Source organism: Crocuta crocuta, unplaced genomic scaffold, assembly GCF_008692635.1.
Source record: "Crocuta crocuta isolate KB4526 unplaced genomic scaffold, BGI_CrCroc_1.0 scaffold235, whole genome shotgun sequence".
NCBI classification, from domain to species: domain Eukaryota; kingdom Metazoa; phylum Chordata; class Mammalia; order Carnivora; family Hyaenidae; genus Crocuta; species Crocuta crocuta.
Window position 1 is genome coordinate 2,405,165 of NW_027531285.1, and position 72,089 is coordinate 2,477,253.

The following is a 72,089-nucleotide window of genomic DNA, read 5'->3' on the forward strand; positions in this document are numbered from 1 at the left end:
TTTCATGGCTCGACAGCTTATTTCTTATGAGTTCTAAATAATATTCAGTTGTCTGGAAGTACCATTCACTTATTGAAGGACATCTTGGTTGCTTTCCAACTTGAACGATTATAAATAAAGCTGCTATCCATGTACAGATTTTATGTGGACATAAGTTTTCAGTTCATTAAGATAAATACTGAGTAGCATGATAGCTGGATCATATGGTAAAGAGTGTGTATAGTTTTGAAAGAAACTGCCAACTGTTTTCTAAAGCGGCAGTAGCACTTTTGCATTCCCATCATGAACGCATGAGAGTTCCTACTGCTCCACAGGCAGCTTTGGGTGTGCCAGTGTTCTGGATTTTTGCTATTCTAATAGGTGTGTAATAGTATCTCATTTTGTTTTCATTTGCATTTTCCTGGTGACACCTGATGTGGAGGGTCTTTCATGTGCTTGTTTGCAATCTGTATATCTTCTTTGGTAAGATGTCTGTTAAGGTATTTGGGCCATTTTTTAATCAGGTTGTTTTCTTATTGTCGAGTTTTAAGAATTGTTTGTATATTTTGGATAGCAGTACTTTATTGTATATTTGTATATAAGTATATACATATATGTATTTTGTCTTCTGTAGTGAAAGTGAACATAAATAAAACTTTTATTATTACAAGTTTGGTCACAGGGCACCTAGGTGGCTCAGTCAGTTAAGCATTGGGCTTTGGCTCAGGTCATGATCTCACAGTTCATGGGTTGGAGCCCCATGTCGGGCTCTGTGCTGACAGCTCAGAGCTTCGAGCCTGCTTCGGATTCTGTGCAGGTGTCTCCCTCTCTCTCTGCTTCTCCCCCCACTTGTGCTCTGTCTCTCAAAAATAAATAAATGTTAAAAAATAAATAAATGAAATAAAATAAAGGTTTGGCCACTACTATACTGGCATAAATGAACCTAGTTGTGCCAGGGAATATGGAAGAGAAAACTTGGGCTTTCCTTTAGATGTAAGAGGAACATAAAGTTTATTGTACTTATTGCTGTATAAAAACTTTTTTTTCCTGTTGCATTCTAACCTCATTAAGAATTACAGAAGCAGAAGAAGGTGCAGATTGCACTATGAAGTATTTAGGTCAGGTCTAAAGAATAGTTCAAATTGATCCCTATTTAGTGGTCCCTAAACAATACAGTGGTTACCAAAAGAGGTAGCTCCTGGGACTTGCAGTCACCACATTAGGCAGTGGCTGTGTGGATTGCAAGAGAAAGTGAAAGATGATAGTTAAACAGCCATGCTTCCACCTTTTTGGAAGGCTCATGACCATGAAGAAGCTATTTGCATTGCTTGTCCATAAATAACCCTGCACAGTTCAATTTGAAATTTCAAATTGACCCAATTCAACCCCTTATGCAGCTAGAACAGTAATTATAATCCTGGCAGGTCACAGAGTTGTCTTTAGTTTTCACTCTGAGCCCAGAGCACCCACTACTCCGGGTCAAAATTTCAAGGCTCTGCAGGCAGTTCAGCTTTCAGTCGTAGGGCAGCAAGCCTACCGTGCATCCAGAACAACGATGGAATGAAGACCTTCCTGTCGCTGCTGGGACAAAAGGCCAGCATTATTTCAGGACCAAGAATCAATAATCAGATTGGTTCCGTCACTACTCTACCCACAGCCAGCAGAGGTGAGAGTCAGAAGGGAGATGGGATTAATGGGCTGGTGCAGCTCGGCTGGGTAAGGGAGGGGTCATCGGTCCTTTTTTAGTAAGAACCCTCGGCCCCTTTTAGCTGTGCGACCATGGACGGGTTACTTAGCTTCTCTTAGGACTCTGGGACAATTATAGGATCTAATGGCAAGATGTGGGTAAAGTCTTAGTTCAGACACTGGCCCATGGTAAGACTTTAATGAATAGCAGCTAATTTATTTTTGTAGCTATTGCCATTGTCACTATTTCGTGCGTGGACCACCGCCACCACCACCACCATCAACGACTTCCCCTCACGTCTCCACCAGCAGCCCCACCTCCCAGCCTGGCAGCTTCAGGCCCTGGTGACTCATTTATTCCCAGGAAAGCCCTCTAAGCAATACTTTCCGGGGTGACTACTTCTCAGGAGGCAGAAAGTCTCCTCTGGAAACCCTTCTCTCGTTCTCTCGCTCTTTCCTCCCTTGCTCTCCGCCCCTCTATCAAGCCCACTCTCTTTTTCTGGAGTTCAAGCTGTTAGTACGAGGAAACCTCGCCCCAGGACCTAGCTCAGCTCCGCCGCCCGAGGTCGCCCTGACCGGTGCGGGCGCCGTCCCGCACGCCACTGCCCCCTGGCGGACGAGGCCGAGAGCGCCCTGGCCCGGGGGTGGTAGCGCACCCCATCTGCCGGGCGGCGCCGGGCGGACCCTCCCTAGGTTGGTCGCCGCCTCTGCCAACTCCCGCGCCCGCCCGGCTCCCTCCCTCCTCTGGCCGTCCTGCCACATCTTACTCTGCCTGCCACTCGAGGGACCATGTCGCGGTTCAGCTGGGGATACGGCGAACACAACGGTGAGCGAGGGAGGGCTTCACTCCAGGGGGCGGCGGTGGGGACACCCCGTGCACCGCTGATCCCGCGCTTGCGAGAAACTTTTTCGTTCCTCTTTAAGATGAGCAGCCTTCCCCAGAGCCAAATGCAGGAAGTAAAGAGACGACTTAAGTCTTGCGTAGGCAGGAAAAGTGTCTTTTGGAGGGTGTCAGTGGGGAGGTGGTGTGTATTAGCCCTGTGACGATTCCCCCAAGCCCCGGAATCTTCGTATATGTCCGTTCACTTTCATTAGAAAAGCCCAGGACTTTCCCCAGTAGTAACTACTTGCCAGTTAAAGGCACGGAGATTAGAGCCTGATGACAGACTTTAATGAATGGAGGGCAAGTTTGCTTTCAGTGTTTTGAGTTCATTATTCACAGGAAACAAATCACGGAAAACATTTGAAGCCATACTTAAGAAATTTTAATAACTGAATCACAACCCTGAAGATTGAAGTTGCCTTCTTGGCACCCGAAGTACTGCAGATATCTTAATAGCCGTTACTCTAAAATATTGCCTTCGTAATTTGCAGTTGATTGACTGGTCCTGTTAGCTTCAGGAGGTCTCAGGTTCTTTCTAAAAAAATAAAGTTATGCTTTGGACCGCTTCACTCTTTCCCCCTCTCCCACACTCATCCGTGCAGAGATAGAGGATTAGCAAAGGATTATTCAAATTTTAACACGTTGGCAAAAATGGATTTATTGATGGGAGCGGCAGTAATAATAAGATGTATACTTTTCTTCTATATACTAAATCATCAAAATAACCATTATTTGAAATAACTGCACAGTGACACCAAGAAAGCCTTATAGTGAATTGGTGTCAAAATTAGATCAGTGAATAATAATAATAATAATAATAATACTTTCCGTGGATTAACATGCATATTATTGAACAGTACCATATAGTCAAATTTTAGAGAAAGTTTACGTTCACAAAGAAAGCTTTTCAGCTTCATTTCTAATTGTAGCCTTCTTGAGGTTATGATTAACTTGCCAGTTTAAAATGGCAGCGGTGATATTTAGAACTTTAATAATAAAAGGTATAATTTAGGTGAATTTCTAATTTTTGACTCGGACTGTAATTATAATCTCACACTTTGCTAATTTCCAATTTATGTTTGGAGAAAAAAAACACAAAAAATTCTTTTAATTTCCCTCTCTGCTGGAATAATTTTAATTTCTGTCATTTCATACTTACTGGGTGTCAGCAGTGCCCTCACTATAGTTAGGAAGAAGGGTATTTTCAATCAATGAGTACTGACTACCCTTTAGTACATTTATACATTAGAAAATATTGGGGCGCCTGGGTGGCTTAGTCGGTTAAGCGTCCGACTTTCGCTTAGGTCATGATCTCGCGGTTCGCGGGTTCTTAGGTCATGATCTCGCGGTTCGCGGGTTCGAGCCCCGCGTCGGGCTCTGTGCTGACGGCCAGCTCAGAGCCTGGAGCCTGTTTCAGTCTGTGACTCCCTCTCCCTCTGACCCTGCCCTGCTCACGCTGTCTCTCTCTTTCCTAGAAATAAATAAAAATATTTTTTAAGAAACGAAAATATTGGCCCCAGTGAAACCCATCTTCAGAAATTTAAAAAATCTATCTTTGAAAAGCCATTACTAAATAGTGATTTTGTATTTCTGCTAAGAATTGTAGGGCCATTTCCTGGTTTTCAGTGCTTTCTGAGGACGGTGCCTGTAAGTAGATCAACTGTGGCAAAATGCTATCGGAGATGTGTTGTATCCTGACGGGGCAACTTTAGTTGCTGGCTTTCTGTTTAGACTGGCCAAAGCAATGAATGAGCAGAAAAAGGAAACTTAAACAAGGGGTAGTAGCAATGATAAAATGGAACACTAAGAAGTGAGCCATTGGAAGGGGGTACCACCTTCACCAAATACCTAAAAATTCTTCCACTCACCTGTGGTAGTTTTACTGGTTTCGTTTAGGGAATGTGACAATTACTGAAAATTACATATCTGTAGATATTTAAAAGTTCTTGAATTAGTGGAAGAATCATCATATATTGCTACTTAAGAACTGGGTTTAAGTAGGTTTAAAGTTGAATGTTTTGGAAACGTTTTTTTAAAAGGGGGCCTGTTTAAGAGGCAGGAAAATGAACCCACTATAGTGGTTAATAAATACTGTTGAGTAATTTATGCAGAGTGGCATTGTTATTATTTTATTTCAATTTGCCTCTGCTTTTCAAAATTATTCTTGTTATAAAGGTCTGGAAACAGGAGAGTAAAGGAATTGGGAGGAGAAAGAAACTCTTTCCTAGTTGGAAAAAAGTCAACAACAACATTTCATGATACCTGCATTACATATTTGAAATCTAACCCTCATTAGGTTGACTCATACTTGGTGGCAGTGAAAAGAAAACTTTTTTTCACTTAAAGAAGGGACTAGATTGTACAAAGAAGAAGTGCCAGAAAGGTAAATGAGAGTACTCAATAAACCAGGAAATGTAATGCCTTCTCTGTATTAAGTAGGCAAGGACTTTTGATGTTCAAGTTGCTTTGAAGTCCAAAGTGTTGGCTTCACATGGAGAAGAGCTTTTAAGTTATGTGAATCGTTATATATTCATGCTTTGACTTTTTGTACCTGATGCATATGTGAAGGAAAGAGCTTAAGCTTTCTCCTTTGCAAAACTGAAGAGTAATAAGGAGCATTAGATTTAGAGACTGAAGCTGTTGAAAATTGCAATATATTTGCATTTCTTGAAGTTTCATTCTAAATCTTTAAAAATATTTGTTGTCAGTAACAAATATTTAATTGTCAGGATGTGTCACTAAACATTTCTTTAATGTTTATTTATTTATTTTGAGAGAGAGGAAGAGAGTGTGTGTGCAGAGGGGCGGGCCAGGGAGAAAGAGAGAGAGAGAATCCCCAGCAGACTCCACCCTGTCAGTGCATGAAGCCCCATCTCACAAACTGTGAGATCATGACTGGAGCAGAAATCAAGAGTTGGATGCTCAACCAACTGAGCCACCCAGGCACCCCCAGGCTGTGTCTTTTTCATAAGTACTTGAATCTTGGAGAAATCAAGTTAATGAAGTAGGGAAAAGCCTAGTCGGTAGCCTGTGCGCTACCGACCTGGTGGTAGTTGTATAAATTGCAAGCAGTAGACAATAAGAACCTCTAACCTGTAAAGTGACTACTCACATCTGTAAAATGACTTAGAGGTTATCCTAAAGCTGCAGTCTTGCTGTTGATTTGTGGAGGCAGAGCTTGAACAAAATCTTCCAGAGAAATGAACAGTCTAGACAAAGGAATTGGCTGCTTATTGGTTCATATCAGTTCACCAAACATGTGTCTGACTTGGGAACTTGATGCAGTTTTGACTTTTTTGAATAGAGGATCAGGATGACAATTTTCCCTTGTGTTGGAATTCAAATGTAACATTGGCAAAATAACCAAAGAAGGACCTTCTGAAATGTTCAAAGAAAGAAAGAAATTGTTACCTGACTCCACTGAAGATAATCAACAATATTACATTTGCTGACATGGTGCAGCCATTTTATTTGGATTATACTATGTGAAAAATTTACATATTTCCTTAGTATCCTGTTGCACATTGCGGGTAGCTGAGTTGAGGCCTGGGTGACACCTGAAGACACCAGTGAGTGATAGAAGAAACAAGTAGGGATTGCATTTTTTTAAGTTTATTTATTTAAACTTAATAAATAAGAGAGAGAGAGAGCAGGAGAGGGGCAGAGAGACAGAGAGAGAGAGAATCCCAAGCAGGCTCCACACTGCAGCATGGAGCCTGACGCAGGGCTCAAACCTACAAACCATGGGATCATGACCTGAGCTAAAATCAAGACTCAGACGCTTAATCAACTGAGCCACCCAGGCACCCCAGGGATAGCATTTTGAAGAACTGCACCTTTTTCACTACATAGCTTTCTCAGTTCCATTCATTCTTTCATCCCATGAACTTGGAGACCTCTGGCCTACCACAGATCTTTCTTAGAGCTGAGATTAAATCTCATTGTTTTCCATGATCAATTATGATGTTGTTTTTAGTTTGGTAGAAAGGAACATTTGGAAAGCACTTTTTAAACCTTATATACTTTTTGTCGCAAGGGTTGATTTAATGCTGTAAATGAATTAAGGCAAACCAGGAAGTTTTCATACCTATAAAAGAACACAGACTTATAAAAAAAAAAAAAAAAGTGGATGCAAAGGTTGTGAGGATAAATATCTTATTTTATTAATCTTTTTTATTCCTTCAACTCAAGCATAGTGGATTGCACTCGATAAATGTTGGTGAATAAAGTAACATACTTAGTCCTTTTCTTTCGGTCCTATGTATTTAAGGCCCTATTCACTGGAATAAATTTTTCCCTATTGCTGATGGGGATCAGCAATCTCCAATTGAGATTAAAACCAAAGAAGTGAAATATGACTCTTCCCTGCAACCTCTGAGTATCAAGTATGATGCAAACTCAGCCAAAATCATCAGTAATAGTGGCCATTCCTTCAGCGTTGACTTTGATGACACAGAGGACAAATCAGGTTGGTTCTTCTTTTTTTTTTTTGGTGGGGGGTGAGGGTCTTGGGTGACTGCCCTGTGATTTCTTATCTTTCATATTTAAAATACCTATGCACTGTATGTTCCTTATTAATACTTTGCAAGAACTTGTAATAAAAATTTTGTTTGGCTATTTCGTGGGATAATGTCTTTCACGCTGTGAATAAGTCATGGACCAGCCAAATAAAACTTTAGTTTATTTGTTAATTTGATAACTAAATGCAGTAGAAAAAGAGAATGTCCTTAAAATGGACATTTAATCCTTCTTCAAGCATATCAACTCCCCAAAGAATGGATGATATCCAATTTAAAGTTAAGATGAGAGAGAAGATTAGAGAGAATCGAATTTTGGAATGCTTCTTAAGGCTTTTGACAAATTACTTTTATTTTTTAGTCTAATATTAGGATGTTGTATTTGCTCTATTAATGAAAAATATAGTTATATTATAAAAATCCTAAATTGGAAGAAAGATTTTCACTTATTCACTAATCTCAGATTTAGGTTTATAATAATATCCTGTATTTATGTGATACTATATTGTTAGCAAAAACTACAAGCTCATAAAATTTCTTTCTCATATTTGTCAAATTCATAAAAGATACATTTTCATCAGAGCATTGTAAAAAATACACAGGAAAGATTAACACATGGTATTTTTAACTTTTGGGGGGAGGAGGGACCTCACTTTTTAAAAAATTAATTTATCTAATTTGAGAGAGAGAGAGAGAGAGTGGGGGAGGGGCAGAGAGAGGAGGAGAGAGAATCCCAGTTAGCACAGAGCCTGATATGGGGCTCAAACCCATGAACTCTGAGATCATGACGTGCGCTGAAATAAAGAGTTGGATGCTTAACCGACTGAGCCACCCAGGCACTGGAAGACCTCACTTTTTATATATTGTATCCAATTGTCTTTTGTTTAAGCCCTCAGTTTCATGATTCTGTATTAATAGATATAGTTGATGAAATGGGTACATTATAAATAGTCCATGGCTTCTGAGTATCAGGTTTATACCACCCATAATCATAGTTTGATACTGTTTATGTCTTAAACATAAAAACCTGAGGCTATCTACTCCTGCTGTTAAAATAAGAAATGATTAAATATACGTCACCTAAAACTTTAAGGTTTTATTTATAAATGTAGGCAGCCTTAGTCATAAAAATTTCTTTCTTGAATTTGTTTGATGATGATCTAGGTTTCCTCTCTTCCTCTCCCTTTTTTCTCCCTCTCCCTTCTGTCTTCCTCTCTCTGCCTGTCTCTTTCTCTCTTCCTCTCATTTCCCCTCTACTCTGAGTTAATCCAGGGGAATCAGTTTATGTTTCCAGATTTGACACTTTGTCTGTGACTGGTAGTGTGTGCCGTCTCCCATATGTGAAGGTCTAGTTCCTATCTAGATCACAGTGAAATTACCAGAGTTAATTGGAAATGTCTGTAAAGTACTTTGTGCCCCTCTGAGACAGAAACTCCATAAATATGGGTCATGATTCTCATTCTCTTTTCTCAAGATAAATAAAAAGAGAATGTTTCATGGTGATTCTGGGTATTATATCAGTTAAAAAGTAGAAACCACTATAGTTAAATTGTTGTTGATTTTTATTTTTCTTTGGTAAACTATAAGAAACCCAAACTTTATATAGCAAACCATTTTCATTTGAATAAAACAGTTTCCATTTGGTAAAGAAGCCATTCTTGGCCAAAATTAACTCTGAATCCGACCAGCCAGGGTTCAGGGGCACTTGGATGGCTCGGTTGGTTAAAAATCTGACTCTTGATTTTGGCTCAGGTCATGACCTCATGGTTCATGGGTTTGAGCCCTGTGTTGGGTACTGCACTGACAGTGTGGAGCCTGCTTAGGATTCTCTCTTTTCCTCTCTCTCTGCCCCTCCCCTGCTCAAAATAAATAAATGAAAGAAAAGAGAGAGAGAGAGAGAGAGAGAGAAACTACAGGCATGAGACTTTCCTTATGGTCCTCGTAGGGCTTCTTTGGCTGGGCAGTTGCACTCCCCATGGTCAACCTCTGGTGAGCCACCCTTTAGAATTTAATAGTCCTTTAAAAAGGGGGTAGGAGGTTATGATATTTTGGGGTAAGAATTCCTATTGGCCACAGTAGGGGGTAAATAGTGATCTGGCAAGGAAAGACAAAGGCATTCTCACCTTCGCTACTGGCCTCTCTGTAGTCAGACAGGATCTCACCTCTCTGGGAATCTCACCTGCCTGGCCCCACAACTCCTCCTGTGGCACGTGGCTTGTCCCATCACACAGCTTCCCACACTGCTCTGTAACTGCCAGGTGGTTCTCTCTCCACTCAGATGAAGACCCCCCGGTGGGCAACAGCTCTGTCTTACTCAACGATCTAGCATAGAGCCTTGCATACAATAGGTCCTCGGTAAATGTGTGTTTAAGTTAAAAACATTTTTTTTTTAATGATGTTTCTTGGAGGACATAGAAAATTGATATGACTGGATGCCTAGGTGGCCCCGTGGGTTAAGTGAAATCAGGAGACTTTAGCTCAGGTCATGATCTCATGGTCCTGGTATCAAACCTCATGTCAGGCTCCTCACTGAGTGTGGAACCTGCTTGAGATTCTCTCTCTCTCTCTCTCTCTCTCTCTCTCTCTCTCTCTCTCTCCCCCTCTGTCTGCCCCTCCCCAGTGCTCATACTCTTTCAATAAAAAAAGTAAAATAAAATAAAATAAGAAAATTGATATGGCATTATGGTACAGGATTCATTAGTCTACATAGGTGAAGTCTCAGTAAAATTACAAACCACCAGAAATTAATTAATATTTACCATTTGACACCTGAGTACTTTAAATTATAATTTTTTTAAAGTTTACTTATTTATTTTGAAAGAGACAGAGACAACGTGAGTCTAGGAAGGGCAGAGAGAGAGGGAGAGAGAGAGAATCCCAAGCAGGTACCACGCTGCCAGCAGAGAGCCTGATGTAGGGCTCAAACCCACAAAACTGTTAGATCGTGACCTGAACCGAAACCAAAAGTCTGACCCTTAACTGACTGAGCCACCCTGGTGCCTCTGATATCTAACGAGTTTAAACATTAGTGGATTATTCATTGCTTGAATGTTTTATTATTATTAATATTAATGTTTACTTATTTTTGAGAGAGAGACAGACAGAACGTGAGCAGGGGAGGGGCAGAGAGAGAGGGAGACACAGAATCTGAAGCAGGATCCAGGCTCCAAGCTGTCAGCATAGAGACTGAGTGGGCTCGAACTCATGAACTGTGAGATCATGACCTGAGTTGAAGTCAGAGACTTAACTGACTGAGCCATGCCATTCAGGCGCCCCTGAATGTTTAATCTTTAAAGGCTATTGTACTGATTGTTGTATTTTGATAAATGAGAATTCCTGGAATATAGTAAATACTTAAAAACTATTAATAACAGGCTGATAATAATAAGAAAGAGTAAATAATAGGACTGTGTCCTTTCCATGTATAAGGTATGTTGTGCTGACATCTTTTATTTTATTTTATTTTTTTTTTACAAATAGTTTATTGTCAAATTAGTTTCCACGTAACACTCAGTGCTCATCCCCACAAGTGTCCTCCTCCATGCCCATCCCCCCTCCCCCTGTGCTGACATCTTTTAAAGATGTGAAAAGGAAGGAAGCTAGTTTCTTACTGAGAAAGGCCTTGTAGGAATGAATACAGGTGACATGATGGACTCAGGGCTTATTCTTTAATTTTCACCTCTAGAAATTGTCAATTTCTCTGTTACACTCTAGTTATTTAGTTCTAGTTACCTGGTTCGAGGTAACTGCCTAAATCACCAAATCAACCAAACTCACAAGATCTAAAATTATACATAGGAAAGAAAATAAAACACAAAAAGATATGGGAGAAAGATACCTCAGTTGTATGATTCCTCCAGGAACCAAGATCTCCAGGAAACTGAATTGGTAACTTGTGACAATGTATATATTACAAAACTTTATTGTAATGATGTTTCCTTCCCTAGGCGTAAGTTCCTTGAGGATAGGGACTCATCATCCCATACTTAGTATAGGACACAGTTGCTGGTCCTTTGTAAGGTCTTTGGGCTTCTTGAATGAATAAGCAATCAGAGAATAACCTGATGTGCATATGCTCAGGGCAAGAGAAGCCAGACTTCCTAAAGACTTTCCTGGCTCTGTAAAGAATTCAGGCCCCGCTGACTGGAAACATTTACTGCTTTGGTGTCTCTCTCATGGTATAATCCTGGCAGATTTGTGTTCTTTGGTTCCTCTTTTCCTGGGGTCCAAGCAAAATACAGATGTTCTGTTCATTTAGCTTTACTTCAGAGAACTGTCTACCACACAGTGATTAGGCTATGGCTTTCATTAGATTCATAAGAACATGTTCTGTAGCGATTCCCAGGTCACATACTCAGTAGGCACCTTATAAACTGAAGTTTATGGAGAAATGCTTCTACAGGTGAGGTCTCTTATTTTATGTTTGTAACATTTACAGATGCGACACTAACCTAGGCACTAGAGATACAAGAGAACAAGACAGATGCTCCTTAAAAGAGAACAAGACAGATGTATCCTAGTGGGATAGACAGTAAATGCATTCATAGACCAGTGTGTCAATTTTTAAATTAAATTTTTTTCTGATGTTGTTGCAAACTTTACTTGTCATGTAAGGCCATTGACGACACAGAAAGTGAGCAGGATTAGCAAATTACTAACAATTTTAAAAAGTCCAATTCAATGGAATAACATACACATTTCTGGTTTTACCACATTGTTGGTCCCTGCAACATATAACAAATGACAAGGATTCATTTATGAAGATATTAAAAATTTCCCAAACTTTAATGGTATTTACCTCTGGTTTCTTACTCTCTGTAGACCTCTTATATGAGTGTTTTATTTGGAATAGATTTTTTAAAAGTTCTGAATGAAAGGATAAGTGGACTATATATGTATGCCAAGTATGATTTTGGAGAAACGATTACTGTTTTCAAATATAAGATGGAGACAAAAATTATTTGCTCATCTAGGTTACAGAGGAAGGTGAAGGATTTGATGCTTGAAACCACTAACTCATTCTCCTTAAAAATAATTTTTGTTGCCATTATTCATTTTATACTATAGTTATTTTATTATAGACATCTCAAAGTTAGTGATAAATTAACCTTGATATTTTGACCCACTCTTCCCCATCCTGTGTTTCTTCAGAAGAGCTCTGTTCTAAGAGAATGTTTTCTTCACAAGTAGACATTTGCTGATCATGGTCCCAGTTTGGATATTTTATTTTATTTTAAAGTTTATTCATTATTTATGGAGAGAGAGAGGGAGATAGAGAATCCCAAGCAGGCTCCGTGCGTCAGTGAGGAGCCCAGTGCAGGGCTCACACCCACGAACCATGAGATCATGACCCAAGCTGAAATTAGGAGTTGGACGCTTAACCGACTGAGCCATCCAGGTGCCCCCAGCTTGGATATTTTAATTGAAACACTCACATGTGGAGTCCAAATATGTAGTGTAAGGCAATCTTTGTTGCTTAACTAGCAGAGCTATGCTAATCTGGCGTTAAACCCTGGATACTGAGCAGGCTTTCCAGAGATCAGCCATTTTTCTTGGATGTTTCCCTAACAATGTGTGTTTTTTGGTACGACTTTCTCCTGAGCCAGCTTGTTTGCATCTTCTCCCAAAGTTAATTCCACTTTGATTACTCAAGCTCTGTAATCTGCCTTTTATCTGTGAAGGGACTTTATGTTTCAGCTCAGGTCTTATGCTACTGTTGCAAGAAAAAGAAAGGACAATAGAATTGTTGATTTCTTTTCACTTGGAATGCCATTGCATCCTGCTGTATGGAGTCACTTAGGGAAATTTGCCTTTTAAATTAATTTATCCATGAATAATCTTTAAAACTGTTTGTTTAAAGACAAATCAAATGTTTTATTCATTCATTCATCAAATATTTATCATGCATCTCCTCTGTGATAGGTAACATGCTAGGTGATGGGTGCAGCAGAGATCCAGTCTCTGCCCTCAAGAACACTGTCCAGTGGGAGACTCAAAGCACTAACATTACTCTGCTTATAACAGTGTAACAGAAGAGCAAGCCTTAGATTCTGATGTAAATGCTTCTTTTCTTTTCTTTTTTTTTTTTTTTTTGGACAGGGTTTTGGAAATAGCCATCTTCGCTTATTGTAAAAAAAAAATCTGGATTCAAATAAATCTAAGGAAAGCTCCAACCATTCACCCTTCCAGAAAAAAAAAAAAGTATTGCATATGCTCATTTTTTTCCCCTTGGTAATTTTGATAATTGTAGAAGTCAAGGAACATCCAGGCCAGTCTCCTAATTAAAAATAGACAGACAGATGAACATAAATATAAACAAGAAAGCTAAAGCCCACAGAGGCTTAAGTGAATTTTGAAAGATCACATAATTCAGTTGCTGAGCTGGGACCATTCCCAAATTTGTGGATTCCAACCACACTAACTCTTAATCATTGATGTTCAACTTCTGCTGAGTCAAACTGAGTAAGGGAGAAATGAGTTCAGTTGTACTGGTTAATAGAGGCAGCAATCTGGATCATTTCTCTCCCACAGAAGAGCTCAAAGAAGGGTGTGCCTTAGGCAAATGTATTTTCCCTTTTCTTCGTTACTGCGTGTGATACCTCTTAACACCTTCTGCTTCTTTTTTCAGGACTCCATGCCCAATGTGAAACTTGAACTTGACCCTGAGATCAAGAGTCACATGCTCGAATGAGTGAGCCAGCCAGGCACCCCATAACCTCTTTTCCTTCATGTATAAGATGGATCATTTTTGACAAATTTTGAGATCTCTCTCTCTCCGTATCTCTATATGTCTGCCTATCTGAAATCTCTGAAGAGGAAGGTCATTTAAATCAAACTTTTATTAAGGCTACACCTTATAATCTAACACTTAGTTCTACTGGATGTTGATGGGAGATTAGTAATGTGTATGGTGTATCTGATGCTTTCTTATCCCCCCACATCCTTTAAACATGTCCAATGAAGATTAATTAGGAGGCAACAGGTTAGAGCTATGTTTTATATTAAGCTTCTTAATATACTTAAGATATGATTCTGTTGCCAGGAAAGAGTTAATTTTGCACTGTATTCCAGATTTCCCTGGGAAGATAGAATTTAAGTACAGAAGATGTGCTTAGTTGGCCAATGTTTCTAGTAATCCCAACAATAATAAAATAGTAATAATAGTGAACATGTCCAGTGTTCTCACTGTGTGTCAGGAAGTGATAAGTCCTTTGTATTCAACTTTTCTCTTAGTTTCAAAACAGCATTAGGAGGGAGCATTACTCTCCCGAGGTTACAGACATGAAAGCCAAAGCTTTGAAGTTAGAGTTCATGCAAGATTACACAGTAAGAACCTAAACCTAGGTCTTCACAGTGCAGGAGACTCTTCTTTAACCATAATGCTGGGCTGCTCTACCAAGTTCAAGTGGCCCTCTTTATAGATCACATCCTTATTCAGAGAGGCCGACATTCTCCAATAAACAGACCAATCCCTTATCTTTAAGAACTCCTAAGTTCTTCTACTTTCCAACCACTGTGTCTATTGTGATTTCCCAGATGTTCCATAAAAATCTGTATTGTAGACTCTCACACCTTTTAAAATGTTTGTTTTTGCTCTTCATATACCTAAAAGTTGTGTTCCTGTCCACAAACTGAATGACACATTTGTAAAAACTTCCTTGGAGGACCTGAGCATGTTGAATAATTCAGGGAGATGATGTGGGTCATAGTAGCATGTGTAAAGAGTATTTTTCTTGCTAACAATTGAAAACGCATTGCCATTTAGTCCTGCGTGGGGGTCCCCTCACTGGAAACTACAGGCTGCGGCAGTTTCACCTGCACTGGGGGTCTGCTGATGATCATGGCTCTGAACACGTGGTGGATGGAGTGAGATACGCTGCAGAGGTAAGCCAGCAGACATAGATTCACAGTTCTGTATTTGCCGAGGTGATGGAATTTAAGGAACTCAGAGGGCAGCTCTCTTGACTCCAAATTGATCCTGAGCCAATTAGGTATCTTGGTGTCTGAAATTGCTTTATTCAATCAACATGAGAGTTTTTCGATATGAGAAGCGATCAGTGTGGCCCTTCTGAGTCTTAAACCAACTCTGAAGTTTAGGATTATTGTACTTATTCTAGAAATGAGTAAATTGCAGATTTGGAGAGATTAAGTAATTTATCCAATTAGGAGGTGGGTGAGATGGGTTTAAATTCAGGTCTGTCTGATACCAAATTACAAATCTTTTTATACTATCTATTGTGTTTCCTGAAAGTCCACTATAAAGGCAGAGAAAGAGACCTTTGATTTGGGCCCAACTGTGTACATATTTGGTCCAGACAGAGACATATGCTAATATCATATTTTGTGGAGGTGATAGTAAATGGCAGAGTTTCTTGTAGGGAAGAAAAAAATAAAGACACAAATTCTGCTAAAGTCTACATTATCTCTTTATTTACAGGTATAAAGTGGAATCTGTTATTAAGGTCATTGGTAAAGCATAACAAGATAAAGCATTCATTGACTCTTTAAAAATTCTTTTCATTGTTTATTTAGTTTTTGAGAGACAGAGAGAGACAGAACGTGAGTGGGAGAAGGACACTAAGAGAAGGGAACACAGAATCCAAAGCAGGCTCCAGGCTCTGAGGTGTCAACACAGAGCTCGATGGGGGGCTTGAACTCACAAACTATGAGATCATGACCTGAACTGAAGTTGGCCACTTAACTGATTGAGCCACCCAGACACCCCTCATTGATTTTTTTTTAAATTGGGAAGTCACTTTTTAATAATTATATTAATTAATAATACTCTACTTTTTCTAATCCTATGTTAAGTGACAAAGCATAATATACTTCAAGTTTTCATACTGTTAAATATTGCTAACGCCCAGCTTTTTCATCATATCAAAATGAATTATTGTCTGACTCAACCAAAGCTATTCATGTGAAAATAATTTGGCCTGTGAGTTGTCTAGATATGAGACAGAGCAGTGTTACCAGGCCAGTAAGGTTTGTCTTCATTTCCTCATGGCTACTAAGCTGTGGAGTATAGACACTCCTTTATAACTCTGCTGTTCAGAGAAATCCAGCCAACAGGACCTTTTTCCAGTTTTGCTCTTCCATTCACATGCACATCTGTTCTTTGAGCCTGTCAACCAAAGTGTCCATTTTGTCTACTTAAGACACCTTTGTTTGAGGCCAAGTGCTTAAGGTATGGGACCTGCTCGGGGCGCCTGGGTGGCTTAGTCGGTTAAGCGTCCGACTTTCACTTAGGTCATGATCTCGCGGTTCGTGGGTTCGAGCCCCGTGTCGGGCTCTGTGCTGACTGCCAGCTCAGAGCCTGGAGCCTGTTTCAGTCTGTGACTCCCTCTCAGAGCCTGGAGCCTGTTTCAGTCTGTGACTCCCTCTCTCTCTGACCCTCCCCTGCTCACGCTGTCTCTCTCTCTCTCCTAGAAATAAATAAAACATTAAAAAATAATAATAATAAAGGTATGGGACCTGCTCTATTTTCAGGATGGGCAAATAAAATGTATAGTCAGAGAGGTCCATGCTAGTGGACAAAAGATGCCAAGAATGTGGGAAGTGGGACTCCTGATTCTGTGTCGTGTCTCAGTTTATATCATCCACTGAACAGTTTTCATCTTGCTTTCTCACATTTTGTGTTCTAAATTTAACACATTGTTCTGAATCCTAAAGGCTTTGTGGGGATTGAGCTGACTTTGGATTATTGCTTTGTAATTTTCCTAAACAACTAAGAAAAATTATTCACATTGCTTTATAGTTTTACTTTCTAGTTTCATAAACTTAAATGTACACTCTCAGAGAGGTCTTATTTGAGCTGACAAGTTGTTTCTTGAAAAGGGGACTCACATCTTGAAATTTTCCAGAAGCTCAGAGTCCTGACTTGCAGAGCAAGAAACATCTTTGTAGACTTTTCTTCTTGAAGGAGATAAAGCTTTGACTGGAATTTCATATATTCTATTTTTCTCATATATTCTTTAATATGTTTTTAAGGCTATTTCTTATTTTGTTCATTTGTTCGTGAATTCATTCACTTTTTAAGAATTCATGGTGACCCACTATGTCCCCATGTTTGCCCAGCTGACTCGTGCTCATCCTGAAGGGAATGCTAAAAGGAAGTAAGGACAGAGCAGGGAACACTTCCCTGTGAAGAGTCTTCAACCCCAACCTGAAGGATGAGCAGGAATGCGCCAGGCAAAGGGGAGAGACAGCACTGGCCCTGTGCATAGGATCATTTTGAGGACTTAGGGTGGGAAAGTGCATTCCATAGTTGAAGAACAAAGTGTCTAGTTGGATTAATGCGTGAATAACAGGGAGGCGAGCTGCCACATGTAGGGTTGGCAGGGCCAGAGGGCCTGAACTTAATGAGGTAAGTCATGGTAATGATTGTGAACTTCATCCTCTGTGCAGTGGAACTTCATCCTCTGTGCACTGGGAAGCCACTGACTGGCTTTGAACTGAGAAGTGATCACATTTGCATTTAAAAAATATTCCAGGAATGATTTGAAAATCAATAGGGTTGAAGCAGAGATGGATAAGGGTACTCAGTGAGAAGGGTTTTGGGGAGAGTTACAGGTAAACTGATGACAGTACAGTTAATTTGAGTGCCAGCTGGAATTATAGACTGGAAATATCCCCCTTCAGTGGGATTTGTTGATTAATTTAGCTTGAAGGGGAGTAGAGGAGGGGGTCATTGTTTCTGGTTTGAGACAAGACTCCTGATGAAGAATAAGGAAGTCTGGGTCAGACCTCAGGGTTGGGGGTCTGTTAGAGGTAGGTGATAAACACATTAATAAATGGTACATGGTAAGTACTTTGATAGGAACAATATACGGGAGCTGGTAATGTGACTGAGTAGTTAGGACAAGTTTCTTTGTGATTTATACGAATTGAAACTGAATGGCTAAGGAGTCACTATGAGAACATCTAAAGAGCTTCTCAGCAAGAGGGCACAGCAAAGACAGGCGACCCCAGGCAGGAATGAGGTTGGCATGTCTAAGAAGCAAAAGTCTTTGGCTTCTGGGATTGGAATTAATGAAGGAGAAGTTATAGGCCATGTCGTGGAGAGGCAGGCAAGGACCATGCCTTGTCACAGTTTGTGGGGCATGGTGAGAAATTTGGGATTTATCCTCAATGTATCAAGACAAAGACGATGGAAGGTTTTGAGCAGGGGAATGTCATATTCTACTTTATATTTTATAGAATAGAACTAGCTGCTATGTGGAGAAGAGGTTGGGCTAAGGTTGAAACAGGGAGACAAACATAAAGGTTATGGAAATAGTGCAAATGAAAGACGATGGCTTGGGGTGTGGGTGTGGTGGAGATGAAGAGAGCTAGATGCATCCATGATGTGTTTGAGAAGCGAAGTCAGTGGGACTTGGCAATGAAAAGGATGGATGACAAGACTGAAGGGAGAAAAGAGAGAGGTCTAGAAACACTCCTAAGATTCTGGCTTGAACAAACAGGATCGTTCTGCCATTTACTAAAATGGGGAGGTCCAGGGAGAAGCAGGTTGTAGAGAGAAGTTAACTTTCTGTTTTGCACATGTTAAGTTTGAGGGGTCCATTAGATAGATGTCCTAGGCTCATGTTCAAGAGGGCTGATGGGTGCAAACGTAGAGTTTAGGACAGAGGTCCAGGCTGGAGCTGGGAATTACTTAAATTTGGGAATCACTTAATTTTGCTTTCAGATTCAAAAGAGTCCCTTTGTGCTGAGCCGTAGATAGGATTCTAAAGTGTTAGTTTTTCCAGCCACTTTTGTACCTAATTTTGTGATTATCATTGAGTTGTACCCTCTTAAAAAATAAAAAGCAGAAGAAAAGAAATGAAAAGAAAACCATTTAAAGTGTACCATATGAAAACTTAACTTGAGGTCTACACTGATGATTTGTGACCATTATAGAGAGATTAAAGTGATCTAAATCAGGAAAACCCATATCCCAAGAGTTAGGCATCTATACAAAGTAGACTAATAACCCACTCCATATTTAGAACTTCATCTGATTCCAACTTGTGCAGATTATATAGTAAGCATATTAAATATGTAGCTGATAGTAAAACTATGATTTTAACATTAATGGCAATCTTGGGCATACTAAGCATAATTGACATATCAGTAGTATGCAGATAAAAATCCTAAAGTTGAATAATACTATTATTTAGAAATTATTTTCCAACAGAAAAGAATCTGCTCATTTCCATTTTTGTAGTGCCTAAGACTTCTCTCAAATCACCAAAGCTGTTGTTAGTCAGGAAATGTGAGTTTCCTATTTGTTTGAGTTTTAATTCAAATACAAATGCTAATACAAGTGATAACAGTTCCTATGAAGATGTTTCTACCAGTTAGGCAAGGTGTGTGGGAGAAAGACTTGTTTAAAACGAGTTTTGCTCCTCTAGTTTCCCAGGATATTCTAAATATTTGCTCTCTTTTAACCAGCAGAAGGAATATATAGATTCATTTCTCTTTACTTACATATTCATTTTCTAGTCAATTGTGGTTGTGAACCTAAAGAAGTCATTTCACATCTTTCTATCTCTTTGGTGTCATCTCTTACTAAGTGAGCTGATGGATTGGCACAGAGCCATTTAAAACAACCTTAATGTTCTTTTCAGCCCCACCCTTCCAGTGGAATGTGAGCCAAATGAATTTTGTTTCATCATCTAGTGTTTTCAGGTTTTGTTCCTCCTCCAACTATCTCACACCAGCCTAGAACATAGCACCACTGGAATAACTTTTTTTTTTAATGTTTATTTATTTTGAGAGAGAGAGAAAGAGCAAGGGAGGGGCAGGCAGAGGATTAGAAGTGGGCTCTGCGCTGAAAGCAGAGAGCCCAGTATGGGGCTCAAACTCATGAACTGCAAGATCATGACCTGAACTGAAGTCAGATGCTTACCCAACTGAGCCACCCAAGCCTCCCTCCCCCCCTTTTTAAAATTTAAATTGTGTTTAGTTAACATACAGTGCAACATTGGTTTCAGGAATAATATTTAGTAATTCATCACTTATGTACAATACCCAGTGCTCATCACAAGTGTTCTCCTTAATACTTATCACCCATCTAGCCCTTCCCCCTTTATCAACCCTCAGTTTGTTCTCTTTTTAAAACTCTCTTGTGGTTTGTTTCTCTCTCTTCTTTCCTCCCCCCCCACCCTTTCCATGTGTTCATCTGTTTTGTTTCTTAGATTCCACATATGAGTGAAATCATGTGGTATTTGTCTTTCTCTGTTTGACTTATCTTTCTTCTCAATATATTCTAGTTCCATCCATGTCCTTGCAAATGGCAAGATCTCATCCTTTCTTTTTTTTAAAATAGTTTATTGTCAAGTTGGTTTCCATGTAGTACCCAATGCTCATCCCCACAAGTGTCCCCCTCATGCCCATCACCCCCATTCCCCTCTNGATCAGTTCTAGTAGGCTTCTGGTGGAGTCTGGTTGGGTTTTCTATGTAGAGTATCATGTCGTCCGGGAAAAGTGAAAGCTTGACTTCTTCTTTGCCAATTCTGATGCCTTTTATTTCCTTTTGTTGTCTGATGGCTGATGCTAGGACTTCCAGCACTATGTTAAGCAACAGTGGTGAGAGTGGACATACCTATCATGTTCCTGATTGCAGAGGGAAATCTCTCAGTTTTTCCCCATTGAGGATGATGTTAGCTGAAGATCTCATCCTTTCTGATGGCTTAGTAATATTCCATTGTGTATGTATACCACATCTTCTTTGTCCATTCATTAGTTGATGGACATTTGGGCTCTCTCCATAGTTTGGCTATTGTTGATAATGGTTCTCTAAACATTGGGGTGCATCTACCCCCTTTGAATGTGTATTTTTTTATCCTTTATGCAATTGCTGGGTCCCAGGGTGGGGTCCACTTTTGTATTTTCTGTCTGGATATCCCATAATCATCCTTGATTATTTGTGGATAATGAACTGTGTTATAGTTTTGTGGCTCACTATTTGTGATAATTCTTGTTTATTCAGAAATCCCCCATATTAGTTGCCTGTAAGATGTGAAGTTATAATTAAAGCATGGGATTAAAAACATGTCTTTGAACACACTAAATCCTCTCTGTAACTAGAAAGGTGTTTTGTGCATGAAACCCTTTAACTGTGTTTCCTCCCTGAGTTGCTAAAAGGATTTATTTAAAGGAGATTTTATCTGAAGTCAGTCCCTCATATAGGGGTTCTTGGTCCACATGGCCTCCTTGTGACCTTGGCTCAATCATGTGAGTGTGGCACATTCCCCTTTGGCATCTATCTTAGTTTGGTTTGTTCTTCCCTTTAATCAGGAATGAAGATCTTCCCAGAGTGATTTTCTGCCTTATTGTTATTCTACAGTCTTTCACGGTTGTTTGTGTGCTTGGGATACTGTATTATTTACAATGGCAGAACACTTAGGACACTGTTGGGTTTTGCAGAAGGCCACCTGCATGAGGGCAGCATTGTGAAGTAGGTGCAACCTATTTTCTAGAGTTCCAAGTCTTCCAGCTCCTTCCCTCTCCCCTTCTTTCCTTCACCCCACCTCAGTAGCACCGCCTCCTTATTTTCATCCTCAGGCACCTCTGGTTCCTAGTTCCTGTTCCTAGACAAAGCCTCTTTGTCCCCATTAAAACTTGCTGTCAGCAAAGGATATGAATATATTTATAGAAGGTAATAAATGTATGAATATTGCTTAAAATAGTTCTGTTAAGGACAATTTGCACTTTCAACCCATAAAAAGGCTTAAAGTGCAGTGATGAATAGCTGACTGGGCAGTTCCAGGAACACCTGGCACTGTCCTTAGCAGCAGGACTCAGTCACTCCAAACCTTCAGTGGACTCCTCCACCCTCCTGTGAGCCGAAGCTCATTTCGTGCACTCAGCCACCAGCTGCAATCTGACCTAGGGCTGCTCTGTTGCAACTCCATGCATGGAAGGCTGGGGGCGGGGGGGCATAAATCTCTCAGGAGCAATGGCTGGAGATGGTTTGGGCTACAGGGGCTTGGCAGGAGATTCCAGAGCATTCTAAATAGTGATGTAGAAGTTCTGATAGTAGACCACAGACTAAGTGGCCATGGTTTTTGTCTTTGGGTTTTGGATGAAAACAAGAAGATTCTGTCCAAGATTCTTGCGAAGAATACATTATATGCATGAGTGCACAGCGCCAGGAAAAACTATATAAATCTTTTATTTTCATTTATGTTTTAAAGGATGTTTTACAATAAAACATTTGAATTATGTTGCATACCTCCCTTTCAGCTCCATGTTGTTCACTGGAATTCAGACAAATATCCCAGCTTTGTTGAGGCAGCTCATGAGCCAGATGGACTTGCTGTTTTGGGCGTATTTTTACAGGTGAGAATACACTGATTTCATTTTAAATTATTAGTCAGTCATGTTGGATAAAGAGTTTCAGTCACGGAGAAGATAGTCTGCCACTTTTATTTTTTATTTATTTATTTTTTAAAAAATTTTTAATGTTTTATTTATTTCTAGGACAGAGACAGAGAGAGAGACAGCGCGAGCAGGGGAGGGTCAGAGAGAGAGGGAGTCACAGACTGAAACAGGCTCCAGGCTCTGAGCTGGCAGTCAGCACAGAGCCCGACGCGGGGCTCGAACCCATGAACCGCGAGATCATGACCTAAGCGAAAGTCGGACGCCTAACCGACTAAGCCACCCAGGCGCCCCGATAGTCTGGCACTTTTTATAGTAAACTCATTCTAAGTTTAATGTTTTCCTTTTGAAATTAATATTAAAAATTTATGTACTAGCCCATGATTCATCTAATAGCACAGATCTACCATAGGTGATTTGTGTTCTGTGTCCTCTTACCGTCCATTGATCATTTTTATGTGGCCAGAGACAGCAGCAGCAGCAGCAACAGCAGCAACAATAACAATGGCAGGAATAATAACTGACATTCTGAGAAGATCTTTATTGTAGGCTCTTCCTGGTTATACAGTCTTTAGAGATACAAGACAGAATAAAGTTCCTGATTCTCGAAGTACTAGTTTTAGATTTTTTTTCAATTTTTAAAATTTATTTCTGAGAGAGAGAGAGAGGCAGAGTGAGCAGGGGAGGGTCAGAGAGAGAGGGAGGCACAGAATCTGAAGCAGGCTCCAGCTCTGAGCTGGCTGTCAGCACAGAGCCCGACACGGGGCTCGAACCCACAAACCGCGAGATCATGACCTGAGCCGAAGTCGGATGCTTAACCAACTGAGCCATCCAGGTGCCCCTCGAAGCACTAGTTTTAGCACAATGGTTTGCTGTCTCAAACACACTGACCGATTTTTTAAAAATTTTGTTGTAACCCCCTTTGTCTAACAGTTACATGTGATTCCGCAAGTATCATTGTTCTAATACCCGTGGGTGGGTCGAGCTCCCACTGTTTCGCATTCTTGCAGGATGTGCACTTCTGCTCTACCATCAACTCTGTGTGTGATGTAACTCGTTGGGGGCTGGGACTCGGGGAAGCACAGGGCAGAGGGAGGGAGGCATGAATGGCAGCGGCCCCTCCCTTTGGCCACGACGTCTGCTGGTGGCAGTGAAATCCAAGTGAGGCCAAAGATAATGCTTCAATCCCGAAGGACTTAAAACCTTCAGGTAGATGCAGGACGTCCCTAACAATGAGAAGAGGTACATCCATTTTTCTGATGATTTCTACTCATGATAATATATTGCTTTGGCTCAGGACCTCAAATCATTTTAGGTTGAAAATGGGAGATGTTTTCTTTTAATGCTTTCATGTCACAAGAGTCCGTTCGGATCTAGAGTCTGAAGGTCACATCTGGTGGAATCGTGCAAGTGTTACGTTAGAGTTTCCTAAGCAAATTTTCTCTTAAGTTAACCTGTACCTTAAACTTTCATAAAGCTAAAAACTATGTAGCTGTTACTACTAGTTTTAGAATCAAACTTATAATTCAGCCAAGGAGCACTGTAACATTATCTTGTTGTTCACTTTCTCTGGCGTGATAAAGGCAGCAGGTAAAAGACAGATTCATTATAGAACAATCACTGTTTGTTCTGGGTTGGCAAAGGTTTTTCAAAGAAAGAATTAAAAAAAAAAAAACCGGCATGGAGTGAATCAGACCTGTTCAGTTAACAGTAACCATTTCTTTTGAAATTTCATGCTTTCAGATTGGTGAACACAATTCTCAACTGCAAAAGATTACTGACATTTTGGATTCCATTAAAGAAAAGGTAAAATGAAATATTATTTGCTAATGACTTGTTCCATCCCGAATTCTCTTACGTATTAACTTAGACTTTAGACATAGGATATGCTATCTGCTTTGAAGCAGGTTCGGAACATACTTGACCAATAGAGCAGAATTAATCTGTTGCCACATATCTTTTGAAAATTATGAAGGGGTCTTAAATGATCTAAAGTTATTACTAATAAATCTATGCATAATTAGTTTCTGATATGGAGTTGTGCACAATAAGCATTTAGCTGCAGCACATTTTAAACAAATCTTGTGCTTCTGAAATAAATTTAGGTAATGTGCTACTTCATCTAAATAAGGCAGATACTTTTTTAAAGTTACAAAGGCAGATACTAAATAATTCCATGAGTTAAAGATTTCCAGTAAAATAGTATTTCATCGGATGTGTGTTTGTTTGAGGTCTGCATAAAGCTATCCTATTGTAATTTGTGGGAATTCTCTTTTCTCCACCAGGGTAAACAAACTCGATTCACAAATTTTGACCCATTATGTCTGCTTCCTCCATCCTGGGACTACTGGACATATCCTGGTTCTCTTACGGTCCCGCCTCTTCTTGAGAGTGTCACGTGGATCGTTTTAAAACAACCTATAAGTATCAGCTCTCAACAGGTATGTCACTGCTTCCGGGCTGATCTCGATTTACTAGAAGAAACTGGACTGAAACTTAAAAACAATTTTTTTTGGTGTTTAGTTTTTGAGAGAAAGAGACAGAGCGTGAGTGGGGGAGGGGCAGAGAGAGAGGGAGACACAGAATCTGAAACAGGCTCCAGGCTCTGAGCCGTCACCACAGAGCCTGATGTGGGGCTCGAACCCATGAGCGGTGAGATCATGGCCTGAGCTGAAGTCAGATGCTTCACCAACTGAGCCACCCAGGTGCCCTGAAACTTCTTTTAAATAAAAAAAATCCTTAATTTCTGCTGCATTATGAAGACTGTGTTTTCCCTTCATTGATCAGATAGGTGGTTGGAAAAACTCATGCCCCTTTCCTATTTGACCTTCTGTGATTGGATGATTTCTCTCCCAGTTCTTAGAAATGTCATGTGCATACAGACACTGAGGAAAGTGAAGTGACTTTAAAGGCTATAATTGTTTTCTTTTTTGGTCTGAGATATAAACAGGCTGGGATATAAACAAGCAAATCAGGAGAGAGGTTATCTTTAAAGGGGACTATCTCCTTTGGACTTCAGTCCCTAGACCTGCTCCTCCTACAGATTTTCAGAAAAATGAGCAGTGAGAACAGCATTCAGAAAGTGAGCCGTGAGAACAGCAATGGATCTTTAGGCTTTTGTTGACAGAACTTTTGTGGGGCTGCTTGAGGGACTTTAAGCATTTACTAAGGTGCAGTTGGGTGCCCACCCATGCTGTTTCAGGGAAGACATTTCCTCACTTGTTTTTCTGATGAACATATTGAGCCCCCATGATAAATAAGCCAAGCAGTCTGCAGGCTCAAGATGTCTTTGATGCCTAGAAACTCTGCTCAGATCTACAAACTGTGACCGACCAGTCTGATAGGTGGAGGCTATGTCTTCTGGGATGCTGTGCTTAGTGGGTTTTATTTTCTTTTTGTTTTTCTATTTGAATTATTTGCTGCAAAATCTTAATAAGAGCATCGTCTAATACTTTTCCCAGCTCATTAAGCCCTTCTGTTTTGGGCTATCCCGCCTTCCGAGCTATTTATTTTTTTACCCCAGTCAAAGACTAGAGCTGGTTCACCTTTACTAAGGTCATGTCAGGTAACATTTCTCCTTGGCATATTGAACACATCCAACTTCTGTTGGCCTTGTCTTTAGGATTAAAGCCAAACAATACTCTAGAACATACTAATTAAACATTTTTTAAAAGTTGAGATTGAAGTCCAGAGCTTGACTGACATGGAAATTCCTGCAACTTTTCCCAATCATGAATAAGGTGCATTGTGTCCTAAGAAAAATGACCTGTCACTGATTCAGTGGCCTTTGTAATGGAGTACATTTTTCTTTCCTTCATGTAAACTGTTTACTTTTACATTCCTTTGTTAAATTTGAAGAAGTTAACAGTAGGAATTAATAAGTTATAACAGCAAGGTAGTAATAATAGGAGATCATGTTCTTCCTCATGTTTTAAGGATGTTTTTATTTCCTAAAGCCACTTGGAAAATAAGTTTTTAAAATCTATCTGCCGTTCAGAAAAGACTGTGTCAAAATATATAATTTAGTTGCTTACAATGCATAAGACTAACCTAATCAAATGACCAGCTGTAAGGGCACTTGGGTGGCTTAGTCAGTTGAGCATCTGACTCTTGATTTCAGCACAGGTCATGATCTCACGTGAGATCAAGTCCCACCCCGGGCTCCACTGTGAATGTGGAGCCTACTGAAGATTCTCTTTCTAACCTTTGTATACTAAGAACAAACTAAGGGCTGAGAGGGGAGAGGGGAAGGGAGGTGATGGGCATGGAGGGGGGCGCTTGTTAGGATGAGCACTGGGTGTTATATGGAATCCAACTTGATAATAACTATGAAAGAAAAAAAAACTTCAAAAAAGATTCTCTCTCCACCTCGCTCTCTCTGTTCCACCCTTGCTCACGTGTGTGTGCTCTTTCTCTCTCAAAATAAATAAATAAACATAAAAAAATGGCTCACTGTAAGTTTAGGAGTTATGACTACCTAGCTATGGATTCACTGCTGTATCTTATTTAGGTATCAATTAATTAATATTAAGTATTAATGGGGTTTTTATATGGCAGAATACATAAAATAATGCTGTATTCTAGAACTTTAGTGTGATTGATAATTCACTGTGATCTATTTAGATTTACTTAAATCTAGTATAGTAGGAGTACTTTCAGACATTTTCATTTATAACCAGGCTGCACATGATTATCTGGGTAATAATCTAAGTTATTATAATGTGACATTATGGTGATTTTAAGAGTTAAAAAATGAGGCAAAAGTTATTTTAAAAGTCCAATCCCAGTCTCACCGTGAGAAAACATCAGACAAGTCCACCTGAGGAACATTCTATAAAACAGCAGATCAGTACTCCTCAAAATTGTCAAGGTTATCAAAAGCAAGGTGAATCTGAGAAATTATCATCAAGAAATGCTCAAGGAAATATGATTACCAAGTGTAATGCTGCTTCCTGGTGAGATCCTGGAACGGAAAAATATATTAGATAAAAACAGAAGAAATCTTAATAAAGGGTGGACTGCAGTTAATGGTAACATATTAATATCGGTTCACCAATTGTGAAAAATGTACCATACCAATGTAAAATATTCATAATGGGGGAAATTGAGTGTGAGGTATATGAGAATTATTTGTACAATCTTTGCATTGATTTTGTAAATCCAGAACTGCTCTAAAATAAAAAGATTATTTAAAAAATCCAAAGCATGAGGGAGTTGAGATGATTATTTAGTTGCTTGTCTATTTCCTATAAAGGAAAATGAATATGTCTTTTGTGTATACCACTTACTTGAGAGTTACTTTCCAAAAGATAATTTTTAATCTCAATTTTGGCAGCTCTATTCTTTTGAAGTGCCTGAGGCACATTGTTTTATTTATTTTCCAATTCTACCATATAATGTCAGTAGCTATGAAGATTAAATTCTTTTTTTAAGTAAGTTAGTGCCAATTTTTTTCTAGGTTTTTCTATTGCTATTTCTTGCCAAGTCACTGTTTGAGCAAAAAGCCAAATCAGATGGTTTTCATTTTCTTTTATTTGATTCAAGCCCATTTTTGTCCCCAGAGTCACTTATTGAAATGCTTGATTTAACTGCCAGACCAGTAAACAGATATGCTGATTTCTGATAGTTTTTATAACAAATCCATCATTCTCTTTGGAAAGCTAAGCTAACTTTTTTGACAGGTGTCTTTGGGTTATCCTAAATTATCTAAATTGGCTTACTCATCTACAGAATTCAGTGTGCAGAATACTTGGTTTTAATTCTTTGCTCTTTTTTGAAAAAAGATTCTCTTGGTGCTCCTGGGTGGCTTAGTCAGTTAAGCATCCAACTATGGCTCAGGTCATGATCTCATGGTTCGTGGGTTCGAGTCCCGCATCAGGTTCTATGCTGACAGCTCAGCGCCTGGAGCCTGTTTCAGATTCTGTGTCTCCCTCTCTCTCTGCCCCTCCCCCACTCATGCTCTGTCTCTCTCTCTGTCTCAAAAATGAATAAACTACAAAAAACTTTTTTTAAAAAGAAAAAAAGAACAAAATTATCTTTGTTATTTGTTATGATCTTTGCATACAATAAAATTCATGAATTTTAGTGTGCAGTTGATGATTTTGTTATTGTATATGACTGTGCAGCAACCACTAGATCGAGATATAAAACAGATCTTGGCTCCAAAATTTCCTTGCACTCTACCTCCTTACTAAATCATGGCTCTAGGCAGTTGCTGTGATGCTGTAACTAGGATTCTGCCTTTTCTAGAATTTATTTAAATTGAATCATACAGTATGTAGATTTTTGTGTTTGACTTCTTTTTCTTAGCATAATGTTTTCAAGATTCACTGACTGTTACTGAGTAAAATTCTATGATATGGATATGCCACATTAGTTTAAAATCTATTTACCAATTGATGGACATTTGGATTGCTTCCAGTTTGGGGCTATTATGAGTAATAGCTATCCATATTTGGGTGTTGGGAATAATTGGCATATACATTTTTTTTGTAGACATATGTTTTCATGTTTTGTGGCAATACCTAACACTAGATTTACTAGATCACGTGGTAAATTCATGTTTAATTGCATAAGGTACTGCCATATTGTTAAAAAATTTTTTAATGTTTTTATTTTATTTTTGAGAGAGAAACGGAGAGAGACAGAGAGTGGGGAAGGGGCAGAGAGAGAGGGAGACACAGAATCCCAAGCAGGCTCCAGGCTCTGAGTTGTCAGCACAGAGCCTGACCTGAGTCTCAAACCCACAAACTGTGAGATCATGAGCTGAGCTGAAATTGATGCTTAACTGACTGCGCCACTTGGGTGCCCCTGCCATATTGTTTTTAATGTGGCTGTTCTATCTTCCATCCTCATTGCTTTATATGAGATTTCTGTTTCCTTCACATCCTTGTCAGCCGTTGGTGTTGTCAGTCTTTATAACTTTAGCCATTCTAGTGGGTATATGTGATTTCTAATATGCATTTATCTGATGACTAGTAATGTTGAGCATTTTTCATGTTTATTGACTACATATGTCTTTGGTGAAATATGTGTTCAAATCATCTTATTTTTTATTTTTTTAATTTTAAAGTTTATTTATTTATTTAAAAATTTTTTGTAACATTTATTCATTTTTGAGAGAGAAATAGACTGTGAGTGGGGGAGGGGCAGAGAGAGAGGGAGACACAGAATCTGAAGCAGGCTCCAGGCTCTGAGCTGTCAGCACAGAGCCTGATGTGGGGCTTGAACCCACGAGTGGTGAGTTCATGACCTGAGCTGAAGTCGGACGCTTAACCGACTGAGCCACCCAGGCACCCCTCATCTTCTTTTTAAACTAGGTGTTTGTCTTTTTATTATTGAATTGCAAAAGCTCTTTATTCAATCAGAATAAAGCCCTTTTTAAAATACATGTTCTGCAGAAGTTTTCTCTTAGTCTGTTGGTTGCCTCCCCAGCTTCTTAAAACTATGTCTTTTGAAGAGCAAAGGTTCTTAATCTTGATGTAATTCATTTTTATCAATGTATTCCTTATAGTTTGTGCTTTTGGTAACCCATTTTAAGATTTCTTAAATCAAACTATATGCCTCCAAATATTTTTTCATACTTTAATAACTCTTACATTTAAGTTTTTGATGACTTATGAGTTGAACTTTTATGTATGTTGCACCCCATTTTCTCTTTCCTTTCCTTCTGATATTTCAGTAATGCATACTTTTAACCTTTTAATATCATCTAACAGATCCCCAAGGCTCTATTTTTTAAATAATTTTTTAATTTCTGTTCTTCACTATGGATAATTTCTACTAATCTATATTTAAGTTCATTGGCTCTTTCCTTTGTCATGTCAGTTTGACTATTAAGTTTGTCCAGTTAATTTTTTGTTTTAGCAATTCTATATTTTAGTTCTAAAATTTTATTTGGTTCCCTTTTGTTTATTTTATGTTGAGACTGACCACTACTCTGCTGAGACTTCTCATGCATTAAAATGATGCTTTGTTTAACATACAACCCTCAGGTAGTTAAAATACTCATTTAAAAATCCTTGTAAGTTCAGGGGCACTTGGGTGACTCAAGTCCGTTACAGGTCCAATTTCTGCTCAGGTCATGATCTTGTGGTTTGTGAGTTCGAGTCCCACTATGGGCTCTGTGCTGACAGCTCAGAGCCTGGAGCCTGTTTCAAATTCCGTGTCTTCCTCTCTCTGCCCCTCCCCCTCTCATACTCTGTCTTTCTCAAAAATAAACAAACATTTAAAAAAAAACTTCAAAAATTAAAAAAAAAAAATCCCTGTAAGTTCCTACTTTGGTTCATCTTGGGTGCAACTCTCTTGATGTTTCTTTTTGGAGAAGGTGTTCCATTTTCTTGCCTCTTTGTCTGTTAAGTACTTTTTTATTGTATTCTAGATGTTCTGAACATTAAGTTGGGGAGATTCTGTATTCAGTTATTTTTCTCTGATGAGTAGTTTTTTCCTCCGTGTTNTCCTCTCTCTGCCCCTCCCCCTCTCATACTCTGTCTTTCTCAAAAATAAACAAACATTTAAAAAAAAACTTCAAAAATTAAAAAAAAAATCCCTGTAAGTTCCTACTTTGGTTCATCTTGGGTGCAACTCTCTTGATGTTTCTTTTTTGGAGAAGGTGTTCCATTTTCTTGCCTCTTTGTCTGTTAAGTACTTTTTTATTGTATTCTAGATGTTCTGAACATTAAGTTGGGGAGATTCTGTATTCAGTTATTTTTCTCTGATGAGTAGTTTTTTCCTCCGTGTTAGGTAATTTTTTTTGTAGGGCTTGAACTGCAAATTTTCTTTCTGGTGCAGCCGCGCTCTGGTCTCCGTACAGCCATGTGTGGTTCTTGGGCGTAGGGTTCGAGGACCCTCTCTGCCTCTGTCCTTGTAACACCCATGTGCTCCATTGCAGCTTGTGCACCTTGCAGACTCTTCTCAGCTCCAGGTGAAAAACTGGAGGCAGGAGCTCACCTGTGGAGCTCCCATCGCTTCTTCAAGTGAGCATACACTCCCCACCGGGGTCCCTCTGCTTCTGTTTACGCTCTAGTACCGGTGACGAGTTATTTTTGTATCATGTCTGGGTTTTAGAGTTGTTTTCCACAGGGAGGTTGTCTGCAGGGTCTTAGTCCAACATACCTAGAAGCCAAGTTCTAACATCCTTTTTAAATAGCAAAATGTTACATTTTGTAATGCATGATAATGATCTAGGAATACTTCTCTTAACTTCTGCGTCTTTAGGCTAAATGTGAAATGGGGAAAGAATCCATTCACTTGAAATTAATTGTGACTTATATATAAAACCCTGTATAATTAGCTTTAAAATTATAGTTCTAAATTATGGGAGACAGTACAAGTCAATTCTAGAATCATTTAATAATCCTAACTCTTACAGGGCATAATGCACAAAATTATAAAGAAGTGTTAAAAATGTCCCTTATTCTCAAATAGTTTGTAATCTGATAAACAAGATAAAAAATTGCATAGGAAACTATAACACAGTGGCTGTGCTTGGTATGGACAAGATATAAGGTGATATAAGGTGTAAGGAAGTTTAAGAAAGGAGAGACTATGGGGTGCCTGGGTGGCTCAGTTGGTTAAGCACCCGACTTCAGCTCAGGTCATGACCTCACGGTTTGTGGGTTCGAGCCCCGCGTTGGGCTCTGTGCTGACCGGTGGCTCAGAGCCTGGAGTCTGCTTCAGATTCTGTATCTCTCTCTCTCTCTCTGACCCTCCCCTGCTCACACTGTCTCTCTCTCTCTCTCTCAGAAATAAAAACATTTAAAAAAATTAAAAAATAATAAAAAAGGAGAGACTATTTTATTGGAAAAATCAGAAAAAGACTTCATGAAAGAGCTGACATCTTGGCTAGGTAAAATGTGGTGACTGGTTCGAAGAAGTGAAGGAAAGAGAGCAATTCCAAGATGAAACACCATAAATAAGACAATAAGAGGAAGCACAGAAAATACGTGGACAACTTCGTATCTAAAGCTCTCAAACTTTAGAGTATACAGCAGTTATCTGGGGAGGCTTATCAAAATGTAGACCCTTGGGCCTTATCAGAAATTCTGATCCAGAAGGTCTGGAGTAGAGCTCGGCAACCTAAGGTTTTACAAATCACCTGAAAATCTTTTCACTCAGATGCTCTGAGACACCCTTCGCTCACAGGCTAAGAGCAGAACCCATGTGTGGTCGTAATCGGAGATAATCTAGTTAGTTAGAACCTGGTGATTCAGAAGCCAGGCTAACAAGTGTTTTGGGGGCCTTATTAGAGGTAGAAATGTTACATATTTTAGAGATAGATTTTGAAATATTTACACCTGAAATGATGTGATATTGAGAATTTGCTTCAAAATAATCCAGTTTGGGAGGGATGGGAGGTGGAAAGAGAATGAATGGGAATATATAGGTGAAATAAATTGGCTGTTTTAATGGTGGTTGAAGCTGGGTGTTTGGTTGTGGTAGTTTATAATGCTGCTCTTTCTACTTTTGCATATGTTTGAAAGTTTCCATAATAAAAAACATAATGAAGGGGCGCCTGGGTGGCTTAGTCGGTTAAGCGTCTTCGCTTAGGTCATGATCTCGCGGTTCGTGGGTTCGAGCCCCGCGTCGGGCTCTGTGCTGACAGCCAGCTCAGAGCCTGGAGCCTGTTTCAGTCTGGGTCTCCTTCTCTCTCTGACCCTCCCCTGCTCACGCTGTCTCTCTCTCTCTCTCTCCTAGAAATAAATAAAAACATTTTAAAAAAATAAAAAAAAAACATAATGAAAAGAGTTAGGGGAAAAAAGTTAGAGATACAGTACAGCACTGTGGTTAGTATATGACTTATCTGCCAGATGGCATATTTATTGAAACTTCCTAGCTGTCCCTCAAGTTCCTCATCTTTAGAGTGGGGATAATAGTATATCCTTGATTCAGTGAGATATGTATGTAAAGCATGTAGCACATTACCCAGCCTACCGTGGTCTGTAAGAGAGATTTTACTTTCATTATTACCCAGCTTTGGCAGGTGGTAGAGTGCTAGTCAACATATGAGCACTAGAATGATATTAGCAAAGTTATTTACAAAACATTAGAGAAGAATACTTCTGCTTGCTGGGATTTCTATATAAAGATATTAAAATTTCAGTATTAGAGCCAAGAAAAACAGCAAAACAGGTCACAGCTACGCCTCAGCCTTCAGGCTGATCTGGGGACATTCCTGCCGGGACCCCTGCAGACACTATGAGCCTTAGTGACAGAGTGGCAGACCCTATGACTGCAAGAAGGCCAGGGTCCGGAAAGCCATGAGACTGGTAGGGGCCAGCCACGCGTGTGCATTTGGAAGCCAGTGCAGCTGTGGACATCAGAGCCAAGAAAGGCAACTCTGAGCAGACACTGGCAGCTGTAGCTCTGCCTAGGTGGGCTAAGTGGTTGAGAGGGAGATCAGAGCCAAAAAGGGAAGGGGTTTGGTGAGACTGTCAAGAGAGGTTCATAGAAAGATCTAGAGGAAGTTCCAGTTTCAGACCCTGAGATCAAGGTGTTGCAGAAGTAGGGAGCCATGATCAACTTGCAGAGGAGTTAAAAGGAGGACGGGAGAGAGAAAGAAGGCCAAGGTCCTCAGAGGAATCAGCAATTTCACTGGGAGGCAAGTCTGTGCTTGCCGAGGCCAGTGAGTGGGTGCCCTGATTCCGGACTCCAGAGTCCTGCACAGCTTCCTGGAGAGGCCATTCCAGACAAACCTTGATCCCTATGATCTGCAGATAAGGCTGGGTGACTTCCCTATGGCTCCAGAGATTAGATTTTATTTATCTCTGCTGCTTGACTTTACCAGACAATTCGAGGCTCATCTGGCTTTAGCTATTATTTGGTCTAATGAAATATGAGAAATAGTTAAGTGGTAAATATTTGTCTTACCTTGCCCATATCTGTACCTTTTAAAATACACCTTGGGTGCCTGGCTGGCTTAGTGGAGCATGCGACTCTTGATCTCAGGGTTGTGGGTTCAAGCTCCACGTTGGTTGTAGAGATTACTTAAAAAATAAAATCTTAAAAAAAGTAAAAAATAGGGGCCCCTGGGTGGCTCAGTCGGTTAAGCACCCAACTTCGGCTCAGGTCATGATCTCACGGTTCGTGGGTTCGAGCCCCGCGTCGGGCTCTGTGCTGACAGCTGGCTCAGAGCCTGGAGCCTGTTTCGGATTCTGTGTCTCCCTCTCTCTCTGACCCTCCCCTGCTCACGCTGTCTCTCTCTCTCTCTCAAAAATAAAATAAAACACTAAAAAAAATAAATAAATAAAAGACACCTCAAAGTATCACTTGTGGAAAGACCGGGCTGCTTGTATATGATGCATGAATTCATCTCCACGGAGTGTGGTTCCAAACTGTTGCCTGCTTACTGGGGAGCACCTCCGTCACTTCTCTCTCCCATCCAGGCTAGTGCTGCGCAAGAAGTATCTTAGGCTTCAGTTGAATGATGATGACAGAAACTTAATAGATGTGTCCTTGTCTGAATTTGCTTGACTCTGCAGTTAAGTGACGAGCACAGCTTAGACAATGGAAGCTTTCATTCTCAATAATTTAATAATTAGTCTTCGCTGAAGCAAAATAGCCAAACAAACACCCAAAGCTTACTTGTGTTAATTGGCAACATATTTTTGGTGAACATTTTTATTTTTATTTATTTATTTATTTATTTAAATGTTTTATTTATTTCTAGGAGAGAGAGAGACAGCGTGAACAAGGGAGGGTCAGAGAGAGAGGGAGACACAGATTGAAACAGGCTCCAGGCTCTGAGCTGGCAGTCAGCACAGAGCCCGACGCGGGGCTCGAACCCACGAACCGTGAGATCATGACCTAAGCGAAAGTCGGACGCTTAACCGACTAAGCCACCCAGGCGCCCCTTTGGTGAACATTTTTGAGACAGTTCACTTTACCACTGTAGACTGGTGCTAAATATTGATAAACAATTTTAAATCACCAAGGAATTGGTAAATAATTCATAAAACATGCTTATAATAGAAAACTTTTCAGCAATTAAAAATAGTGACATGGGGCGTCTGAGTGGCTCAGTTGGTTCAGTGTCTGACTCTTGGTTTTGGCTCAGGTCATGATCTCACCATCTCATCAGTTCAAGCCCCATGTCAGGCTCTGTGCTGACAGTGCAGAGCCTGCTTGGGATTCTCTCTCTCTCCTCCCCCGCCCCTCCCCCACTTGTGCTGTCTCTGTGTGTCTCAAAATAAATAAACTTAAAAAAATAGTGACATAGATTTATGTTTATTGACAGGCAAAGATATCTAAGATACATATTAATTTAAAGAATAAGGTTTCAAAAGAGCATGATAGTTGAGGCTGTTTTTGTAATAAAACATATTGTGTGTATGTGCACATGTGCTCATGTGTTTATATAAAGAAAAACATCTGGAAGGTTATACTCCATAATGTTAACTGTGACTATATCTTGTGATTCCTAGTAATTTCTATCTCCTTCTTGATGCTTGTATATTATATGAAGTTTGTAAGATAAGTAAGCATTTTTTTGTGATAAGAAAAATTAAGCTCTTTTGATGAGAAATATGCCTATCCCAGCTAAATTGTTTTTAAACATTATCAGAGGTTGAAGCGTCCTAGATTTTTACCATGGTTGTTGTTTGCAAGGCTCAAGTGTGGTGAGGGCAAAATTATTGTTTCAGGAAAACAGTACTTAAAAGATCAGAATTCCATAGGATGAGGACCACAAGGTTCCCATGTAAATTGAGGCCATGTTGCACCGGAGTAAGTGTTCAGTGTAATTCCAAGAGTTGGAAGACGCTTATTGAGGTAATATAATCCAATGCATCACTTTATAGATGAAATGACTGAAGACTAGAGCCCAAGATCACACGACTGGTCATTAGCAGGCCCGGAACTGGGACCTAGCTCTGAAAGCCAGTGCTGTGACCTCTCCACTGTGCTAGTCTGACTTTGTAGGTGACATTCTCTGACTCCTAGATATGACTCTTTCAACCACATTCTAAATGTTGTTTCCTTGATGAATGTTGACCTCCAGATAAAGAATGCTTATGTACTTAAGGTTTTTTTTTTTAATTTTTAATGTTTCATTTATTTCTGAGAGAGAGAGATAGCGTGAGCAGGGGAGGGTCAGAGAGAGAGGCAGACACAGAATCCGAAACAGGCTCCAGGCTCTGAGCTGGCTGTCAGCACAGAGCCCGGCATGGGGCTTGAACCCATGAACCATGAGATCATGACCTGAGCCGAAGACAGATGCCTAACCCACTGAGCCACCCAGGCGCCCCTGTACTTAAGTTTTTGAACCCATATGTATTTGTATAGTGGTGAGAACTTAGCAGAAGTATTGTTTTATTATATATATGACTCATAATTTAGAACACTTTTACTGAAGTATTTTAGTTCCTGGTAAAAGGAAAGGTAATATGCATCTTTTTTAAATGTTTATTTATTATTAATTAACTAATTAATTGAGAGAGAGAGAGAGAGAGAGAGAGAATGAGCAGAGGAGAGGCAGAGAGAAGTGGGGAGAGAGAATTCCAAGCTGTCTTCACACTCAGTGTACAGCCTGACACAGGGCTCTATCTTGCAGCTGTGAGATCATTACCTGAGCTGAAATCCAGAGTCAGACACTTACCTGACCAAGCCACCTAGGTGCCCCCATCAGTGTGACTTTCTATGGTAAGTCTAACTCTTCTCTTTTTTTCAACAGCTGGCCACATTCCGCACTCTCCTCTGTACAACGGAGGGCGAAGCAGCAGCTTTTCTGTTGAGCAATCACCGTCCACCACAGCCTCTGAAGGGCCGAAAAGTGAGAGCATCTTTCCGTTAAAAGTTGTCATCAGTTGACCACCCCAAACAAGTCTGTGGACAAAAAATAAAACACAAAAGTCCCTAGTAACAGTTCTTTCCTAGGACTCTGATTTACAGGTACCATATTGCTATCAGCTTCAGTACCACAAAGATCAGATCTCTTTAATCAAACTAACTTAACTCATCTGTCTCAGATTTGCCATTATGGGTCTTCAAACAGTACACATTGTTTGATGTGTGTTAAAACCCGTGAAGTGCATCTACTTCAGCCTGTGTGAAAACATGGCAGGCATCACAAGTCTCAGAATGTGTGAAAAATTTTCCCTGGCCCCAGAGATCGAATCAGTCATGTCTCTCAGTGAGGTCTGGTGAAAAATTTAAATTCTTTGCTAGAATGATAACATTGTGACATCTTTTTCTACACAAATGAGTCTGCTTGCTGCCTTGTTATCATTCCAATCCATAACAAGTCGATAATATTTCCTTTCAAAGTGAATTTTGGTTTTGATTATGTTGTTGATTCTCATTGCATGGCACCTTTAATAAAGTGAACAATATGAGTGCTATGGGGGGGTGGGATATAACTCCTTACTGTGTCCAATCCCCAGCTCAAAATTCACCAATACAGTTTTGGCGAGGAATTCCTCTGGATATAAATGACTTTAAACTTTAATGAGTTTTGCCCTATATCACAATCATGCAGTAATGTTAATGATAAGCTGGTTAATAATTGATTAGCTGCAGTGCTTGCCAATGTATTGACATGGTTTGAAAGTAACAGATTGCAGGGTACCACGCAGGTGGAATGCCCCAAGGGTATGATGAATGGCTTGCCCACTTTTTCCCTGCCTTTTGGCCGCAGAGCGGTGAACAACCCTGTGGAAGTCCGTGTTCTGCCAACTGGTGAAAAAGATTTACCCGGGCCTCATATAAATGTACAGTCAGTCTACAAACCCTGCAACCCATTTCCTTGGCAAAGCCCATCTCCCCTTGTATACATACATGTCCCTCAGTCTCACAAGGGATTTTGCTAAGTTGGCTTTTGATATTCATCTTAACTTATTGTCTCTCACATGTTTTTGTTTGTTTTTGGTAAAGGAAGATGGTGGAGGTCCCTTTACTGCCTCTGGTACAAGTGGAGCGACACTAAGCATTAATCACATTAAGACTTGAACACATGGTACACTTCTGTCATCTGAGAGAAGTTTAGCTGAGTTTTCTTGCTTTTACTAATTTGTATCACACACCACTCCTCCTCCAGATGTAGATTTTAATAATTCAAGTTATTTTGCGGTAGTCTCCTTGATAGGATTACTGAGAATCAGTAAGTTGTGTAATAATGCTATACTCAGTTGCAGAAGATAATCTCCTGAAGACTAATGCTGATACCTTGGTCATTTTTGTTTTCCCTCATAGCAGTTAGCTTACGCCTTGCAGGAGATTGCCATCTAGTAAATATTTAACGAACTGAATGTTTTAAAATGTTTTATTTCATACCTTTGGTACTTATCTTGCTGCTTGTGATTAAATGCATTTTAAGTTAATGTAACAAGTAAAATATAAGTTATCTCTTAAAAATGGTTTCTTTTTAAAGGCATAATTATTAAATCTACTTGTGTAACCAGATGTTTTAATGGCTGTAAAAATACCAGTGTTGAATGGTAAAGTGTTTCCTTAGTTTGGAAGGACATGTTGTATAGTATCCTAGTCAGAGGAAGAAGTCTGCTTCCTCAGAGAAAGTTTGTTGTCTGTTTGGAAGGGTGTATCACGGGGGAGTCTAACTACTTTGCATGAGAGTTATTACTTTGTAATTTATGGTTTCTGCTACAGTACTGCATCGCTTCTATGCTACAAATTGGACTTTAGTAGACTAAAAAAGTCTACACAGCACTGATTATCTTGAAGATTGTCTGTGAATTTATTTGTCTCTTAGGGGGAAAAGGCCTAAGTGTGTGTTGAAGTTGTCATTTCTTAAAAAGATTAGAGTTGTGAATACTAGCATATTTTGTTTCCCATACTTTGTTTCCCATACATGTGTTGGATTTATGTTTATTAAACATTTTTCATTTTAACTTAATTTGAATCCAACTGCAATAAAGAAAATGAGACAAACTTTGAAATGTATCAAGGACTCGTATATGAAAAGACATGGAATGAAATTATATTTTTATACTTCTTATTTAGAAGACAATCTCAAACTCGCAGAAAAAATGCAAACAAGGTACATTGTTTTCTGAATTATTTGAGAGTAAGTTGCAACCTGCCTCTCCATCTTCCCACAAACTTTAATTTATGTTTTCTACAAGTGAGGACATTGTCCTACGTAGTTACAACATGGCTCAAACAACCATAGAGTTAGCATCGCTTTATTATTACCATCTAACCTATTTGAGAAAAACTTGTTCATTTAGTTGTCTTCTTTCCTTCAGGTGGGAACTATTTCTTGGTTTTTATGACCTTGACACTTTTGAAGATTATAAGCCAGTTATTTTATAGACTGTCCCCCAAATTTGGGTTTGTTCAAGGTTTCCTTATGATTAGATTCAGGTTATCCATCATTGGCAGGAATATCAGAAAAGCAGTGTTGGATGCTGGGCTCTTCTCATTCCAAGCTATCAGGCAACCAATTCTGATTTGTTCTCTTATGGAGAATATTCACTTTCATCACTTGATTAAGACAGTGTCTGCTAGGCTTCTCCATTGCGAAGTTGTTTATCCTTTGTAATTAATGTATTTGCGTGAAGATGTGCTCTGAGACCATGTAAATATTAATTAATTTACTTTATTAAGGACTTAGCAATTCTTAATTTATTTAGTGGGCTATAATCTGTTAGCATTATTAGTATTATATTATCATTATTACTATTATATTATCACTAATATGTATCTATTCTCATTCACAAATCTTTCTTTAAAATATTTTTTTAATGTGTATTTATTTTTGAGAGAGAGGGAGACAGAGTGTAATCTGAGGAGGGACAAAGAGAGAGGAAGACACAGAATCCAATGCAGTTCCAGGTTCTGAGCTGTCAGCACAGAGCCTGACGCTGGGCTCCAGCTCATGGACCATGAGGTCATGACCTGAGCTGAAGTTGGACACCCAACTGACTGAGCCACCCAGGCGCCCCCCAAATTTTCTTGATTTGGCCAGTGGGAGCACCTTCCAGATGACTTCTGTGTCCTTTTGACATGTCTCTGTTTCCTTACTTTCTGATAGCAGTTGGACATACCTGGCTCATCTCATTCTTTCCCTTTCCCAGTCGTGCGATCTACCATTTCTCCAAGGGGACCCTGCTAGTATTGAGAAAACCGGTCTGGGGTGCCTGGGTGGCCTAGTCGGTTAAGCGTCTGACTTTTCGCTTAGGTCATGATCTCACGGTTCGTGGGTTCGGGCCCCGCGTCGGGCTCTGTGCTGACTGCAAGCTCAGAGCCTGGAACCTATTTCAGAGTCTGTATCTCCCTCTCTCTCTAACCCTCCCCTGCTCACGCTGTCTCTCTCTCTCTCTCTCCTAGAAATAAATAAAAATATATAAAAAAAAAAAAAGAGAGAGAGGGAAAACCAGTCTGGGTACTAGATGATCTCACTGCTATTGGAATGTCACTACTTCTAGGTCCTCTCCATGGACAGAAGTTAGGAATGTGTACATACACATGTGCGCGTGTGCGCGCACACACACACACAATCACGTGTATATATAGCTTCAACACCTATATTTCTGTATTTATCTGTGTCAGGAATTGTGATTTCACACTCACATGTCCAGTTTCAGTTTAACGCTGCAAGCTTCATTCCAGCTCTCCATTTCCACATTTGTAATTCCCTTTTTCTAAAAGTAAGAAACAGGCTTCCATTATCATCAACACATTTACTTATCTGACCAATTCTTCTGTATGTAACCAGTATTCCATCACCACCTCCAGCCTCTCACCCCACAGTGCATGCATGCCCTTCTCACTCAGCTTGGGCTGTGATGTCCTGTGCTGGGCTGCCTGGCCCCCTGAAGGGAAGGGAGAAGAAGGGAAGGAAAGGGAAGAAGAAGAGTAAGATCGCATTTTGAAATACTCACTGGGATGTTCATAGGGAAGTCCTTTATTTCTAACACAAGGTTATTGAAAATGTAGCTTTACCTATACACATTTCATCATTAATGACAATGGAATAGAATATTTTGTAAAAGCTTTTTAGTATCTTTGGAGTGGGACTGGAGAAAATGGAGGCCAGGAAATAGTGGTCTCATTACAGAGGGTGGGAAGGTGTCCTGGCCCATGAATAACAACCCCAACTTCCTCTTGTTTCCAATTCTACTGAAGAAGATTAAGTTTTTTATATTAAGATTTCAATACCCATTGGAATGCAAACTCCTCTATCTGAGGATAATTGTTTAAGTTGCCACCAGTCATTTATACTTCAAGGTAACTGATCTTTGTATGATAGGTTTGGGTGGGAATAAGGTCTGTCACGGAAGGAATGTGAACATGGTACAGGAGAGCCAATGATCTGAGTGTTCACACAATCAAGGTGAGTTTGAACTACATCACAATATTGCCTACATGTCTCATTCTTACTTGTACTCGGACACCTCACACCCAGGACTGATGTATAGCAATGAATAGAATGCATTAGTTTGTGCATTATTACATTAGTCCACGTGGATGAGCATCTCTACGAATTAGATGGACAGAAACAATTTCCAATCAACCATGGGGGAACTAGTGATGAAACTTTGTTAGAGGATGCCTCAGAAGTTTACAAGAAGTTTATGCAACCCTGATGAGTTAAGATTTAATGTGTTTGCTCTTTTTGCAGCATGGTTTGATAATAGTGGAAATATCAAATACTGAATTTTTATAACAGAAGTTAAATTTATGCTGCCATACACTAACTCAAAAATTTTGGTATTTTATTAACTTGACTGAGTAATTAAGTGAGTTAAACTCTGACTTAAAAAGAAGTTTATTGAATTGAATTACTTGGAGATTTTTCTGTTGTGGCTAGAAAGTCACCTGTACCTTTCTAGAGAAGAATGAATAACAAGCAGAGATTCCCTTACCTCCTGTCATGGGCCGAGGAAAGTCTTCCTTCCTGAAGGTCTTCTACATTTCCACCAGTATAAGTCATAAGGACTTTAACTTTCTTAATTAAAGGTGCCTTGATTGTTCAGTGGGTTGAGCATCTGACTCTTGATTTTGGCTCAGGTCAATGATCTCAGGGTTCATAAGATAGAGCCCCCTGTAGGGCTCTGTGCTGGGTGTGGAGCCTTCTTGGAGTTCTCTTTCTCCCTCTCTTTCTGTCTTTTCCCTGCTCATATGCTCTTTCTCATTCTCTGTCTCTTAATATAAATAAATAAACATTAAATTTAAAAATTTTCTTAATGAACCTATTTTTAAAAAAATTTTTATTAATGTTTTTTATTTATTTCTAGGAGAGAGAGAGAGACAGCGTGAACAAGGGAGGGTCAGAGAGAGAGGGAGTCACAGACGGAAACAGGCTCCAGGCTCTGAGCTGGCTGTCAGCACAGAGCCCGACGCGGGGCTCGAACTCATGAACCGCGAGATCATGACCTAAGCGAAAGTCGGACGCTTAACCGACTAAGCCACCCGGGCGCCCTTTAATGAACCTATTTTCAATACAAGCTCCTCTGAGTGGAGAGACTGGTCAGTTGATCTTAGCTGTCCTCGAGTGAGAGTTGCAGAAACTCTGGGTTTGTGTCTCAATGAGATCAGATGAACCAGTGCTTGGAATTGATTATTCAAGTGAGGAAAAATGTTGAAAAACCAGACAGAACAGTGAGGTAACCTAGAGATCACCTTCCTTAAAAGAGGCAATATTCCTGGAGTTCAGGCACCATGGCCACCCAGATGAAGTTGAAACTAAAGTAGACTTGAGTAGGAGGGTATTGTTAGTTTTTGGAGTCAGCCACTATGTGAGACCTGGTTTGAGATAGAGGGAGGAGGAGAAATACTCTGGGTTCTCCTTTTATTTTGTCTTAACCTCGCCAGATGCCAGGTAGTGTGAAAAGATGAGAAATCATCTTTTCTGTCATACACAGCAGATCAGTAGAAAGGTCCAGGATTGGATCTGAGGAGAAACAAGCTTAAAACCAGCCAAGGGACCAGGGGATGGGATCTCCATTATGCACATCAAATGACTGTGGCTGGAAGTTTCCAAGATGGGGGAACTTTGCTAAACACTCCCATTCTGGAAACTTAATTTGACCACAATTTGTCAGACATCCTATATGTGTATGTTAGGTAATAGAGATATAAAGATGATTAAGATATGGTTGCTTTTCTTAGCTCCAAATCTAAGGCAAGTATAAAAATAAATTGCAATATATGAAACGTTGTTAATTATTTTAACTTCAGCCATCTATAGAGTGCTAAGGAAACATGGAGAAGATGGGAAAATAAATTCTGGATAAATTAACACTTTGCAAGTGTGATATTTTGAAAATTGAATTTTCTGGTTCTCTGTGTAGACTTGCATTGGGTGCTAGGGGCTAGGGAAATATATCAGTGAGGACTCTTTTGTGTGAGAACAGTAGGAACTCCAACACAACCTGGCTGAAGCAATAATGTGACGCTGCGGGCTACAATCAGCCCTCGGTGTTCCTCCTTCTTGGCTGCCTCCACCTCTGTGGGCTTTGTTAGCAGTCAGACTCTCCCTTCAGAATGGAAGGATAGAAGCCTGCACCTCTACACCTAAACCACCTCCTGGAAGTCACACCAGTGTAAAGGAGAGCTTCTTTCTTCAAAAACCTCAAAAAATTTCTTTCACCCATTTGCCTCAGTTGAGTCACATGTTCATCCTTATCATCATGGCCAGCGGATAGAGCATGGGTTTGGGGAAGCGGGTGGAACCAGCCCTTCCCAAGCTGCACCATCTAAGAACAGAGGAGGGCTGGCTGCCGCAAAAGGAAACTGGGGGCTAGTAGGTGAGGAAGGGAGAAAGGCTCCTGGGTGGCAGAAACAATACATGTCTAATCTGTAACTGAAAGAGTGGCCGAAGAGAGGTCTGAAGAGAATAACACTTGTGAGCTAATTAAGACCTTCCAGGAACTAACCATCATCCACCTAAGAGAGAATGAAGTTTCTCAAACCAAAACCAAGATCAGCATTTCAGTAAGGGCACAAGATTTTAAAAAGGTTTTTTGTTTTTGTTTTTGTTTTTCCCCTGCTAGTGCTTTGATACAGTGATGAATCGATACTTTTCCACAGGGATGAGGAAGGATGGGTCCCCAAACTGGAATTGGCAGACCTGGTAATGTCAGGAGGAAAGAACTGTTTGTTGATGCAATCCGGTTGGTGTTCCAAGTAGGGCTCACATGTAGATGTTGGATTCTGGTCATTGTGGTCTGTCTCTTGCTGGCTTCTCTCTTGTTCCAAGGAGGCAGAGAGGTCTCTGTTAGCTTTCATCCTCATCTCTCTTAGCCTTCTATGGATCGGTCTGGCGATTGATCGTGTCAACTATTCACAGTGCCTTTGTCTTTACAGGTGGCTTTAGGAAGTATTTTTGGAAAGCATTAATAAATGAACACATGAATGAGTAATAAATGCTCTGATGATGTGTAAAGTTAGCACGTCTTGAAATCCACTCTTCTTCAGTGAAATAACAAGCGTCCACAGGTTACTGACCTAAAATCTCAAGAAGTTTGTTCCCTTAGGGAAATGTTAGTTTATCGATTGTGAAACTAATTCAAGATAAATGAGGGTGGACGTTTAGATTGTAGTTGTTTCTTTGTGATTAAGTGCACACACCCTTTCCCTAGGATGGTCTCCAACCACCGAAGCCTGCCCTTGTTAGGGCCAAGGTCCTCATAAGGCCTCTGACTAACACCTTCTGCTGCCATCATCTGGACAGCTATGAAATTTTCTTCCACAATCTATGCCATGGGCCCTCTTTGCTCAAAGTGGTTTGCAGCTCTCTGGGGCCCCAGAGACACTTCCAGGGGGTCAGTGAAGTCAAAACTATTTTGTAATAGTACTAAGGTATTATTTACCTTTTTCAGCTGTTTTGGCATTTGCACTGATGGTGTAAAGTGATGATGGATAAAATTCCTGGTTTCTTAGCCTGAATCAAGGCTGTGGTAGTAAGTGGTGCTAATAGTCATTTTTTTCTTTACCACCATGCATCATTTTCAAATGCCAATTTCTCTTAAAAATAAAATGCCAACTTCTCTTAAGAATGTCCTTGTTGTTAAGTAAAAGTTATTAATTGGATTGATGTTATTGAAAATTAGTTTGAGATGAACTATTTCTCAACTCCTGAGTACACATTCGTTTAACTTGGTGTGACATAATGGAAAATTTGCAAGAATTTCTGCTCATAGAGAAGTATAGAAGTTTTCTTTAGGGAAAGCGCTATGCAAGGATTTGAGTTGCAAACTGAACTAGACACTTTTTTTTAAAGTGAACTCTATACCCCATGTGGGGCTTGAACTCACAACCTGAGATCAAGAGTCACACAGTCTACCAACAGAGCCAGCCAAATGTTCTGGCACTTTTTCCATTGAGCATCGTTTTTAACGTAAAAGAGCAACTAACAAACTAGATATTCAGACTTGGGTAATTGGCAAATATTTTCCTGGAAATGAGCAAAGTGAGCTTTTCATTTCAAGAAAAACAACTAACGGCATTTGTTGGCAATGATAAAATTAGAACTTGAAAGAGAAAATTAGGATTTTGGAAAACTTACATCTGCCTCGTTGAGCATGCCAAGTTCTCAATGCTTAAAGACATTTTTGATGTGACCAGTGGTAATTTTTAAAAATGTGATGTTTGTGATATCATCTACTGAATTGTGCCAACATTTTGAAGATATGCATAACTTAGTGAACCACTATTTTCTAAATAAGCAGTGCATAATATTACAAATTCATGCGCAGATAAAATATCTATTCATAATGCAAGAGAGACCAATACGTTTTAGTGGGACAACGTATGAAAAGTTTATTCATAGAAAGTTTATTTATATGTAACTTGTAAGACAATGCCAATTGTTAAGTTTTGGTGTGTTGCTAAAGAAGAATATCCACAGGGCAGCTGGGTGGCTCAGTTGGTTAAGCGTCCGACTTCGGCTCAGGTCATGATCTCACCGTTTGTGGGTTCGAGCCCCGCGTCGGGCTCTGTGCCGACAGCCAGCTCAGAGCCTGGAGCCTGCTTCAGATTTTGTGTCTCCCTCTCTCTCTGACCCTCCCCTGCTCACGCTGTCTCTCTCTCTCTCAGAAATAAATAAAACATTAAAAAAAAGAATATCCACAATTATCCAAAAAGTTTACTAATACACTCCTCTATTTTCTAGCTATGTATCTGTGTGAAGCTGAATTTCCGACAAGCAGTTCAAACAAAAGAGCCTAACATGACAGATTAAATGTAGAAACAGATATAAGAATCCAGTTATCTTCTAGTTAGCCACATAGTAAAGAGATTTACAATAATGTAAGTGCCACCTATTACATTTTGTTTGGTAAGATATTATTTTCATAAAATTTGTTATGTTCACTTATTATTATGTAAGTCCATTATCTTTAAATGAATTAATACATAAATACGTCATATTTTCTCAGTTGTAATTTCTAATACAGTGAATAACAGTAGATATAACCCACATTAACAAAAGCTCTTTGGGGTCTTCAGTAACTTTCAAGAGTAAAGGTCCTGAAACCAAAAGAACTGAGAGCATGTCCACGGGCCCTGCCATGATACAGTGTCCCACCCTTCAATCTTCTCAGCACAGTTCTGCTCTCAAAGAGTTGTGATAGAAAAGAATCCTTTTATTTATTTTTATTATTATTATTTTTTATTTTATTACAAAAATTTTTTTAAATGTTTTTATTTATTTCTAGGAGAGAGAGAGACAGCGTGAGCAGGGGAGGGTCAGAGAGAGAGGGAGTCACAGACTGAAACAGGCTCCAGGCTCTGAGCTGGCAGTCAGCACAGACCCCGACGCGGGGCTCGAACCCACGAACCGCGAGATCATGACCTAAGCGAAAGCCGGACCCTTAACCGACTAAGCCACCCAGGTGCCCCAAGAATCCTTTTAAATGAATACATGAATGAATGAATGAAGGAGTTGTGATCAGCTATAGTGAACAGTAATTAAGTTCTCTCAATACTGTAATAGAACTAGATACGGACATGCACCCATTTTATCCAGAAGCCAGGTGTAGTTAAGAAGGTAAATTCTAGTCATATAGTCTCACATTATTTGACATAGGATTAACCACTCTAGTTTAGTACTTCTAGATTTACTCTTTACTTCCCAACATCAGATCTAAGGCCAAGCAATTTGCACTAATTCCTAAATAGGAGCCAAAGAAACAATATAATTTCCTCTAAGTTTGGGGTAACTCCTTGAATTCAAGTTCAAACTACTTGTCGTAGACACTCTGAAATCCTGGCCTGTAGCTCCCCGATCACTGCCAACAGAAATTTCCCACCCACTTTTGCTCTTAGCAGATGGCTACTCCTCCTGCTCATAGCACTCAGTTTTGAAAAATTTCTTCCCAGTCCTTTGTCTTCTTATTGTGTATTACAGAATGGTTCTGACGATGAACTCCAGGTTTCTTTTCCATATCCTTTCCCAGTCTCATCTTTTACTTATCTTGGCCTTCCCTTTCCTTTGATCCCTTCTCTCCTGCCCGTAGAGAGTTACCTGCCTTCCAGTTCTTGCTTCTTCTCTTGGAAAAGAGCAATAGTCTCTCTTGGCAGATCAGTTATAACTCGACTTTCTTGCTAGGCCAATGCATTAAGGAGAGTCTTTAAATGTCTGCTCGTATCCAATAATGTACAGATTATAAAGCCCAGCTCTTAGAGCTATTTAGCTAATGCACAGAATTTTAAACTGACTTTTCTTATTCTCAAGTTTTTATTGCAAAAGTCTCTGTAAAGCTCCCCAAGGACTGAAAATGCAATTATTTAAATTACTTGCTGAATGGCTAAAAAAGAATACAAAGAAAATGAGACAGTGTGCCTAAAATAATACCTTCTCTGCAGAGTGTAAGCTCTTCACACCAGCTGGCTTGGAGATCCCACTTTCGTAGAGGAAACCTTGAAGAGGAAAGGAAGGATGGGTACAGTCAAGAGCATTGAGTTCACTTCCACAAACACCTGTGCAGAGAGGTGAAAGGCTCAGCCAGCTCTACAGTACATGACCCAGACAAGAGGCCACGGGCCCATGGAAAATGGAATGCTGTGGATTCATGCGATACTGTAAAGACTAAATAATGTGTGCACACTGACAGCAGGAGATAAAATGTATGCATATGAGCATAGGGATATGCAGAAGGATGTCAATAATAAGTGAGATGTTTGCTGTGTTCCTTTTACTTGTAGCATTGTTAAAGTATAGAATTAAAAATAAAAAGGGGTCACCTTGCGTAATCTTAAAAAAATAATGATAACATAGCCCGTTTCTTTGCTTCATCTTGTTTATTTTCATGGGAATTTTCTTTTAGGGAAGCTTATCTTTTGATAAAGGAGATGCAGTGTTTTCTCGGCCAGCTAGGATGAAAAGCAAAGGAATGAAGTCAGGCATACCCATGGCAGGCATCGACTGTGATAAATACAAGTCAGACTAATCGCAGATCCATGACCAGGTAGAGGTCTTGCAGTTATAAAAACTTCTGAAGACAATTTTCAGGGTTGTTATATAATAGAAGTCTTTGAGATCCATGAAACTCCTGGAGTCTTGATCCCAAGGGGACTCCCAAATATCATTTACCTAACAGTGCCCTTTTCTCTGGGCATAGGGACTATTCCATATTGGGTTTCTCCATCTGTCAGTCGGACATCCTGAGATCAAGCAGTGAAGCAACAATTTCTGAACCCAAATCTATTTGTTCCTATTATTTGCTATGTACTTGATATACTTTCTGTGTTTTTCCCTTTAGAAATCGGAGCCTGGAGAAACACAAGCTTGAAGTGCTCCTTCCTTGAACAATGGAAGGCTCTGTCGTGCTCTGCAGCTACACAGGCACACTTGAAGCTGAGTTTGCTCACTCATCACAGGAGTTTGAAATCTGAGCCCCAATTATTCCTTTACTTAAAGGGTTCTAATAAGAAAACACAAAGCGAAAGCTGTCTTTCTAACCGATATTAAGGAAGAAAGGAAGCAGAGAGCTCTATTTTTTTTCTTTATTACGAGGATACTCTTCGTTCCTATCCAAGCAAAAACTACTTTTCATATAAAATGAAAATGTCTCTTCGTTAAAAAACAGTAAAACTGAGAAGGTTATGAGGACATATTCCATTTAAATATTTTTAGAAAGGAACTATCTCAAATATATGGCTGATATTCAACAACAGATTGATTCTCTAATTAGTCCCTATAATTGATTAATGTTTATTATAAATGTGTCTACTTACAACCAGGTCAGATAATATCTTTCAAATGACTTGGTAAAATTTAGCCACATATAATTGTTCTCTAATAACTTCATTTAGGTAAGCTTACATGTGAGTATCAACTAAGTCATTGATCAAAGCCAAAAATTATCTTCTCTGTCACCTTTCTTTATTCTTCTTTAATCTTGGAATGGAATCAGAAAGAAATACTAAGTACTCACTTATGAATTTAGTTATTTACTAGACATAAACATACTAGATATACCCACCTACACATACATACATACACATACAGATATATACACACACTCACACCTATAACACACACTCACAACTATATATGTATGTATGTGTATGTATGTTTCTATCTCTTCACTTTCCTTTTTTTCCTTTTCTTTCTTTTTTTTAACTCTGCAGGTTTTTAAACGTTTTTATTCATTTTTTAAGAGACAGAGACAGACCGTGAGTGGGGGTGGGGCAGAGAGAGAGGGAGACACAGAATCCAAAGCAGGCTCCAGGCGCTGAGCTGTCAGCACAGAGCCTGACATGGGGCTCCAACCCACGAACCATGAGATCATGGCATGAGCTGAATTTGGCCACTTAACTGACTGAGCCACCCAGGCGCCCCCTCTTCACTTTTCTTCTGAGACAAATCTGGTTTCTTTCCTCCTCTCCAGGTGTTTTTTTTCCTACCTGTTCTCTCTATTTCACTCTTTCTCTGGGTGATTTTTTTTTTCTAGTTCCATGATTTTAACCAACATTTAGGTATACTGATGTTACCTGTATTTATCTCCAGCCACAACCTTTCCCCCGAAATTCTAACTCCTGTATCCAACTGGCTAGAACACAGCTCCGTGGGACTTCTGACAGACCTCTCACAACTAACACGTCCAAACAGGTCCTCGGTTCCACTCGCCATCTTGGTTTCTTCCCTGCACCCCCTCCTCTCCCCGCAATCTCGTCTCAATAAATCGCACCACCAGCTACTCAAAACTCATTCATCTCTCAAACCACGTCAGCCTGTCAGCAGGTCCTACGGACTCTGCTCTGAAACTGTGGCTCCCAACTGGTCTCCCGGCTCCAGTCGTGCTTCGTACAGTCTTCCCCACGCAGAGGCTGAGCGCATCTTTGAAAACGTAGGCCAAAGTGCTTCATTCCCTTGAGCTCCACGCTTCAGCGACTTCTGCTCACTCAGGGTCAAAGTCCAAGTCCTTGCAATGGCTTACAGGACTTTCTGTAATATTTGTCTTCTTCTCTCTTGCTGTCCCACCCGCTGGCCTCCGGGGCAGACACACTCACTTCCCCAACAGCCTTTTCAAGCCTTTGCATCTGCGATTCTCTTCACCTGGAATCCCCTTCCCTGGGTCATCCCCACAGACCATCCTTCTTTCCTTCAATGTCCCCTCCTGCAAGGCACTTGTGGACCACACTCTCTTTCTCTTTACTTTGCTTGACCTGTTTTTTTTTTTTCTAGTGCTTAACCTAACATAATATTTATTTCTAATGTCATCTGTCTGTCTTTCCTACTAGAATGTCACTTTCTTAAGAACAGGGTTTTTGTTTTGTTAGCAAGTGTTTCTAGCATCTAAATAGTGTTTGGCACATGCTAGACTTCAATAATATTTATTCAGGGAACAAATGAATATATTTCCATGCATATGTAAAATTACAGAGCTGATACAAACTTGCAACTAGAAGATGAATAAATTCTGAAAATCGAATACAGTTTAGTGATTGTAGTTAACAATACTGTATTATATACTTCAAAGTATTTTTAAAAATTAGACCTCAACTGTTCTTACCACACACACACACAAAGAAATGGTAATTATGTAATGTGAAGAAAGTGCTGGCAAACCTGAGGTGGAAATCATATTGCAATATATAAATGTATCAAATCAAGGCTTGCATACCTTAAACTTACACAATGTTACATCAATTATATGTCACTAAGAAAAATAAATAAGATAACATAGCGAGTCACAATATAATCTTTGATTTTCTGGATTAGTTTTGTGCTTCTGCGGAAGACTGGGTCTAGTATTCTATGTCAGCTTTGGTATTAGATACAGCGTGCATTGTTTCTTAAGAAAACTTCTTTCAATAGTGCTTTAGTACTTTGAAAATCTTCTAAAAGTTTTTATGCAGTGTTCAAAGGATTAAATTTGCTGATGAATATTTGATTGACTCAAAGACCCTCACTCACAATTTAATAGATGTCATGTTTCCCATCCCAGGTGTCACTTTGCCCTGGACACCATAACTTCCAGAAGACTGCGGAGTGAGACACACGCTAAGAGAAAAGCAGCACAGGAGAGGATGGTGAGAACGATATTCTCACAGTGAACGGTGTTTGAAAGGGAGAACATGCAGAAAAAGAAAGAGTGTTTTATTTTATTTTTTTTTTACAAATAGTTTATTGTCAAGTTGGTTTCCGTATAACACCCNGAAAGAGTATTTTAATAGGAATTTTAAGAGGAAAAACTTATGTGAGCACAATCTCCCTGGAGGGTGAAAAAGGAAGGGGTTAAACAGCAGGGGGCTGTTCCTTCTGTTAACCACCAGGTGGTGCTGTTGGAAAAGAAAAGCTGATTTGCCCTGCAGGGAGCGGACTGGCCAGGGTCAGACCAGATGCCACCGCCTATAACGCATTATCAGCATAATCTGCTGGTGCCAGATTATGGTCCCTTTCACAGGCTCCCACTTCTCCTTTACGTCTAAGTTTTTCCAGGGAGTGTCTCATTGGTGCTCATGAAGTCAGGTCAGCTCACAGTGTCCCTTCTATTTTGTTCTCCTCTCATTTCTCTCTTCTCCCCAGGTGCATTTCGTAGCCATCATTTCCTCTAGGAGCATCTCCGCCGCCTGCTCCGTGTATTGCTTAATCCTCTGGGCACCATACAGATTCCACTGGGCCCTGTCTGTGCCCTGGCCAGGGGAGAGAAGGCTCAGGAAGTATTCATTAATAGTAAACACTTTTGTGCCTACTTTGTGTTGTCTACTTTTTTAAAAAAAAGTTTATTTATTTATTTTTGAGAGAGAGAGAGACACAGAGGGTGAGCAGGGGAGACGCAGAGAGAGAGAGAGGAAGAGAGAGAGAATGTCAAGCAGGCTCTGCACTGTCAGCACGGAGCCGGATGTGGGGCTTGAACTCGCAAACCATGAGATCATGACCTGAGCTGAAACCAAGAGTCGGACGCTTAAGTGACTGAGTCACCAAGGCGCCCCTGTCTACCTCTATGAGCACAAAATCAGGAGAAGTGGCCCAAGGTGGAAGCAAGTTTGCATGTAAATTTCCTGAAGTCAAGGCTGCTTTGATACCAAGTCGCTCTTCACTTCTATAAATATGTCATCCTTTCCTATGTTTTCAAATGCCATTGAGTCTCATCTGTGACTATTCTCTTTCTTTGCAAAAGGGATAGACTAGATAGACGTCTTAATCAATGCTTAGGATCTATCAGATCCTAAGATATGGATATCTTGGAGGAATTATTTATTAAAAGCTTTCTTATCAGAGACTTACAAACATCTCTGGGTCATTTTTACCATTGTGTCCTTCTCTTTGGCAACCTCATTCCTGTTGAGACTTGGCGGTGGGGTTAGGAGACCAGCTGGCATGCTTTCCTCAAGCCTCATTCAACTTTGGGTTTTCTGTTGGGTGAAGACTACACTGCTGACTTTGGGCAATCTACTCTCAGTCTGGTTTTCTTCCCTCAGATCCCCTATGCGGCCNAGGCCATTCCTACAATGAAGGGAATTCAAAAACATATTTTATTCAAAAAAAAGTTATGAGAGCATGAATGGGATTTTTCTAGCTTTAGGATTCTAGAAATCAGGTTACTGCTTTCTCATATAAGAGAAAAGTACTTTTTAATCTTTCCTCAAAGGTATGTCTTTCTATTTTTGAGAAGCCTTTGAGGTTTCTGGACCTACCCTTTCACAACTGAATCACCAAGGCCAAATCTGAGCCCTCTTTTCTGGCATACTTTTAGATCTGAGGTTAAGGGCAGTGTCCCTGAGGGAAGTACTGATTCTTTGAAAAAAAAATTTTTTTTAACATTTATTTTTGAGAGAGAGAGCGGGGGGAGAGGCAGAAAGAGGGGAAGACACAGAATCTGAAGCAGGCTCCAGCTCCAAGCTGTCAGCAACAGAGCCTGATGCAGGGTTTGAACCCATGACCATGAGATCATGACCTGAGCTGAAGTCAGATGCTTAACCGACTGAGCTACACAGGTGCCCCAGGAAGTACTGATTCTAATCAGAAAAAAAGAGGTTGAAGTGCAATGCCTTGTGATTATGAGCAAGTATCTTCACTTCTTACTTTTCTAATTCACACAGATACACACGCATGCACACGCATACACAGATTATATCGACATAAAATTTTTTGTGCATCTTAGATGAGATGAGGCACTTAAAGGAATTATGACAGGTCCTGGCATACTCAATAAATATTATTTGAATGAACACAATCTGTCAATGGTGATACAAGTGAGGACAGTCCTAATTTCAAACTCCTTTTAGACTCCAGACACTAGATGTCGCTGCTGACGAATGGTACTTTCCAAATGGAAATTTAAAAAAGTTCTAAAGTAAAAAAAAAAAAGAGTTGGAGGACCGGGAGACTGTTTTCTTGAAAACATCAGCCTGGGGCGCCTGGGTGGCTCAGTCAGTTGAGCGTCCAATTTCGGCTCAGGTCATGATCTCGCGGTTAGTAGGTTCGAGCCCCGCATAGGGCTCTGTGCTGACAGCTCGGAGCCTGGAGACTGCTTCAGATTCTGTGTCTCCCTCTCTCTCCATCCCTCCCCTGCTCACGCTCTGTCTCTGTCTGTCTCTCAAAAATAAATAAATCTTAAAAAAAAAAAAGAAAAAGAAAACATCAGCCTGAAAGCATTTCTTTAAATATCATGTTAAAAATGAGTCAGCTTTAGAGAAATTGTAAGGCTTTAATCAGCGTATTTAGACAGCAAGTAACCCAGTAGTGTTTGCTGATGAACTGATTGAAGTTAATACAAAACTAAATGCTATTTCTGTATTTAAGAAGCTGCTACTCTGATGGAAGTCTGAAACACCAGAGTCAGCCTCAGAAATTAGAGGCTTGGCTGAGGAGGTGGGGATGGGATGTTAGCAAACAGCATCCTATGGGCCCTGTATTTAGATGACAGGTAACATCCACGTAGACATGGAGCTTTCCTTCCTCCTTAAGATTGGTCAATGTACTTAAGTATTCAAGCCTTTTTAAAAGTACCTTCTCTGACTTGTGCGTGTATAGAGAGCATAAGTTAAAATGAAAATGTGTAATATAAAGTAAAAATTTCTGAATTCCGTATATATGCAAGAAACATGGCACTTCTGGTGTGATGATTTTTTAAGTCACATTACAGGTCTGAAGAGGAAAGTGCTGTTTTCATCACGTATTTTGGAAGTATGGGGACCCACATGACCTCTTAGCCACTGTTTTCTAAGATTTTTCTACAGCTGCAGAGAGTCTTCGCTCAGGGGCAGCCTTCCATAGCCAGTGTGGGCGAGTATTTACCACGCTGAGCACAAGATCAAGAAGGTGGGCAGGTGGCTAAATCTGAATTTTCTCTTTTTATGTCAAAAACTTTTACAACTGGGTGTGCTGGAATGATAATACTAATGACAGCTAAAATTTGTTAAGACACTGTTCTGAGCATCGTACACAACTCACCTGAGGCTTACAGTATCCCCACAGCACAAAACCCATAATTATTCCCATTTTACAGATGGGAATGCTGAGGAAGGCCGGGTTAATTGCCTAAAGCATTAGTGCTAAATGCTTTGATAAAACACATTTCCATTAAGTAGAGATGTAAGTTTCTAAAACAACCTGGAAAGATGAGGCCAATTATTTTCATATATCCACCATCTTTCAATCTTAATTACACACACTGATACAACTGTGTGTATGTATGTGTGGATAGTACGCCTGCGTTCCGCTCTTCCCATTTAACCTCACTTTGTATACGTTGTCTCAAGCATTTTGTTTATATGACTGCATTCTGACTTTCAGTGACAACAGAAATGATGCCCCGGTAGCTTTCACGTTGTCTCATGGTGCCCTGTGAGTTTCTGAGAGGTGGTTAGGGCCACTTCGCAGCGTACAGGGGGTGAGGGTGCAAACAAGCAGGCTTCAGCCCTACCTCTCGCTCTACCCCTCTTTCCCGCCTCTCCTAAAGTGGTTGCTCTCAAAAATATTTTAAACCCATTGACACATTTACAGCTTATTATAATGTTTCAATGAAGACAGGGTCTCACTGTCTTGTCTAAACAAAGTTTAAATATCATAAACTACATCATAGTTATTAATTCTTTTGTTGAATGCTTAGATTAGTTCCGTTACTTGTTAGTGTCATGTGGATATGAATATCTTTGTACTTTTTCTCCTTTTGTTTTCTATTTCCTGGAGTTGGTGTAGGCCTAAAGGGTGTGGACGTTTATAAGCATTTAATGCAGGGTTGCCAAGCTGCCCTGGGCAAGGCAACTTTCAGCACCAAGGGCACGTGTTGTTGTTGTTTGGAAAAACAAAACAACAACAACAAAAGCCAAACCCGAAACAAACTGCAAGTTAAATATGGCTGAGCTGGATTGGCAGCAGTGAAGTCAGCTCCCTGAGGAAACTGTGTTTCTCTGAATTCCTCTTCTGCTGAAAGAGAAGAACGTGTCACTTACAAAGGTTATGCAGGGACCTCTAGTGCATCTGGGTCTCATAACGTTTTGATAATTTGTTGTGCTTTTTATAAATTGAATAAGGTGGCAGAAAATGGAAGGAATCAGATACACTGGGTGTAACTCTGGCTTGTAAATCACAGATTTGCAGTAATTTACAATGTACTTTGTAATATGGAGGGTGAAGTTTGCCTTCCATCCTAAGCATGCATTTATTTTCCTGGGTCAAACACATAAACCCTCCAAGTGGCATTTCTGCTCCAAGCCCAGCAGAGATGACGAGGAGGAAGGTACCACGTCCTACCTCCACATGACATCACTCATTTCAGAGTGGTGGCAAACGGTTGAGGAATGTCACACGCTGCCCTATGATGCTAATCTCTCTTCTCACAAAGCAGAGATATTCAGTTTACAGTGCCACACAGATGCCAACATTCAGATTGGAGCAAACAAGGACAAAATCTTTCTTTATTAAATATATGTCCAAGGAGATGCCAGGACTTTGACTAGTAAATGTCATGCGTTTGCCTTTTTGCATAGAAAAGTTCATTTTAAATTTGACAGGAGGGATTGGATTAATGAGGCCACAGAACACCCGACCTCACACACTCACACTCAAATCCATGACCCTGGAAATTGTATGTGCAGCATGACAGTGTCCGGAAGCAGAACAGTCCTCATACCCATTCCTAGTTCAAGCCGTAACTCCCCAGCTCTCTCACCTTCAGCCCAACTGCCTCGCTGCCGTACGAGTCGCCTCTCCGAGTTAGAGCTGGTGGTGTGCTTTTCTGGTCATATACCTTGATGGGGGTTACACTGTCAACAGAGTAGAGCCCAGGCATTCAAGAGTTCCTACATTCAAGAACTTGTGCTCTTGACCTTGACCCCCTTTCCAGCCCCACTTCCTGCCGCTTGCTGGCTGCCCCCACCACGTTCTGGTCTCTGGAGACATTCTTGCTATTCTCTAAGCAAGCTCTGTTCTTGTCTACGTTAAGTCTTGTTCACCCTTTCTTCTTTCCATTAAATCCCTTGCTCTATTTCTTTGTCCTTTAATAGCCAGCACAAAGGTGGCCGATTCCTGAATCCTTCCTTGACCCTCCCTCTTCGCTAGGCTCGGATGTAGAGCTCAGCTCTGATGTATTGTGTTCACAGCACTGTCCACCTTACACAGTTCCTTGTATTTGTCTCTTTCACAACTAGCAGGCTGCAGCTGTATTTTATGTTTTTTTTTAAATTTTGAAGTAATTTTATTAAAATATATTTGTTCTGCAATATTGTGTAAATTTAGGATATAAAACATGCTAGTTTGATACCTTTAAATATTGTGATACAATTGCCAGTGTGGTGATAATATGCATGTCTATCAGTTTACATAATTGTCATTTATTTTGTGGTAGCCATAGTTAAGATCTAATCTCTTTGTAAGTTTTATAATTATGAAGCAATATTGTTTGTTATACTCACTATACTGTGCATTGGCTCTCTAGGGCTTACTTTTTTTTTTTAAATGTATCTCATGTGGTTTTTTTTAAAGTTTATTTATTTCTTTGAGAGAGAGAGACAGAGTACACAACCTGGGGAGAGGCAGAGAGAGAGGGAGAGAGAGAGAGAATCCCAACCAGGCTCCATACTGCCAGGGCAGAGCCTAATGTGGGGCTCAAACTCACAGACTGTGAGATTATGACCTGAACTGCATGACGTGAGGTGAAGTCAAGAGCCGGAGGCTTAACCAACTGAGTCACCCAGGCACCCCTCTATTTCATGTTTTTAATCTCCAGAACTCAGAGAGTGTCAGAAACATAACAGATGCTTATTTAATATTTCTGAACAAATTTATCTATTTATAAATAGGTTATAGTCACTGGTAAATCAATAAAAAAGTAAGTAATGATTGTTTACCAATATATATTATTTATTTATTCCACCATCTTATACTGAGTCCCTACTCAATGTGAGGCATTGTGGTGGGCAATGGTATCCACTGAAGAAGACATGGTTTCTGATCCAAAGGGGCCCACAGTTTTCCGAGGGAGACAGGCAAGTAAGTGAGAATTATATTCATTTATTTACTTTGTAAAATAAAAAAATGTTCTTAAATATGGGTGTGTTTTCCTCTATGATATTACAGTGGATAGTGGCATTTTAAGAGTGTGAGTAGCGAAACTATATGAATTATATCTAATTTCTGGTCTGTAGTACTCAGAAAAGATACGTTTAAGAGTAATTCCGATCTTCGCCAGCAAAGGTACAATCCCGGGTGTTTCTGCTGGCTGCGCTGGGTGTTTGGATGGTCCCTTTCTACCACCGGCAGCTCTTCCCTCCCCCACCCCCACGGTGGACGGGACTGCTGGGAAGAAGAGCTGCGGCATTAGCAACACAGGGAGAGGCTACTTCCTTCAGTGCCAGAATCCTGCTGGGACTCTGCCCTTCCCGGAATCCATAGTCGTAGCAGCAGAGCAAAGGCGTCTACACAAATACCTCAGCCTTCTGGAAAGCGAGAGGATAAAGAGTTTAACAAGAGAGTCTTGCATCAGTCTTTACTTTCAGTATAAGCCTTGTCACACAGGCTTGGAGTCAGGATTTGCTATAGTTTTCCTCTTGTCTGGCCAAGCGAGACAAGGCATCCCGGTTATCAATGAACCATGACATATAAAGGGACAACCCGAGATAGTGAACCAGCAGTTAGTAAAGGTCAGGGGTTACTATAAAGGGACTTGTGCAGACACCATGATTGTTCGTCCACCAGGCAAGGAGGAAAATCCAGATGCATAGGATCAAACGACTAGCAGGGACAGCAAGAGGTAAAGTAGTTCGGCCCTTGTCTCCAAACAGGAGGACATCCAGTCATTCAAAACCCCAAGAGGAAATAGGGCGGGTCCTCGGTGGCTCAGTCAGTTAAGTGTCTGGCTCCTGATTTCAACTCAGGTCATGATCTCATGGATCCTGGGATGGAAGTCTGGGTGAGGCACCGCACTGACCAGGGGAGCCTGCTTGGGATTCTTTCTCCCTCTCTCTCTGCCCCTCCCCTGTTCACACTCTCTCTTGCTCTTTTTCAAAATAAATAAATAAACTTCTTAAAAAGGTGAAAATAGAATGGTCCCTATCAGCCAGATCCTATTTTGGAAGCCAAACGTCTCTCTAGCAAATGGCTCACTTAATACCTGGATGGCATATGAGCTGATGTTCTAGAAGAGTAAGGGATCCTAAAGACATTTTACAATTTTCCTACCTGTTTTATTAGTTTTATTTACTTATCTCTTAGAAATAAGTCTTATTGTAAGATTATGGAAGATAATACAGTGTTGGATTTGCCATATCATGATGTAAGGTGTGTGCTCCTTGAAGATACCGTGGAAACACTGTCAGTTTTACTGTGGGAGGTAGGGATGCTTCTCATGGGGCTTGGGAGGGAGCATGGGCTCCAGTTGTGGAAATGTAAAACTTCTAGATATAGGATGTTTATTAAGAAGAGTTTCTTAAGAAGAGTTTCTTAAGAAGATTTTTAGCAAAGAAAAGACAGAATTTATTAAGAGGATTTTATTGGGGTGCCTGGGTGGCTCAGTCAGTTGAGCTTCTGAATCTTAATTTTGGCTCAGGTCATGATCTCACGGTCCTGAGATGGAGCCACATGTCGGGCTCCGCACTGAGCATGGCGCCTGCTTAAGATTCTCTCTCCCTCTGCTCCTCTCCCCCACTCATGCTCTCTCTCCCTATCTCCAAAAATATAATTCTAAAAAAGAAGACTTCATTTAGCAAAGCAAAGCTTTTTGTAGTGTAAACAATAATATTTATCAATTACCAATCCTTTTGTGGTATTATTTTCAACTATTTTAATATGTTGTCTTTTTTTCTCTCCCTGACCAGCTTTCCCAAAGTTTAACACAACTACTTAAAAAATCTGATGTCTTATTCTGCCATTTTTCCAAGAAAAAGTAACAGCCACATTGAAAATTAATATGTCACTATGTGAAGTAGGTGTCTGTAAAAAGTGACCTGGGTAATGGCAGTAAAGGTAAGTTTTGGCTTGATAATTACCGACCATGACTTTACACCAAGGCTTGTGTGGACCAGGTTTTGGGTCTAAGGTTGGAGGTTTATGGAGCGAGTATAGGGAGATGCGTGCCCAGAGTGGGCCTGCATTGAGAGGTCTAACTTCATTTTTATGAAAGATCTTTGAACTGTTTGAAATTGCAGAAGGCAGAAGAATGGCCCTTAAAGGTGCCCACAGCTTATCCTCAGAAGCTATGAATATGTTACCTCTCTTGGCAACAGGGACTTTACAAATGTGAATAAAGGATGATATTTGAGATGAGAAATGACCCCAGATGATCCAGGTGAGTCCAATCTAATCACATAAATCCTTAAAAGCAGATAACCATTTCTGGCTGTGGTTAGAGAATGAAATGTGACAGAGGAAGCAGGGCCAGAGAGATGCATTGCACACTTTTTTCTTATTAAATTTTTTCTATTTTGTCTTAGTTTTATTGAAGTATGCTTGACAAATAAAAATTATATATATTTAAGTTGTATAATATGCATTTTGTTTTATTTTTAAAATCTTTTTAAATGTTTTATTTCTGAGAGAGAAAGAGAGAGAGAGAGAGACAGCATGAGCAGGGGAGTGTCAGAGAGAGAGGGAGGGAAATACAGAATATGAAACAGACTCCAGGCTCTGAGCTAGCTGTCAGCACAGAGCCCAACATGGGGCTCGAACCCACAAACCATGAGATCATGACCTGAGCTGAAGTCGGACGCTTAACCTACTGAACCACCCAGGCGCCCCACGATATGAGTTTTAAAGGTATACAATGTGATTCAAGATACGTCTATACATTGTGAAATGATTACCACAGTCAAGTTAACACATCCATTACTTCAATTATCACTTTTTTTTTTGTAGTGAGAACACTATGCTTTTAGGAAATTTCAAGTATGTACATGATCTCACAGCTTGTGAGTTCAAGCCCTGTGTCGGGCTCTGTGCTGACAGCTCAGAGCCTGGAGCCTGTTTCTGATTCTGTGTCTCCCTCTCTTTCTTTTCTTCTTCTTCTTCTTCTTTAATGTTTTCTTTATTTCTGAGAGAGAGGAAGACAGCGTGAGCAGGGGAGGGTCAGAGAGAGAGGGAGACACAGAATCCGAAACAGGCTCCAGGCTCTGAGCTGTCAGCACAGAGCCCGACACGGGGCTCGAACCCACGAACCGTGAAATCATGACCTGAGCCGAAGTCAGACACTTAACCGACCTAGCTACCCAGGCGCCCCTCTCCCTCTCTTTCTGCCCCTTCCCCATTCTCTCTCTCTCTCTCTCACACACACACACACACACACACATAAATAAAACATTAAGAAATTTAAAAAATTTCAAGTACGTAATATGGTATTTTTAACCACATAAATATTATTTACCATACTGTACATTAAATCATCAGCATTTGTCATCTTATAGCTGAAAGTTTTTGCTTTGACCAATATGTCTCCTTTTACCCACTCCCTTAGCGTTTGGAAAGTACCATTTGACTCTCTGCTCCCATGAGTTCAGCTTTTTTAGATTCCACATACATGTGAGATGATACAGTATTGTCTTTCTGTGTCTGGACTCTTTTACTCAGCATAATATCTCCCAGTTCATCCACTTGCTCACAAATCCAGGGTTCCCTTTTTATGGTTGAATAATATTTGATTATATAATTTTATACCACATTTTTGTTCTCCATTCAGCCGTCAGTGAACATTTAGGATGTTTCCACTATTCTGACTATTATGATTAATGCTGCAATGAACATGAGAGTGCAGGTGTCTCTGACATACTGATTTAACTTGCTTTGGATGTATATACCCTGGAGTGGGATTGTCGAGTCATATGGTAGCTCTATTTTTAATTTTTTTGGGGAAAGTTCTGTTGGCTGCACCAATATACATTCCCACCAACAGTGCACAAAAAAAGTCCTTCTCTCTGTACCCTCACCAACAGTTGCTTACCTCTTGTCTTTTTTTATAATGGTCATCCTAACATGTGTGAGGCATTATCTCATTGTAGTTTTGACTTGCATTTCCCTGAAGATTAGCACCTTTTCATGTATCTGTTGGCCACTGTTATGTCTGTGAGCTGTAAAGATGGAGGAAAGGGGCCATGGTCCAAGGAATGCAGGTGGCCTCTAGAAGCTGCAAAAGTTAAAGAAACAGATTCACTCCTAGAGCTGCCAAGAAAGGAACTCTCCCCGCTAATAATTTGATTTTAGGTCAGGAGAACCATGTAGAGCTTCTGACCTAGAGAACTGTAAGATAATAAATTTGTGTTGTGCTAAGCCATTAAATTTGTGGTAATTTGTTATGGAAGCAATAGGAAACTCATACAGGAATGCACTGTGACAGTAATTACGACCGTCTGAACAGAAGAGTCGAGTCTGACTCATAGAAGAAGATGCTGTGAACAGCCTGTTGCAGCTCTTGATGGCGGCCATCTTCTGGCACGTAGTTCCCATTCAGTAGTGTGGCTCAGTTCAAGGGAATGAACGGTGTTGTCGGAATAAAGAGGAAGTAAAATCTTAAGCTCCTGGCTAGGAAATCTGGAAAAGATCGTGCAAATTCTCATGAGCTGAATCTCACTTGATGGTCTTAGTTCGCTGCTGAGAACTAACATTTATGGATCACTTTACAAAATATTTCATTTTATCTTCACAACTAGCCTGATTTCTTTATTCTTATTGTACCTAAGAAAAACTGTGGCTAGGACATTAAGAGAAACTGGAAGTCAGACGTTAAATGATCCATCCAATAAATGGAGGAAGGACCATGCTGCTTCTCACTCCTCAGAACAGAGGTTTTATACTGTAACACGGAGTCATGCTCTTTCATGGTCTTATGCCATATATCCTTGAGTATTGGAATCCATTAAAGCTTTTCTCCAAAAGTTGGGGTTTGTGTTCTGCCTATGGAGCAACACTGGGTATGTATTATTTTCCTCTGTTTCTAAATATATTTTAAAAAGGAAAGGTCCCATGATATCTTGGCCGCTTAGTTGGCTGATTTCCACTTGGCTTCATTGATAGTGACTTTCACCCTTTTCACAGCAGAAAGCCCAGTTCTGATGGGGACCATTAGTATCAGATTTTGTTTTGTTCGAATCATGTAAGTTTAGCAGCTACATACAGGAATGTGCACTCTTGTAAATAAATACAGTCAACATATAGCACAGTGCAGGTAAGGCATTTTTCCATACCACCAAGAACTGTACCTCGGACAAAGGAAAAGAAACCCCTGAAACACAATTCCAAAATATATCAAATATGTTGCAAATTTACTTGTACCTTCTTCTTAAACCATAGTAATACAGATGCAGAGAGAGAGAATTTTTATAAAAGAAGTTTTAAAAATGGTTTTATTGAGATATAATCCACACACCATACAATTCACCCATTGAAAGTGTACAATTCAATGGCTTTGGGCATATTACATTATTGCTTTTTTAAAAATTATGATAAAACGCATATTACAAAAATAATGATAAAATTTCAAACTATCTTTAAGTGTACGATTCAGTGGCATTAGTTACATTTACAACATTATGCAACCGTTACCACTATCGATTTCCAAAATATTTTCATCACCCCAAATAGAAACTCTGTAACCATTAAGCAATAACACTCCATTCCTCCCTCCTCTCAGTGGTTGGTGACCTCTAATCTACTCTCTGCTGTTAAGAATTTGTCTATTGTAGAAATTTCCTATAGTGGAGTCATACGGTATGTGCCCTTTTGTGTCTGATTTGTACACTTAGCATAATGTTCTCAAGGTTTATCCACGTTGCAGCATGCATCAGAACTTCATTCCCTGTTGAGGCTGAACAATTATTTCACTACTTATCTGTTGATGGCTACTTGGGATATCCCCCTTTTGAGCGTTGTGACTAATGTTGCAATAAACATTGGCATGCAATTATCGGTTGGGTGTCTGCTTTCAGTTCTTTGCGTATGTTACCCAGCTGTGGAATTGTTGGACTATACGGTAATTTTATATTTAACTTTTTGAGGGATACCAAACTGTTTTCCATAGTGACTGCAACATTTTGCATTTCCACCAGCAACATTCAATAGTTCAGATTTCTCCACATCCTCACCAATACCATCATGGCAGATGTGATGTGATATCTCTCTGTGGTTTTGTATAAATAAGCTTTTAGACGTGGGGCACCTGGGTGGCTCCGTTGGTTAAGTATCTGACTCTTGATCTCAGCTCAGGCCTTGTCTTGATCTCAGGGTTGTGAGTGTGGAGCCTACTTAAAAAAACAATAACAAGAAAAACACAAAAATAAAAAAAAACAAAAATAAACTTTTAGACTTAAAAGGATTAAAGGTTGAATCCTTTCTATCCCTTAGTTTTAATTTTCCTCAGTTTTGTGCATATTAAATCATTTTTAGGTGTTCATTATCACTCTCCAAATTACATCCAGATCATGAGTGTTCTAGCTCTTTCCCTTTCTTAGAGCCAAGTCAGGGGCATCTGGGTGGCTCAGTCAGTTAAGTGTCCAACTCTTGATTTTGGCTCAAGTCATGATCTCACAGTTTGTTGAGTTTGAGCCCCACATTGGGCTTGGTGCTGACAGTGCAGAGCTTACTTGGGATTCTCTCTGCTTCATTCTCTTTCTGCCCCTCCCCTGCTTTGCGTACATGTTGTGCAAAAGATCACCACAAATTTTGCCTTTCAAAAATGTACTGACAACAATCAAATATCTAAGTGTAAGGGCTTTATTAAATAAATTTGGCTCAGCCACTTACTAAAATGCTGTTTTTCTATTAAATAGTATTTTGTAGAAATGTATTAATTGACATGGAGGAATGTTCATGAATTATTGACAGTCAAAAGAAGCAAATTGCAAAAGAATAAAGTCTCAATTTGTAGTATCATCTATTGACCCCCCACTTTAGGTTTATATATCTGGAAGATTACATCCCACAATCGTGGTCTTTGGGTAATAAGATTACAGACAAGTTTTACTCATTCATTAGGATTGTTTGTATTTTATAGCTTTTATACAGTAAACCTGTATTCTAACTCTGCACCCCCCACCCACATCCTGGAAAATGCCAGAGAGTGGCAACTTCACAATTCTGTTCATGATGGGGCATGATTCTCCTGCACATCCGTGCATCATACCTCCCCGTCTCCACATATTCAGAAGAGTAGCATGGCATTCTGGGTCTCCTTTAAAAAAAAAAAGAGTTCTAAATTCTTCTTAGAGAAGACCAGCAAGATACGCTTCTACAAGGCAGCAAATGCTGATGGGGAGAGTAGACGTGGAAATGGTTCAGCAATGACGAATCTTCCTGGTTTGGTCACAGAAAAGGGGAGTGTTGCCAGTTCCCGCTGTCGGGATGCCTTTTGTGTTCTGCATCTTTTTTTTAGCTCAGGGATTATCAGGGCAGGGTTTCCACACCAGAGCATTCAATACGGCTTGCCCACCCAAATTCAGAGCTCAGTGTGATTACCATCAGCTTTTAAAAACTTTGCTAGATAAGAATTTAGCTCTTGCCGACAAAATCTTTTCATATGGATGGCTTATTTGTTCAGGAAGCAAGCAAACAATGCTGTGGTGCCATTAATGCACTACAAAGGCATTCACTCAGAGTTAATTTCAGCCGAGTATAATCTTTCAGTTGTTTTGTTCATAAAATGTCCAAATTGTCTTTTTCCACACTGACACTTTACCATACTTGGCTTGCAGTCTATAAGCGTCATGGAGACTGTCAGGACCAGATGATCTAATTATACCATTTATGCCGTCAATATTGAAGAGTGGTAAGGACTGAGCCCAATACCTCTTAGTTCATCTATATGTTCATTTTCAAGATCTAAATAAAATGTCAAAACTGAATTTTCAAAATGTTACACCATTGAGTGAAATGTATAGGTTTCTGAAATTAATTTTTGAAGTTATGTCTGAAATGTCTCTTGAAAACTTTTGGGTTGAGCAGGTGTTTGGTCTCTAAGTCTTTTTTTTCCAGAGGCTTCCACTAACAAGGTCCTGAAGGGAATTATAACAGATCTAAAACATCAGGTCACAGACTGAGAAAGGTGTTTAAAGATTGAAACTAGAGGGGCGCCTGGGTGGCTCAGTTGGTTAAGCATCCGACTTTGGCTCAGGTCATAATCTCACGGCTCCGCAGAGCCTAGAGTTTGCTTCAGATTCTGTGTCTCACTCTCTCTCTGCCCCTCCCCCACTTACGCTCTGTCTCTATCTCTCTCTCAAAAATAAGCATACACACACACACACAAAAAAAGAAACTACACACAGACAGAAGTTAGGCTCTTACTCAAGTTAAAAGTGTGCGAGAAAAGAAGAATATCTTCATCCCAGTAAACTGGAAAATGATTGAAGAGCTGTTTTCAGGTAGAGTGATTTGGGGAGTTTTTAAATGGGCCCTTAAAGTTTTTTATGCTCTGGTTAATTATTTAAACTTGAGACAACTTTTTTTTTCTCCTAGAAATCTCATGTCCACGTCTACTCTCCCCATCAGCATTTGCTGCCTTGTAGAAGCGTATCTTGCTGGTCTTCTCTAAGAAGAATTTAGAACTCTTTTTTTTTTTAAAGGAGACCCAGAATGCCATGCTACTCTTCTGAATATGTGGAGACGGGGAGGTATGATGCACGGATGTGCAGGAGAATCATGCCTCTTCGTGAACAGAATTGTGAAGCTGTTATTGAATATGGATTCTGTACCTGGTTATTTTATTTTATTTTATTTTATTGTTTTAAAAATATTTATTTATTTTGGGGGGTAGGGGCAGAGAGAGAGAGAGAGAGAGAGAGGGAATCCAAACCAGGCTCTAGGCTGTCAACACAGAGCTCCACATTGGGCTTGAACCCATGAACCAAGAAGTTATGACCTCAGCCGAAATCAAGAGTCAGAAGTTTAACCAACTGAGCCACCCACACGCCCCTTTGCATCTGGTCCTTTAATATCTGATGCCTTAGAATATTCTTTTAAATGACTGTTGTCTCAGATTAGTCTCAAAAAATAATTACCAATTAGCACATGAGAAAATGAGGTCCAGAGGGCTGCTTTAATCTGTCAGCTAGCTGGTTTTTCCTCCTCCACATCTTGTCTAACTATAACCCATCCTCCTGAACCACCCAGGTGCCCCGATCCATCGTCTCCTTGCTGGTCGTTTTACTTTAAGTGGACTTGTTCTATATATAACGTTTGGGAATTTGAAAATTTTGGAAGTTAGTAAAGAAAACCAGTTAATGGTCTATGTAAGCCTTGTTACTGTGATATTATAATTTTGGCAGACATATTCTGTATGTTTCCATCAATCTGCTTTTTTTCCCTCAAAAACAACACAATTTCACTCAAAATAGAAACAAAGCATTCTTGCCTTATTGAGAAATGAATTGTCTGTTATCAACGAACAAATATTCATCAAGTACCTACTACATGTTAAACATTTAGAATATGGCAGTGAAATGAGAAACAAGGTCCTTGACCTTATGGGAATCTCAACCATTAATCAGTAATTATAAATGTGATGACCGCTAGGAAGAAGGGGTATATGGGAACTCTATTGCTTTCTCTCTTTCTGCTTTTTTAATAACTCCCCTTAAAAATTCATGTTGTCAGTTGTGCCTCTGTAGTCTGGGACCTGCATTGAATATATGCAGCAAATGCATTCTTCAAGTGTATAACTGTGAGTATATGAACAGTGTAAAGTGTGCACAGAGAATATAAAAGCAACAGCCTGAGGCAGGAAGAATACATTACATTTCAGAAACTGTGATCTCAGGGCCTCTCTGATCCTTTTATCTATCCTTCTTTTAATCCTAGCATACCTTCTCATTTTTTCTGTTGGTAAATTAACACTTTATGGATTTTAGGGCAAATCAATGTCATTTCTAGGATGACATCACCACCTTGACCAAATCTACTTGTGTGTACTATTCTTGTTTCAATACAACAAGTGGCTCATCATCTTCCTTTATGTGTGATTTCTCTACTGTCATTTGCTCTATTTCTTGGTACGTTTTTCTGACTATGCTATCTAGTTCAACCCACAAGGATGAAAACAGCCTGGTGCAAAATCCCCAGGTTAATAAACTTAAAGTTCTCCCATTTCTGGCTGTGTTCACAGGTACATTTTATAAAACCAGTGCCTGTCTGTTTTGTTTTCATATGAGATATATAATCTGTGAGAAGAGAGATGTCTCACGAAAAGTTTATAAACTCAATATTACAAAACACAATGGTAACCCCCTTCAATTCTATGAAGTCACTGACTAATATATGTCTATGGTGCTATGATAATTCTAATTTTGATCTTGGAAGGAGCATTAAAGCCATTATCTCAGCTCCATAAACAACCTGACGGAAAAAAATTTTTTTTTCACCAGGAAAGGCTCTCATGCGCTTCTTGTACCATATAATAAATACCATAGTAGTTATAAAATACTTCAATATCTGAGGTCATTTAGGAACATGTTGTATTTTTAAGGGCTAGTGACTTCTTTTGAGCTCATTGCTTATTTATATTTAGTAATGAAATATTTTACTCTTTTTGATTTATTGTCTGCTAAACATCTACTGGTTTTTTTGTTGAGATTTATAACACTTTTTTCCTTGAAATCTTCTCAGAACATTATGACAATTTAAGAAAAATTAAATAAAAAATTTAACATTAAGAAAGAGTTCTGTTTTTATACATATACACATTTTTCTTCACACACATATTTTTATAAAATGATTGTATCTGAAAAGAAAGTTCATTTCATATTTGAGGGTTCAGGCTCTGCCTCTACAAACATTGGAATTCCAATCCTGACTTTGCTGGTCTCCATCTATGTGGTTTTGGACAAGCTTCTAAAGTCCTTGAATCCTCAACATTCTCATATGGAAAATGAGGATAATAACTGCATGTAACTAACAGGGCTGTTGTGATGAAAGATACAGTGTCTAGTGAAATCTAAAGAAATCTAATCTGATCTCATTTAAGGATTTATTTAGTGCAGAACTAAATGAATGTGCAGCCATAGTTCTAAGCCTTCTCTGCAAATACAAACACATTTATTACTTCATTCAATACTTCAATCCTAATAACAACTGAATGAAGTGGGGACTTTTTTTTTTCTTAATGTTTATTTATTCATTTTGAGACAGAGAGAGAGAGCACATGTTGGGGTGGGGGGGAAGATCAGAAGGAGGGGGAGAGAGAATCCCAAGCAGGCTCGAGAATGTCAGCACAGAGCTCAACATGGGACTCTATCTCATGAACTGTGAGATCATGACCTGTGCCAAAATCAAGAGTAGGATGCTAAACCGACTGAGCTATGCAGGCGCCCTAAGGTGGGCACTCTTATTGCTTCTATTTTGTAGATGAGAAAACCAAGGGGCTGAAAGGTTAAGGTAACTATTCCAGGTTAAGAGATAATATCAGAGCCAGGATAGCAACCTGGGCAGTTAGGCTAAAAAATTAATGCTCTTAAATAATGTTGCCCTATTTTATGTATGAATGTAACCAATTTACTTAACTCTTACTATATGTTAAGAATTGTCCTAGGTACGTGAGTTACAAAGATGAAGAAATTTCTGCCCTTGAGAAGATCATAGTTTAGTACTAAAAAAAATAATTGGGAAGAGATAATTATGATACCATGCTGTGCATTGGGAGAAGACATAAGCTCAGTGGCTGTGAGAACCACTGGCCCATTATTAACATTTGAAAGGCTTAGGAAGAGTTAAAAACGAAAACTCACATTGCATATATTCAATTATTTAAACACTACAAATCAAGTGTCACAAAGCTGTTTTTATAATGATAAAATTGGAAGTATGAGTAAGTCTGTGAATTTTTATTACTAAAAGTTAGCAAAAGAGCAAAGACAACTGAATTTAAATATTAGTGGGCATGTTTGTGTATTCTGTTGAAGGGCTGGCCCTGTTAGGGTGAGTGATAAAATAACCATAAACATAATTCATAAATAAAAGTCATTTACCCACAACTATATTTTTCTGACCTTAATCTTATCAAAATAACTAATGATGATTTTATAATCAAGATTTTCACATAATTTGTGTACTATTAATAGTAAATAACCTAAGTGTCTAAATATATACCTGCTCAAAGTATATAAAATTTTAAATATTTTCATCAAATCATAAATTAAATGTACCAAAGTTGTTATTTTCATGTTTTTTTCAAAAAATTCTCTTTATATAAAATATCCAGTTATTTATTAAAATAAAATGTAAAATAAAACATTAAACATTTTATTTATTTAATTGATTTGTTTTTTTAACTAGGCTCCTCACTCAGTGCAGAGCCCAACACAGGCACCAAACCCACAACCCTGGGATCAAGGCCTGAGCTGAGACCAAGAGTCTGATGCTTAACCGGGGCGTCTGGGGTCTCAGTCAGTTGAGGGTCTGACTTCAGCTCAGGTCATGATCTCACAGTTGGTGGGTTCGAGCCCCACATCAGGCTCTGTGCTGACAGCTCGGTGCCTGGAGCCTGCTTTGGATTCTGTGTCTCCCTCTCACTCTACCCCTTCCCCACTCATGCTCTGCTCTCTTTGGCAAAAATAAATAAACATTTACAAAAACTGAAAAAAAAAAGAGTCTGACGCTTAACCAACTGAGCCACCCAGGCACCCCAAAACACTACAAATTTTAAAAAATTAACTAAAGCTGAATTTATAATTCAATTTTTTGAATATTTAATTAAACTGTATTATATATATATTTATTTACTTATTTATTTGAGTATAGTTGACACACAATGTTACATTAGTTTCAGGTTACAACATAGTGATTCAACAGCTTTATATGTTTTGCTGTGCTCACCAGAAGTGCGGCTACCATCTGTCACCAAGCAATGCTATTACAATGCAATTGACTATATTCCCTGTGCTGTACTTCTTATTTCCAGAACGTATTCATTCTGCTACTGGAAGCCTGTATCTCATGCTGCAGGAGTTTTTGAAGGCAAAACTTCATCCATTTTGCCCATCCCCTCATCTCCCTTTCCTCTAACAACCATCAGTTTGTTCTCTGTGTTTATACGTCTGATTCTGCCTTTTGTTATTTATTCATTTGTTTTGTTTTTTAGATCCCACATATACGTAAAATCATATGGTATTTACCTTTCTCTGTCTGACTTATTTACCTTAGCATAATACCCTTTAGGTCCATCCTAAAGTGTATTAAATATTTTTATACAAACAAACAGATTCCCAATTCTTGCAGCCAATGTCCATGTAGTTGCTATTTGGATTGGTGAGTCACACATGTTACATCTATTTATATACAAATTTAAGAGTAATGTGAATTGTTAAAGGTTGCAAAATGTTCCTCAGCTGCCATGTGCAACTGTTGTAAATCCTTGCTAATTCGTGAGTAGCTCTGGAACCATAAATTTGAGCGCATAGATAAACAAGAAAATGGGCACTTGACTCTACTGGGAATAGCAGTTTGTTTTGCAAGAATCTATTGCACATACGCTATTTGGAAAGCATGATTATTATGGCCCTTCTCTTGCCTTAACACTATTACTGCTCAAATTCTCCCCACACTCTGTAACAGTGTCTGTCTCAGCAGTGGCATGACCCATAAACCTTTACGTCGTCCAGTTGAAGTTGCCTTTTGTTTCAAGGATGTGGCTAGAGATACAGAGATGTATTTCTTTGGAGCCTGAATCATGTTAGTCATGGAATAGACATTTAGGGTTATGAGTCTTACTGCGCCAGTGCTGAACACTAGATCCTGACAGAAAGAGGTGTTCATACATTCCTTCATAAATTTATTTTTGTTTGTTTATAATGTATGAGGCCGTCAAAAGTGCAGGGTCCTTCTTGCTTGGGTCTTAGGGTGGTAC

General features: G+C 39.6%; 1 protein-coding gene across 1 annotated transcript; it reads left to right on the forward strand.

Moving 5' to 3' along the window:
• The first annotated feature begins 2,321 nt into the window (after nt 1-2,321).
• CA13 (carbonic anhydrase 13) lies at nt 2,322-37,285 on the forward strand. Its single transcript, XM_077771223.1, has 7 exons — nt 2,322-2,491; nt 6,819-7,016; nt 14,831-14,949; nt 22,294-22,389; nt 24,172-24,234; nt 24,714-24,869; nt 37,097-37,285. The coding sequence occupies exons 1-7, from the start codon at nt 2,455-2,457 to the stop codon at nt 37,214-37,216; spliced, it is 789 nt and encodes a 262-aa protein (XP_077627349.1). The 5' UTR covers nt 2,322-2,454; the 3' UTR covers nt 37,217-37,285.
• The last annotated feature ends 34,804 nt before the right edge of the window (nt 37,286-72,089 follow it).

What these genes read in the sequence shown, in the direction of transcription:
- CA13 (XM_077771223.1), top strand. Translation starts at nt 2,455, where the DNA reads ATGTCGCGGTTCAGCTGGGGATACGGCGAACACAACG. An exon ending in GAGTGAGATACGCTGCAGAG is followed by an intron (nt 14,950 to 22,293) that starts GTAAGCCAGCAG and finishes CCTCCCTTTCAG; the next exon opens with CTCCATGTTGTTCACTGGAA. An exon ending in TGGATTCCATTAAAGAAAAG is followed by an intron (nt 24,235 to 24,713) that starts GTAAAATGAAAT and finishes TTTCTCCACCAG; the next exon opens with GGTAAACAAACTCGATTCAC.